At 39.9% G+C, this 64,205-nt stretch overlaps 3 protein-coding genes and 3 non-coding genes across 6 annotated transcripts; 1 reads left to right on the top strand and 5 right to left on the bottom strand.

Moving 5' to 3' along the window:
- Positions 1-5,202: 5,202 nt before the first annotated feature.
- Positions 5,203-5,997, bottom strand: LOC148555281 (uncharacterized). The gene is made up of 4 exons (XM_088490626.1): positions 5,991-5,997; positions 5,696-5,900; positions 5,447-5,613; positions 5,203-5,354 (listed from the first exon to the last, which is right to left on the bottom strand). Exons 1-4 carry the CDS (start codon positions 5,995-5,997, stop codon positions 5,203-5,205), a joined length of 531 nt encoding a protein of 176 aa, XP_088346752.1.
- Positions 5,998-21,624: 15,627 nt separating this feature from the next.
- Positions 21,625-32,039, bottom strand: LOC148555280 (uncharacterized). Its single transcript, XM_088490625.1, has 3 exons — positions 31,786-32,039; positions 23,031-23,311; positions 21,625-22,109 (listed from the first exon to the last, which is right to left on the bottom strand). Exons 1-3 carry the CDS (start codon positions 32,037-32,039, stop codon positions 21,625-21,627), a joined length of 1,020 nt encoding a protein of 339 aa, XP_088346751.1.
- Positions 32,040-36,328: 4,289 nt separating this feature from the next.
- LOC148555279 (small nucleolar RNA R71) lies at positions 36,329-36,436 on the bottom strand. Its single transcript, XR_015887292.1, has one exon. It is a non-coding gene; the product is annotated as a small nucleolar RNA R71 (small nucleolar RNA).
- A 7,573-nt stretch (positions 36,437-44,009) lies between these two features.
- On the top strand, positions 44,010-44,116 carry LOC148555278 (small nucleolar RNA R71). The gene has a single exon (XR_015887484.1). It is a non-coding gene; the product is annotated as a small nucleolar RNA R71 (small nucleolar RNA).
- A 3,010-nt stretch (positions 44,117-47,126) lies between these two features.
- LOC107646783 (uncharacterized) lies at positions 47,127-54,445 on the bottom strand. The gene is made up of 6 exons (XM_088490624.1): positions 54,284-54,445; positions 50,453-50,715; positions 49,501-50,343; positions 48,099-48,288; positions 47,333-47,482; positions 47,127-47,156 (listed from the first exon to the last, which is right to left on the bottom strand). Exons 1-6 carry the CDS (start codon positions 54,443-54,445, stop codon positions 47,127-47,129), a joined length of 1,638 nt encoding a protein of 545 aa, XP_088346750.1.
- A 2,288-nt stretch (positions 54,446-56,733) lies between these two features.
- LOC148555277 (small nucleolar RNA R71) lies at positions 56,734-56,837 on the bottom strand. Its single transcript, XR_015886572.1, has one exon. It is a non-coding gene; the product is annotated as a small nucleolar RNA R71 (small nucleolar RNA).
- Between the last annotated feature and the right edge of the window lie 7,368 nt (positions 56,838-64,205).

Raw genomic sequence — 64,205 nt, 5'->3', positions numbered from 1 at the left:
TGAGTTGTTTGACGTATGGGGAATTGACTTCATGGGACCTTTCCCACCATCAATCTCAAACACTTATATTCTGGTGGCAGTTGATTATGTATCAAAATGGGTTGAGGCCATTGCCACTCCCACCAATGATACTAAAACGGTGCTGAAGTTCCTCCAGAAACATATCTTTAGCAGGTTCGGTGTCCCTAGAGTACTAATCAGTGATGGGGGCACTCACTTCTGCAATAAACAACTTTACTCTGCCATGGTTCGGTATGGGATTCGCCACAAGGTGGCTACTCCATATCATCCACAAACTAATGGGCAGGCTGAAGTCTCTAACAGAGAATTAAAGAGAATCCTGGAACGGACAGTAAATACCCGTAGAAAGGATTGGGCACGGAGCTTGGATGATGCTCTGTGGGCTTATAGAACAGCATTCAAGACCCCTATAGGGACCTCTCCATACCAACTTGTGTATGGTAAGGCATGTCATCTGCCCGTGGAACTGGAACATAAGGCCTACTGGGCAACCAGATTCCTAAACTTTGATGCCAAATTAGCAGGAGAAAAACGATTGCTCCAGCTAAGTGAGCTAGAGGAATTCAGATTCCCAGCTTTCGAAAATGCCAAGCTTTATAAAGAGAAATAAAAAAAGTGGCATGACAGAAAGCTGTCATCTAGAATCTTTGAACCAGGACAGAAGGTTTTGTTGTTCAACTCTAGACTCAGGCTATTACCCGGGAAACTGAAATCCCGGTGGAGGGGACCATACGTGATTACAAGTGTATCATCATATGGTTTTGTGGAGCTTCAAGATATTGATTCTGATAAGAAGTTCATTATCAATGGACAGAGAATCAAGCACTATCTTGAAGGCAACATTGAGCAAGAGTGCTCAAGGCTGAAGCTAGATTAAAAGCTCAGCAAGGTCCAGCTAAAGACAATAAAGAAGCGCTTGCTGGGAGGCAACCCAGCCATGGGGCAACAATCCTCTAAGCATTTTGCCCTATTTTTATTTTTATTTTTATTTGTTTATATAAAGTTCACTGACACTAAGGTGAGGAATCATTTGTATAAGTCCACAGAGTTACAGAAGGACTCGGCACACAAAACAGAGAAAAAAAGCTTACTGGCAAGAAAACGCCAATAATGGTAGCAATCTGGGCGTTCAACGCCAGAAATGGGCACCCACTGGGCGTTGAACGCCAGTAATGGCAGCAGCTAGGCGTTGAACGCCCAGGAGAGCAGCGTTTGGGCGTTGAACGCCCAAAACAGGCAGTGTTTGGGCGTTCAAATGCCAGAATGGCAGGGAGGAGACAAAACTCATTCTTCTTCAAATTTTTTCATTCTAAATCTTTATTTTCATACTTCAATTCATGATTTCTTACATAAACATGTTAAGAACCCTGATTTCTAAATTCCATAATTTCTAAAAACCCTACCTTAAAAATATCAAATGTATTTTAATCCATAAGCACAAACCCTCTTTGCAAATTCAATCCAACTCTTTTCAAAATTTTTTTTTACAAATCTATCTTTTCAACTCATCAATATCTTTTTCAAAACCTCCAATTTATCTTTTTTTTTTTTCAAAATCTAAATCTATCTTTTTCAAAAATCTTTCATATCCTCTCAATTTTAAACTATATCTTCTCTTATCATATCTTCTATCTTATCTTTTCCAAATAAATCTTTTTATCATATCTTTATCTCTTTTTTCGAAAACCCACCCCCCTCCCTATAAATTTGAGTTCGGCCTCCTTCCCCTCCCATCAACAATTGCACCAAGCTCTCCTTCTATCCCTCTCCTTTCTTTTCTTTTGCTTGAGGACAAGCAAACCTCTAAGTTTGGTGTGTTTATCCGCAATCACTAAGATCAGGGCTCCCAAAGGAAAATAACCCACTCCAAGAGGCAAGAAAGAGAGCGTTCCAAAACCACTTTGGAATCAAGGGAAGTTCTTATCTAAAGAACATTCAGACCATTATAACAAAATAATGGGTCTGAGATCAGTGATCCCGGAAGTTCGATTCGATCTGAAAGAAGATGAATATCCGGAGATCCAGGAGCAAATTCGAATCAGGAACTGGGAAGTCCTAGCTAATCCTGAAATGAAAGTGGGAAGGAATATGATCCAAGAGTTCTATGCTAATATGTGGCAGACTGACAAGCAAAAACTATCTGGAACTGCTTTCTATGAATATCGGACCATGGTCAGAGGAAAGATTGTTCATACCATCCCTGATAAGATCAGAGAGATCTTAAAGCTACCTCAGCTGAAAGATGATCCAGACTCCTTCAACAGGAGAATGATGAGAACAGACAAGGGCCTGGATAAGATTCTAGAGGACATATGTATCCCTGGAGCCAGGTGGACCACCAACAAAAAGGGTGTCCCAAATCAACTCAAGAGAGAGGATCTCAAACCAGTCGCCAGAGGATGGCTGGACTTCATTGGGCATTCTTTGTTGCCTACTAGCAACCGTTCTGAAGTCACAGTTAAAAGAGCAGTGATGATCCATTGTATCATGATGGGAAAGGAAGTGGAGGTTCATCAGCTGATCTCAGCTGAATTCTACAAAATTGCTAACAAAAATTCTAAAGAGGCCAGGTTGGCTTATCCAAGCGTGATTTCTCTGCTATGCAAGGACGCCGGAGTAAGAATGGGAATAACTAAGTATATCTCAGTTGAGAAACCAACCACCAAAGCATCAATGGAAAAACAACAAGCGCAGGAGGATCCCACCAAGAAGAAAGCACAGGAATTTCTCCCAGAAATCCCTCAATCTGAATACTGGGAGTATCTTGAGACGTCTGTCACCAAGATACGGGAAGCTATGGAGCAAATAATAAAAGAACAGAAGGAACACAGTCAAATGCTGACCTATATGTTTAAAGAACAAGAGGAGCAAGGGCGTGACTTAAGGGAATTGAAGCGCCAGAAGTTTTCTCTTGAAGAATCAAGCACCCCACGGATCAGAGGAACACCCATTTCCCAGAACAAAGGTTGTTAAATTCCAATTTCTGCTTTAACTCTGTGATAGTGTCATTATAAAAGTTCACCTTAGGAGTCATATAGTAGTAATTAGTATCTATTTTGATTTTATCTCCAATTAAGCTATAGTTTATTTTTCTCATCATCATCAAACATGAATAAAATAGTAGATCTTTTGAATAAGAGGCAATAAAATTTCGAGTTTTTAATAAGAGAAATTCTAATTAGTTACATGTGGTGGCAATGCTTTCTGTCTTCTGAATGAATGCTTGAACAGTGCATATATATTTTGAATTTGTTGTTTAAGACTGCTAAATATGTTGGCTCTTGAAAGAATGATGAACATGAGACATGTTATTGATAATCTGAAAAATCATAAAAATGATTCTTGAAGCAAGAAAAAGCAGCATAGAACAAAGCTTGCAGAAAAAAAAAGAAGAAGAGAGAGAAAGCAAGCAGAAAAAGCCAAAGCTCTTAAAACCAAAAGGCAAGAGCAAAAAGCCAATAGCCCTTAAAACCAAAAGGCAAGGGCAATAAAAAGGATCCCAAGGCTTTGAGTATCAGTGGATAGGTGGGCCTAAGGGAATAAAATCCTGGCCTAAGCGGCTAAACCAAGCTGTCCCTAACCATGTGCTTGTGGCGTGAAGGTGTCAAGTGAAAACTTGAGACTGGGCGGTTAAAGTCAAGGTCCAAAGCAGAAAGAAGAGTGTGCTTAAGAACTCTGGACACCTCTAATTGGGGACTTTAGCAAAGCTGAGTCACAATCCAAAGGGTTCATCCAATTATGTGTCTGTGGCATTTATGTATCCGGTGGTAATATTGGAAAACAAAGTGCTTAGGGCCACGGCCAAGACTCATGAAATAGCTGTGTTCAAGAATCATCATACTGAAATAGGAGAATCAATAACACTATCTGAATTCTAAGTTCTTATAGATGCGAATGACTCTGGGCTTCAATGGATAAAGTGAAATGCTAAAACTGTTCGGAAGCAAAAAGCTGCTAGTCCCGCTCATCTAATTAGAATCTGAGCTTCACTCAAAAAACTCTGAGATATTATTGCTTCTCAACCTATTAGTCTTCTATTTTATTTGTCTAGTTGCTTGAGGACAAGCAACAGTTTAAGTTTGGTGTTGTGATGAGCGGATATTTTATACGCTTTTTGGGGTTAATTTCATATAGTTTTTAATATGTTTTAGTTAGTTTTTAGTTTATTTTCATTAGTTTTTAGGAAAAATTCATATTTCTGGACTTTACTATGAGTTGTGTGTTTTTCTATAATTTCAGGTATTTTTCTGGCTGAAATTGAGGGAGCTGAGCAAAAATCTGATTCAGGCTGAAAAAGGACTGCTGATGCTGTTAGATTCTGACCTCCCTACACTAAAAGTGGATTTTCTGGAGCTACAGAACTCGAAATGGCGTGCTTCCAATTGCGTGGGAAAGTAGACATCCAGGGCTTTCCAGCAATATATAATAGTCCATACTTTGCTCAAGGATAGACGACGTAAACTGGCGTTCAACGCCAGTTCTCTGCCCAATTCTGGCGTCCAGCGCCAGAAAAGGATTATAATTTGGAGTTCAACGCCAGAAATGGATCCAAACCTGGCGTTGAACTCCCAAAATGGCCTTATACACGTGAATTGCCTAAATCTCAGCCCCAGCACACACCAAGTGGGCCCCAGAAGTGGATCTCTATACCATCTGCTATAGTTTACTCATTTTCTGTAAACCTAGGCTACTAGTTTAGTATTTAAACAACTTTTAGAGACTTATTTTGTATCTCATGACATTTTAGATCAAAACTTTGTACTCTTTGACGGCATGAGTCTCTAAACCCCATTGTTGGGGCTGAGGAGCTCTGCTGTGTCTCTATGGATTAATGCAAGTATTTCTGTTTTCCATTCAAACATGCTTGTTCCCATAGTTGTCAGAACCGAACCGGTGATCGAACCGGTCAGGCTACTGGGTCACTGGGTTACTGGTTCAATCGGTGGGTCACTGGTTGAACCGGTTAACCCGGTCCCACATAAGTAAAATGTATAAAATAGCTAAAAGCCTAAAAACTTAAAAATTAACAGTTAAAAAATATATCTCCAATAACATTTTAATAAACATTAAATCTCAAATCCTAAAAATAAGTAGTAATCCGAGAATAAACATAAAATTTAGTACTATTAGTCTATTACATGAACAACTCAATTTAACATAATGAAAATAACAATTCATGGATTATATCCAAGGAGTAACTTCAAAGTCTGGATATCTATCTTCATCTGACAAATCTGGAGCTACATGTTGATTGGTTTCATTCTGATTTGCATTTTTCACAGAAGTATTATTAGCTTCACCATCATCTCGATCTTCTTCCAGATTCAATTCATCTAGCATTTCAATAATGTTTCACAAATCATAATCAATAATAAGGCAAAATATTTGGTTAAAGCATTACAAAATATCCCTAACAACAACATACCCAAATCATCTAAAGCTGATTGAAGAGACATATTTGCAAGATCATTCCGTAAAGCATCAACTTCTTCAGGAGTTAAAAATGGTGGTGAATCTTCCATTATCCATTCCGAATGATCCTCAAATGCATCAAGACAAATTGGATCATAACTTTGCTTTCTCATTCGGTTCCTATGTTATCAAGTAACTTGATTATTCTTATTATGACTAAAAATTTTAAATAATGCCTTCAAGAAAGAATAATAAAAAGTACCTTTGTTGTAGCCTTAAGTTGTAATGAACATAAACAAGATCATTAAGCTTTTGATGCTCTAACCGATTCCTTTTCTTTGAGTGAATGTGTTCAAAAATGCTCCAGTTACGCTCACAACCTGAAGAACTGCAAGTTTGACTCAAAACACGAATTGCTAACTTTTGCAGGTTTGGTGCTCCACATCCATAAGATTCCCACCATTGATCTTAACATAAAAAGAAAACAATCATAATCATAAATATCAAATCTTAAACATATCACAATCATAATAAACTAATTTTAATACAAAATTTACCAGGCATCACTGTGCTTCGCTCACGTATTGCAGACTGTCTCCCAAAGTCTCCTTCAGCATTCTTAAAGATTCTCTTCTCACTTGTCAATTTAGTAATCAAATCAGCATCACCGTAAGCATATCTCTCAATCACATCTAATAGGCCAGAAATTGTTTCTTTGTGCTTGTCAAATTCTGCAGAATTAAATCGAAAAGCTGGATTTAACCAATAACCAGCAGCATGAAGGTTTCTTTTAAGTTGTAAATCCCAACGTGAATCTAAAATCTTCAAATAAGGTTCAACAACCCTCTTTCTTTTTTGAAACCTCTTCACCATGCCTTCCCTAGCCTTATACATAGCTTGATAAAGGAAACCCATTGCAGCTCTATCTTCACTATCCACAATACGCAATACATGAACAAGTGGCTCCGTAAGCTTAACAATATCAGTGCATTGATTCCAAAATTTAGAATCTAAGACTTGATCCACAAACTTTTTTGCTTTGGCTTCTTTAGAGTAAGCTGAACTTGTCCATTCTCTAGATGTCACCATAGCTCTCAATGGATCCTTTTGAGCCAAAATACTTTGCAAAGCAATGAAATTAGTGGCGAATCGAGTTGGAGCTGGACGAAGTATTTCTCGGCCGCCTATGAACTGCCTCATCAAGTACAAAGGATGGCAGTGATTATAGATATACTTCGTAATCATTGAAGCTTGTGACACAGTTTCAGTCACTTCCACAAACTTTCCAATATCCTGCAACATCAGATTAATACAATGTGCCGCACAAGGAGACCAATACAATCTAGGAAACTATGATTCCAACAACCTTCCAGCAGCAACGTAATTTGCAGCATTATCCGTCACTACATGTACAACATTCTCAGGACCAACAAATAACACAACATCCCTAAGCAACTTAAACAAAGCCTCAGCAGTTTTCGAGATATGAGAAGCATCAACTGACTTTAGGAAAACAGTTTCTTTAGGACAATAAACCAAGAAATTAATTAAAGTACGCCTACAACGATCAGTCCATCCATCAGCCATGATAGTACATCCAATTTGTTTCCAAATCACACGATAACCTTCAATCATCTTCTTTACATCTTCAACCAATTTACTCAACAAATATCCACGAACTCTTTGGTAATTTGGCCCTTTATACCCTACACCCATATTTGCGATAGCATCGATCATCGGCTAATAATAAGCTGAATTAACCGCATTGAATGGCACAGAGGCATCCATCATCCATCTTGCAATAGCAATATCACACTTCTCCACAATTTCTTTGCTTTGGAGAACACTTTTAATACTTGGTTGAGCACCAGGTGTTGCTGCCGGTGGAAAAAAGGATTGTAGTCCCTTGAGTTGTTTTCCAACTCCCTTTCTAGAGATAGGTGCTGGAATTCTTGATGCTTGTTGTTGTCGTATCTCATTACGTTCAATCTCATCAAATTCCCTTTCAACGTCATCACAAGCACCATAACTTTCTGCATATTCTTCTTGAGTTTTTCTTTTCTTGGTTCGAAGATCTTCAATGTTTTGGGAGAATTGGTGTCTCACCGCAGCTGGCACCTTTCGACATGCCTCAATATCTCCACCTTTTCCAGCCAAATGATGCTTAACCTGGTTAATTCCTCCACCCCTAATATGCTTCTCGCAATAAATACATACCAGAGCAGTTTTTCCTTTATCCAAAACTTGTTTACAATGGCCCCATGCAGGATCAGTTTTTCCTCTGTTACTATTTTTTTGGGTTCCAATTGTTGGATCAGGAGTTGATCCTTGTTCCTGAGAAGTTGGTGTTGGTGTTTCTGATGGTGTATTTGATGAAGCCATCCTAAATTCCTAATCAACAAGGGTCCAGGACTAAATGACTAACAATACACAACAACAATCCACTAACTACTAACAATAATATCCAACAGCAACCAACAATTCACAATCAACAAACTGAAGTACTGAACTGAAATAAAACAGAAATCAAACATACCAAACATACCAAACAACAATTCTCATCTGCCCACATACCAAACATACCAAACAATAATTCTCATCTGCCCACATACCAAAATCAAACAGAAATCAATCTATCAAACATTCAAACATATGTGAACCACCAATTAAAAAATTAACTTCAAAGTTCAAACATATGTAAACTATCAAACATGTTCTTATCTGCCCGCATACCATAATCATTAAATAATTAACTTCAAAAATTTAAAAAATTAAAAAAACTTACCTGCACGGATGGATCAGCGACGAGTGTCGAGCAGAGAAGAGGGACTGAGGGAGACCTGGAGCGAGGAGCGACGAGGAGGCGACTTCAATGTTCAATCTTTGATGGATGGGGTGAGTCGCGCACTGCTCTGGATGCGGTGGTGAGGTGAGTGCCGCATGGTTGAAGGCTTGAAGCTGACGGGCCGACGGGGCTACGAAGTGGCTGAAAGCTTGAAGCTGAAGCAGAGTAGGCGAGTAGCAGGGGATGGAGTCATGGCGCCATGGTGATGGTGATGGTGGTCTCTCAACTCTCAAGTCTCAACTCAAACAGTTTGGGTATGGGAGCATGCGAAGGGAAAGGGGATGGAGGCTAGGGTTACAAAACGCAGCAGCTCTGCGCTTTTGTTTTTTTTTTTTATAAAGAAACGACGTCGTTTTAAATCGCAAAAAAAAAAATTTTTCGAACCGGTCCGGGTTAAACGAAACCCGCCGGTTCACCGGTTCTGATAAAACCCGGCCGGTTCAATGCGGGTCTCACCGGTTCAGTTCTTTCTTCGGTTGGATGACTCACCCGGACCAGTTATAGCACCGGTTTGCCGGTTTTCCGGTCCGACCGGCCGGGTCGGTCCGGTTCTGACAACACTGCTTGTTCCTATCTAAGATGTTCATTCGCGCTTAACTGTGATGGAGGTGATGATCTGTGACACTCATCACCTCCCTCAAACCATGAACGTGTGCCTGACAACCACCTCCGTTCTATATCCGATTGAATGAGTATCTCTTAGATCTCTTAATCAGAATTTTCGTGGTATAAGCTAGAACTGATGGCGGCATTCATGAGAATCCGAAAAGTCTAAACCTTGTCTGTGGTATTCCGAGTAGGATTCAATGATTGAATGACCGTGACGAGCTTCAAACTCGCGAGTGCTGGGCGTTAGTGATAGACGCAAAAGGATGAAGAATCCTATTCCAGTATGATCGAGAACCGATAGATGATTAGCTGTGCTGTGACAGAGCATGTGAGCATATTCTTCACTGAGAGGATGGGATGTAGCCATTGACGACGGTGAACCCCCACATACAGCTTGCCATAGGAGGACGTGCGTGCGTGAATCAGAAGACAGAGGAAAGCAGAGATTCAGAAGACAAAGCATCTCCAAAACTCCAACATATTCTCCATTACTGCATAACAAGTAACCTTTAATCCATGCTCTCTTGTTTATTCGCAATTCAATTGATAAACATAATTGACTTCCTGACTAAGATTTACAAGATAACCATAGATTGCTTCAAACCAACAATCTCCGTGGGATTCGACCCTTACTCACGTGAGGTATTACTTGGACGACCCAGTGCACTTGCTGGTCAGTGGTACGAGTTGTGAAAAGTGTAATTCACAATTCGTGCACCACATAACTCTCTGGTTTTTGTACCAGGGAGTCCACATAGTGCCGTCGGCACGCGCGCGCACAGTGCGCTTGCGCGTCGATGGGCGATTTGCAAAGGTACGTGCAGGCGGCAAGCACGTGGACGCATGGGTGTCTGGCGCGAGATGGGCATGAAGTGGGCATGACTCTCAGGTTTTTGGCCCAAGAGTTGGAAGTTCACCACCGGCACGCACGCGCATAGTGCGCTGGCGCGTCGGTGCCCAGTTTTGCTTTTCTCTCCTCTTTTTTTATATAACAAGACTTATTCTAACACATTCTTGGTAGGTGCCTAAGCTAGTAGTCAAAGAGAACACTTCACAATTTCATGAATTATCCAAAACATAGCATTCTCCCTACTTCAACAATTCATCCATACCAAAATGATGAAAACTATATGAATATCCTATCTATTCAACAAGAAGAGTAAAGCTAGAATTCCTATGCAATCAATCAATCATCAAGAAATCACAAAATTCACAAGAACTTAAGGCTACAAACAAGATGGTATACACAAGGAAGATCTTACCACGGTGGGGGTGCCTCCCACCAAGCACTTTTCTTTAACGTCCTTAAGTTGGACGGTCCTTTGCTTAAGCTTCATCTCTCCTTGGTGCATCCTCCAATAGGAACACCTCTAGCTCTTTTGGGAGCTTGTAGCCATGATACTTCTTCACTCTATGTCCATTCACTTTGAAAGTTGCTTCACTCTTGGGATCAAATAACTCCACCACTCCATAGGGCTTTATCTCCTTCACCTTGAAAGGTCCTTCCCATCTAGAGCGGAGCTTGCAGGCATGAATCGAAGCCTTGAGTTGTAAAGGAAGACCTCATCAACTTCTTGAAAGTTCTTCTTCCAGATGTGATGGTCATGAAATGCCTTAGTCTTCTCCTTGTAGATCCGGGCATTCTCATATGACTCGTTCCTCAAATACTCAAGTTCCTCTAGCTGTAATTTTCTGGCTTCACCCGCCTTGGTCAAATCCATGTTGCACTGCTTTACCGCCCAATAGGCTCTATGCTCAATTTCCACCAGAAGGTGGCATGCCTTACCATAGACGATCCAGAAGGGACTCATCCCTAATGGAGTCTTGTAGGTCGTTCTATACGCCCATAGTGCATCTCCTAACCGGAGGCTCCAATCCTTTCTTTGTGGATTGACCACTTTCTCTAAAATTCTCTTAATCTCCTGGTTGGACACTTCCGCTTGTCCATTGGTTTGTGGATGATAAGCAGTAGCAACCTTATGCGACACTCCATAGTGCTTGAGCAATGCCTTTACCTTCCTGTTACAAAAGTGGGATCCTTGGTCGCTCACAATTGCTCGTGGCAACCCACAACGGCATACAATGTTATTCCTAATAAAAGAAACAACGGTATTGGCATCGTCAAGGCGGGTAGGTATGGCCTCTACCCACTTTGACACGTAGTCAACCGCTAACAAAATATACAGATACCCACTCGAGTTGGGAAACGGTCCCATAAAGTCAATACCCATACATCAAATATCTCACAGAACAACATAGGTTGCTGAGGCATTTCATCCCTTTGGGATGTGTTTCCCGACTTCTGACACTGATGGCAAGACACACAGAACTGGTTAGCATCCTTGAATAAGGTTGGCCACCAAAATCCACAATCCAACACCTTTTTAGCGGTCCTTTGTAGGCCAAAGTGGCCACCACATTCGGATGAATGGCAAGCTTCAAGAATGGGTTGGATTTCAGACTCTGGGACACATCTTCAAATTACTTGGTCCACTCCCCTCTTCCACAAGTGAGGACAATCGCAAATATAGTATTTGGAATCACTCCTCAACTTATCCCTTTGGTGTTTAGAAAAGTTGGGAAGGAAGAGTTTCGCAACCAAGTAGTTCGCCATTGGGGCAAACCAAGGAAAACTATCCGTCACAGCATGCAAACTATCCAATGGGAATGAGTCATTGATCGGAAATGGATGAAATTTCAAATTTTCAATGTCGAATTCTTGCAAAAGCAAGATCCAACGTATGAGTCTAGGCTTTGACTCATTCTTTGTCAATAAGTACTTTAAAGCTGCATGATCCGTTTATACCACTATATTTGATCCTAGAAAATAAGATTTGAATTTATCTAAAGCATGAACAATAGCTAGGAGTTCCTTTTCAGTAGTGGTATAGTTGGATTGTGCTGCATCCATTGTTTTAGAAGAGTAAGCAATGACATAAGGGAGTTTACCATTGCGCTGTGCAAGCGCGGCACCTACAGCATGGTTTGACGCATCGCACATTATCTCAAATGGCAACGTCCAGTTGGGGCCTCGCACAATCGGTGCCGTGGTGAGAACTCTCCTTAGCTCTTCAAAAGCTTTCACACATTCACGGTCAAACTCAAAATCCACATCTTTTTGGAGTAGGCGCGACAATGGCAAAGCAATATTGCTGAAATCTTTGATAAAGCGCCTATAGAATCCTGCATGTCCTAAAAACGAGCGAACCTCCCTCACTGACAAGGGGTGAGGTAAAGTGGTGATAACATCGACCTTGGCCGGGTCTACAGAAATGCCTTCATGAGATACTACATGTCCTAACACTATACCTTGTCTTACCATAAAGTGACATTTTTCAAAATTTAAGACAAGATTAGTATCAACACATCTAGCTAAGACCTTGGCCAAGTTCTCTAAGCAACAATTAAATGAAGTACCATAAACACTGAATTCATCCATAAAAACTTCCAGACAATTCTCCATTAGATCGGAAAAGACACTCGTCAAATACCGCTGAAAAGTAGCAGGTGCATTGCATAGTCTAAATGGCATCCTTTTATAGGCAAAGGTGCCAAACGGACAAGTAAATGTGGTCTTTTCCTAATCTTCAGGAGCAATGTGAATCTGGAAGTAACCAGTGAATCCATCAAGAAAACAATAATGGAATTTACTCGCCAAACGGTCCAACATCTAATTGATAAAGGGCAAAGGGTAGTGGTCCTTTCTTGTAGCGGCGTTCAATCTTCTATAATCAATGCACACTCGCCACGCATTTTGTACTCTTTTAGTGACCACTTCACCATCATCCTTTTTGACCGCAGTGATGCCTGACTTCTTGGAAACAACCTGGACCGGGCTCACCCATTCACTGTCAGAAATTGGGTATATGATACCCGCATCAAGTAATCTTGTGACCTCTTTCTTCACCACATCGAGGATAGTTGGGTTGAGCCTTCTTAGCAGTTGCCTAATTGCCCTAGCTCCCTCTTGGAGAAATATCTGATGCATGCACTTGCGAGGGTCAATCCCTACAATATCAACTAAGCTCCATCTAATTGCCTTCTTGTACTTTCTTAGAACATCTAGGAGCTTTTCTTCTTCTTCACTTGAAAGCTTACTAGCTATAATGACCGGAAACCCTTGGTTGTCCTCTAAGAAAGCATACATCAAATGAGATGGAAGGGGCTTCAGTTCACTCTTTGCCTCAAGCTGAGGTTCCTTTTCATCAAGCTCATGGAGTTCATTCTTAAAAATTTTCTCATGTTCATCCTCTTGGTCATCCGTCCCCTCAACAATAGGGTAGCACAACTTGTTGTGATCTTCTTCTTGCACTTCTGCTACCACTTCATCAATTACATCACATCGGTGCACAGAATGTTCCTCGGAAGGATGTTTCATGGCTTCTTCTAAATTGAACTTGATAGTCTTGTCTCCAACCTCAAAGGAATATGTGCCGGTGAAGGCATCTAACTTGAATTTAGAGGTCTTGAGGAAGGGTCTACCAAGTAGAACAGAGGATGAGCTTCTATTTTCTGTTGGAGGCATTTCAAGGATGTAAAAGTCAACCGAAAAAACTAAATCCTTGATCGCCACAAGTACATCTTTTGCTATTCCCATCACCGTGATCACACTTTTATCGGCTAAGGCAAACCTCGCCGCCGACTTCTTTAATGGAGCTAAATTCAACCGCACATAGATGGAAAGTGGCATGATGCTTACACAAGCTCCCAGGTCACACATACAATCATGAAAAGTGCGCCCACCAATACAACAAGACACCAAACAAGGTCCAGGGTCACCACATTTCTTTAGAACAGGTTCCATCAAGGAAGAAATTGAGCTACCCAAGGATAATGTCTCCAATTCTCCTATCCTATCTTTGTGTGTACACAAGTCTTTAAAAAATTTTGTATACTTTGGAATTTGTTGAATAGCATCAAGAAGTGGTATGGTTACCTCAACCTTCTTGAACACTTGAAGCATGTTCAAATCAAATTCCGGTGTTTTCTTTACCTTCTTCACCATGGATGGGAATAGAATAGGAATGGACTCATCCACTATAGCTTTCCTCTGGGTTCCTTGAGTCTTACTCCTTCTTCCTCATGCCTTTTGTCTACCACCTTTTCTTCATGTGGAGCTTCAACAACCACTTCTTTCTCATGAATGTCTTCCATGACCCTTGAAGGTATCTCTTCCAATGTAGTCCCCGACCGTAGAGTGATGGCATTGAGACCGCCCTTTGGATTTGGTTGGGGTTGGGATGGAAGGTTAGAAGAGCTTGAGGATTGGTTGCTGTTGTTGTTGGAAGTTGATGGTTGGTTTGACATGGCCATCTTTGAAAGTATGTTGGTGAGGTTAGTCAATTGAGCGCCCAAGGCATCAAATTGAGCCTTGTTGCTCTCGTCCTATTTCTTCATGGTGGCTCTAAGCCCATCAACTTGAGTGTTGGAAGATGGAGGAGTTTAGTTGGATTGTTGTCTATGGTGTGGTTCTTGGTACTCGGTGTAGTTATTTTGGTTTTGCTTGGAGTGGCCTTGGTTGGCTTGGTAGTTAGTGTTGTTATGATGGTATTGGGATGAAGATTGGTTGTTGTTGTGATGATAAGAAGAGTTGTTCCATCTTTGGTTTTGATTGCTCCCTTGTACATTATCCCTCCACCCTTGATGTTGATTACCACCTTGAGGGTAATTATTTTGGCCTTGAGGAGGATAGGGTGGACGGTTGTTGTAATTCACATTGGCCACTACAAGGGCATGTTCTTCTTGAATTTGATGGCATTGATCGGTGTAATGTGTGGTGCTAGAGCACAAACCACAAATCCTAGGAGGGCCTTCAATTTGATCAACTGTAGGTGGGGCTTGGACGGCTTGGATGGAGTAGTATTCCTTTTGATCCTTTTGTATTTGCATAAGGATGGTGGTCATATCCCCAAGTGCTTTGGTTAGGCTTGATTCGGAAGGGATGGTTCTACCACACCCTTGAGAGGATTACTTCTCACGCTTGTATGTTGTGTAGCTTTGGCAATATCCTTTATCAAATTCCAAGCTTCTCCCTCCATTTTATTTTTCGAAAGGGAACCACCACTAGAAGCGGTGAGCAATCTTCTATCTTCCACACAAAGACCTCCGGTGAAGTAGCTAATGAGCAAGTGAGTGTTCATTCCATGGTGCGGGCAAGATTCCAATAGCCTCTTGAACCGAGACCAATACTCATACAAACTATCTTGATCTCTTTGTATTATGCCCGAAATCTATTTCCAGATGTAGTCGGTGTTCTCCGGTGGAAAGAATTTATCTAGAAACTCTCTTCTCAAGAAATCCCAATTAGTTACAATCTCATCCGGTAGCGAATAAAACCATGTCTTCGCTTGCCCTTCAAGAGAGAAAGGGAAGGCAAAAACCATGATAGCCACCTCATCGGCTCCATGCCTTCGAGCCATAGAACAAGCAACTTGAAAATCTCTTAGATGTCGGATGGGGTCTTAACCCAGCAACCCATGATATTTAGGAAGTAGATATATCAAGCTACTCTTCAATTCAAAGTTTAGATCAAGGTTAGGATACCTTGCTTGCAACGGTTGAAGTATGATATCCGAAGCTCCTTGCTCATGCAAAGTGATTCGTCGTGGCTCTGCCATGTGTGGCTCACCTGTAGGATGCAAAGATGTATTATTAGTGCCAACAGAAGAATAGGAAGTAGCCGACTCCAAGTCACCCTCGGTACTGCCTAGTGATTCGGTGTGTTCCACAAGAGAGGCCAAAGTACTAGCCGTATAATTGGTGCACGAAATTGTGTTCCATGTTCTTTGTACTTGTGTGAGAGTAAAAATATATAATTGTATTGAATCCTCATTGTGGCTCTATGTGTGGACACAACTCCGTTCAACTAACCAGCAAGTGCACTGGGTCGTCCAAGTAAGACCTTACGTGAGTAAGGGTCGAATCCCACGGAGATTGTTGGTATGGAGCAAGCTATGGTCACCTTGCAAATCTCAGTCAGGCGGATTTAAACATGATACTTTATTAGATTAAAATAAACAATAAAAGGGATAGAGATACTTATGTAGATTCATTGGCAGGGATTTCAGTTAAGCGAATGGAGATGCTTTTCGTTCCTCTAAACCTCTGCTTTCCTGCTATCTTTATCCAATCAGTCTCACTCCTTTCCATGGCTGGCTTTATGTGATACATCACCACTGTCAATGGCTACTTTGGGTCATCTCTCGGGAAAATGATCCAATGCCCTGTCACGGCACGGCTAATCGTCTGGAGGCATCACCCTTGCCAATGGCTTCATCTTATCCTCTCAGTGAATAATATGCTCACGCACCCTGTCACGGCACGGCTATTCATCTGTCGGTTCTCGATCATGCTGGAATAGGATTTACTATCCTTTTGCGTTTGTCACTAACGCCCTGCAATCGCGAGTTAGGAGCTCGTCACAGTCATTCAATCATTGAATCCTACTCGGAATACCACAGACAAGGTTTAGACTTTCTGGATTCTCTTGAATGCCGCCATCATTCTAGCTTACGCCACGAAGATTCTGGTTAGGAGATCTAAGAGATATTCATTCTAGCTTAATTCATGTAGAACAGAAGTGTTTGTCAGGCACGCGTTCATAAGGGAGAAGGATGATGAGCGTCACACATAATCATCACCTTCATCACGTTCTTGGGTGCGAATGGATATCTTAGAAGCGAAATAAGAAGAATTGAATAGAAAACAGTAGTACTTTGCATTAATCTTTGAGGAACAGCAGAGCTCCACACCTTAATCTATGGAGTGTAGAAACTCTACCGTATGAAAATACATAAGTGAAGGTCCAGGCATGGCCGTGTGGCCAGCCCCCCTAAACGAGATCATAGGATCAAAATACAATCCAGGATGCCTAATACAATAGTAAGAGGTCCTATTTATAATAAACTAGTCACTAGGGTTTACATGAGTAAGTAATTGATGCATAAATCCACTTCCGGGGCCCACTTGGTGTGTGTTTGGGCTGAGCTTGAGTGTAGCACGTGCAGAGGCCATTTGTGGAGTTGAACGCCAGTTTCTGTGCCAATTTGGGCGTTCAACTCTGGTTTTGGATCCTTTTCTGGCGCTGGACGCCAGTTTTGGGCAGAAGGCTGGCGTTGAACGCCAGTTTACGTCGTCAATTCTTGGCCAAAGTATGGACTATTATATATTTCTGGAAAGCCCTGGATGTCTATTTTCCAACGCAATTGGAAGCGCGCCATTTCGAGTTCTGTAGCTCCAGAAAATCCATTTTGAGTGCAGGGAGGTCAGAATCCAACAGCATCAGCAGTCCTTTTTCAACCTCTGAATCTGATTTCTGCTCAAGTCCCTCAATTTCAGCCAGAAAATACCTGAAATCACAGAAAAACACACAAACTCATAGTAAAGTCCAGAAATGTGAATTTAACATAAAAACTAATGAAAACATCCCTAAAAGTAACTAGATCCTACTAAAAACATACTAACAACAATGTCAAAAAGCGTATAAATTATTCGCTCATCAATAATCTAACCGCCGTCTAGCTTGCCGAGTATGTAACAAAGTTCTTTCAATCTCGGGATCAAAATCGGCTAAGCTAGAATTCGGTTGAGACCGAGTCATCAAACTTGAGAGTCATAGCACAAATGTAAAAGAAATCTAAACTATAGCTAAGCATTGAAAGCAATTAAACTATCTACGATATTCACATATTCACATAACCAATATCAAGGCATATCTTGCAACCATTCCCCGGCAACAGCACCAAAAATTTGATGAAGCTCGGGGTGCGTCGGTAAAGATTTTCTCAATAAAGTCGCGTTGCAAGTATAGCTCTACCAACAACAATCCTCGAGTATCAAATTTAGAAAGGGATTTGATTGTCACAGGTTCAACCCCAATAGAAATAACCGAAGTATTTAAACCTTGGGTCGTCTCACAAGGAATGGGCAAACATGTGCTTTAACATTGGTTAGAAATCCGGGGTTGTGAGTCCTGAGCGAGAATTTAAACTAGGAATCTTAACAAGCAAGTAATCTTAAATTGCAAGAAACTAATTCAAATAACTAAGCAAGATATGAGCAATTCCAAACTAACAAAGTAACATCCAATATGATTCTATTTTAAACTAAACAAGTAACTATAACTAAGACAAATAATCAAGAATTTGAGTTTTCAAATATGAATGATAAAAGGAACTCTTGGCTAGGCATGGAAATTGGGGTCACCATCCTTGTCTAATAACCATATCTTGACAATTATGAGGAACCAAACTCATTAAGTCTACTTCTATACTTGAAGTACGTCAAATGGTTTGGTCAACATCAACCCATAAGTTCTAACCTAACTACTAATTGACTTAATAGAAGGTTAGCGTCAATGGCTATCAAATTGACCACTAAGGGCTCCCAAATCATCAAATCCATTAGACCCAATGACTCAAGTTTACCCAATTCCCTTAGCCTAGGCCAAGAGTAAAGAGAACTACTCCATAATCAAGGTAAACAATTCATCAAACACTTAGTAAGCATTAATAAAAGACATGTTCCAAATTGCAATTAAATTGAAATCAACAAGTACCCACTAACAATTATCAACATACAATTACTCAAACAACACAATTAATCATAGAAATCATCAATGTAACATTAAAAAATCAAGATTCACAACATTCATGAAATGGGTATAAAATGACAACTGACAAGAATTCATAAAACTATCACAAAATCTAAGCAATATTATACTAAGGAAGTCAAATTGAACAATTAAAACTAGTAATCAACAAGATCTAATTCACAACTCAACAAGGGAAGATCAAATTAAAGCTAGATCTAGAGAGGAACAAGGGTTTCTTTCTCTAGAAAAACAAAGAACCAAAAAAAAACTAGCTAAACATTGTGTCTAGTGTAAAATGATTGATCCCCCCTTTCCCCCTAGCGTCCTTGGATCTTTTCCATGCAGAAACAACTTGAATTTGGGCTTAATGAGCCTCAGAAATCACCAGGCACAATTTCCTTTAATGAGGTCACGTGCAGCTTTCTGCGCGTGCGCGCCATGCGTGCGTGCGCGCCGATTGCTTTTGTGATCCACACGTGCGCGCCAGGTGCGCGTGCGCGTCGATGGAAATTCTCTGATCCGCGCGGATGCGTCCATCCTTGCGCGCCACTTCTAGCTATCCTCATTCACACGTGCGCGTGGAGTGCGCGTGCGCGCCAATGCTGAATTTTCCAAAAACCAAATCTTCATGTTCCTTCCTCTTGTGGATGCTTTCTTTCTCTCTTTTAGGCCATTCCTACCCTATAATTCCTGAAATCACTCAACAAATACATCACGGCATAGAATGGCAATAGAAGAGGATTAAAATATGGCAATTTTAAGGCAAAATAAGCATGTTTTTCATCGTGGAGCAATATTAGGAAGGAAACACAAAACCATGCATTTCTTGTGAATAAGTGCGGAAAATATTGACAAAACCCCCTAAATTCTACACAATATAAACCACAAAATTGGGGTTTATCACGCACTCAACCCTAGAGATTTTGCTTCATGTGCGTACGCACAGACCTGTGCGTACGCACACTTTTAAAAATGCTTCTGGGCGTGCGCACGCATACCCCTGTGCGTACGCACGCGACCCAATTTCTTTCTAAAGCTATTGTTTTTAAGTCTTTCACATTCCCAACAAGCTTATAACCTTCCGAGATGTTATTTCACACTTATAAAACCCCAATTTCATCCCCTAAATCTTAAATTGATGTAAAATGCATAGTGAATGAGAGTAATCTAAGGAAGAGGGTAACTTGTGGAAGAAGAAAGGGGATGTTATGATGAGTATGATGAATGATGATGATATGAGGTGTTGAGGAAGATGGTGGAGTGCTATATATGATGTGAGCCAAATGGCTGTGTGTAATGATGATTATGGCTAATTACAGATCATGATTTGTAAGCCGGATGACTGAGATGAATGTTAATTTATGGTTGTGATTTATATACATATATGCTGAATTGTTGATTATTATGATGGTTGCACTCCACCTATCTGAGATACGAGTTTCTCTGGGTGAAAGCAGTGGCTAGCCACCACGTGCTCCAGGTGGAGACTCGATACTCTGCTGACCCTATGTCGTAAGTGTGGCTGGACACTGTGAAAGTTCCGGATGAGCTCGCCCCCGTAAATATACACCAGTGAAGGTGTTGGATATATATGAAATTATGATTTATGTTGAGTATAACTCGAGTTGGGGATGCACGACAGAGGGACAGTCCAATGGTTAGCTACCAAGACTTGTGGGGTTGGCTTTATAACCGACAGATGAGACTCATCAGCCACTAGGACAGGCATGCATCATATGCATTATATGTGATTTGTTTGGAATGCCTAATTGCTTGCATCATTACTTGCTAATTGCCTAATTGTCTTACTTGCTTCCTACTTGTGCATTTCTTTGTTTCATATACTTGTGCTTGCATTTCAATTACTGTTGGCGGTTGGGAGGTTTGCAAGATTTGAAAAAGGGATATCTAGTTAGCCTGAAGATCCTTAAGTTAGTTGCCTGTTTTCATTTCTTATGGTTTAGTTGTATTTATATGCTTTGATTATAATCTGGAGGTTCTAGGATTGCATTTCAATTATTGTTACCATGCTGAGAACTTCTGGTTCTCACCCATGCAGATTCTGTGGTTTTCAGATGCAGGACGTGAGGCTCCTCACTGAGGCATGCTGGAGACTTTCTTTTGGAAGAGATCCTTAAGTCTTCAATTTTTTTACTTAGACAATGTTTCATAAATACTTCTTTGAACACCACATTGTTTGTTTCCTTCTTCTCGTTTTCTTCATGACATATTATGATCTTGAGCCCTCTTTTATTTGTAACTTTTGAAACTGCAACATATAGTTGCCCATGTGTGAATACAAGCTTTTTTAATATCAATCCAACATGTGACAATGACTGCCCTTGACTCTTATTAATTGTCATTGCATAACAAACCATGATAGGAAATTGTCACATTTGAAATTTAAATGGTATCCTATGATCAGAAGGGGTTAGGATCATTCTAGGAATAAACATTTTTTGGCCAGGTCCCTTCCCTGTTAAACTTTTTGCTTCTATTATGTGCTTCCATGTTTGGACACCACCAATCGTGTGCCATTACATAGACCTACTGAGTGATCTATGTTTCTTAGTAACATGATTAGTGTCCCTATCTTAACAAATATCTCATGGTTTGGTACTCCTGAGCATCTAATAGTGTTTAGGAACTCTGGTGTGTGAATTGATGCCAAAATATCGTTATTTGTTTCAGATTCAGAAACTGTATCAGAACTATAATAAGTCCGAGCTTCGAATGGGTTCAAACTAATCATATTGTTGTTGATTTCATCCACCAGTTGTAGTGTCGGTGCGAGGATGGCTTTGTCTTTTACATTTGAAACACAACTTGAACCGCAAAATAATTCAGGGTAAGTTGCTTTACATATCGAACTAATAGGATCATCCCAATCATATATCAATATATCATCTGGGATCTTTATCTTATCAATACCATCTATAGATGATCCACACCTGCCATCTCTAATGCTTAAAATCCAATCAGCAAATTCTCTTAAGTCATTGTTTTCACAATTGCTGTTGTCTGCTTGTAAGCGCATGTTTCTTGTCAAATTCAACAACTTACAACTATCCCATATATATGATGAGTTAATTGTAGCATTGACAATCTCTTGCCTACTTCTTTTGGGTATTACTGGTAGTATTTGTCAAAAATCACCACCAAAAACCGCTGTCTTTCTTCCAAACGGTTGTTCCAAGCTTGCAATATTGTTGAACCTCAAAATATCTCTCATGGTCCTATCAAGTGCTTCAATACAAATTTTGTTGACCATAGGAGCTTCATCCCACACAATAAGCTTAGCTCTGATTATTAATTCAGCCAATGGAGTATTTTGCTTTATGTTGCATGTTGAAAATTCATCCAAATCGAGTGGTATTGCAAAGCGAGAATGTGTCGTCCTACCACCGGGTAATAAGAGGGATGCTATGCCACTTGAAGCAACTGTCAACACGATTTGACCTTTGGATCTAATAGCGGCAACAAGTGTCTTCCAAAGAAATGTTTTTCCCATACCACCATAACCATACAGAAAGTAAACACCACCCTGCCTACTATTCACTGTTGTCATCACTTCTTCATAAGCTCTCTTTTGCTCATTTGTAAGTTGTTGTACATACACTTCATGTTCAGCTGTCGAAATTCGTTTATCGTACCGAAGCTCATCAGAAATCAACTTATTATTTTACCCATTCATAATTTGCATCAAACTTGTGTCAATATTAGGGAATGGCATTGATTGAAAATCTCTTAAGCTCTTGTTATAACTCTTGAGTAGTTTTTCAATTTCTATCAACATCAGATCCAATAATTCTTCATCTGTAATTTGTAACTCTATTGAACAAAGTGTATACACTGTTGTAAGTAATAGTATGATTTTGTAGAAGATAAAATTTTGCAATAAAATACATACATCAATTACATTTACATCTGTTCTATTATGACCAAGATCATTATTTAGTTAAATATACATTTGTTTTATCTCATGTAGTTGATTCTTATATTTCTCACATCTATATTGGATATTTTAAACTCTACTATTTGGATGTATATTGTCTATATAGCAATATGTTTTCAGCTTCTTATGATATCTTCAATGCTTAATAAAATTGGATTTTTTGCATGGCATATATACAGCAAGGTGCAGAATAAGGAAAAAGGATACACCCTATTGTACACTTCTATATAAGCATTCATGACCATAGAGACAATTTGTGCATAGTCAACTTCAGATCTAATTTGTGGCTCAACGACCTCGAAGTAAGTATGTCATTTTAAAAGAATTTATTTTGTTCCATGTGTATATTATTTTGTTAGTAAGGCTTATTGTTAATTTTGGGAATTGTGTCCATGTCTTTTTGTTTTGTATGAGATTCATACTTTATTTTGCGAAGTAAAAATATATTAAAATCTGGCACATTCATAAGTCAACTAATATTTATTGATAGAGTTATAATGATAGTTGTCTAGTAACATTAATAGTATTGACAAACTGATACAAAGATAAGAATACTTATTTTTCTACAATTAATAATAATAACTATAACAGCATACCTTGATTGTTGAGTAACCTTCTTTGTCGGTGAAGAATGTCATCGGATAGCATTCTCCGTGTGCCTTCCAATACATGCTCCGGCCTAGCCATCGAGTTAGAAAACAGGAGTGTTGCATAAAGACTTCTTAAATATTCTCTTGAGCCCCAGTGACTTGCTTCCTGCATAGCATCAATGTATTCTTTATCATCAGCCAAAAGTCCATATGCATAGAATGCATCTCGAAATGTCGAGTAGACAACACCATCAATAGTTATAATCTGTTCATAACTGGTAGGTCCTCTAACAAAATTTATAGAGTTAATACTCAAAATGACCCCTGAAATTTGACCTCCGACGCAATTTAGCCCTTAAACTTTCAATTGACTTAAATTGTACCCTGAAATTTTGACCCGTGCCTCAATTTGGCCCTTTTGACGTTTTCCATTACCGAAAAGCTGACATGACAATTTTAAATGACACGTGGTACTATACGATTAGATCATGTGGCCAAAATTTTCAAGGCATCAATTTAACCCCTCACAATTTGAACATAAAACCTAGCACAACCCCAATTCTCCCAAATCATAGTAGTTTCTCCAATCTTGAAGTATGATGTTAGGTTCAAAGTGGCATCTGATGATAATTCTGATTGATGAATTAGTGCAAACTCCCCTTCAAGCTACACGCATGCACACACACACCAAAAAGGAAAAGGTTAAATAAGGTACTTTCGCTTCTCGTTGCTCTAATAAGACAATGAAGTGTGTGTTTGGATTACCGTTTGTAAACTGAAGTTTTTATAAAATTGATTTTGTAAAATTGATTTTGATCAAAAGTGAGTTAGTATTAACGTGGTTTATGTTTGGTAATTTTTATTTAAAATGGATTATAGTAAACTAAATATTGTTTGGATTAGATTATTCAAAATCACTTTTAGATGAAAAATTACAGAAAAGAACATGAATTTAAATAATTAATTTATGTTATTTTATAATTTTATTTTAAATATTTAAATAAATTTTAATATTTTTTTAGTACTCTCAGTATTTTTTAGTACTCTAATAGGATTAATAGAATTATAATACAAAATAAAAAAAATTTCATACAAAAAGAAAATAACAATAACAGTAAAAAAACTCATATAAACAAAAAATAACAGAAATTTTATAAAAAATAATAATATACATAAGAGAATATTAGAAAAAAATATTATAAAAAAAACAAACATATGAATAATGAAGGACATAATTAGTACACAGAACATAAATTTTAATCCAACTTGAAAAGGTGAATGGAAAAGCTAGAATTTGTAACTTTTGGTAAACGTGGGTTGAAGATAGAAATCACTTCTGCATTTAGAAGATAAAAACGTTGCCAAACATAAAAATGAAGTGTTCAAAGAACTCAAACACACTTCTCTCTTCTCCAACGCAAATCCAAACACACCTGAAATAAGATTGTCAAAAATATACAATTATAATAGTAATTTCACATACCTTTGCGGCTTTTCCTGCAGTGCAACTTGCACAGATAAGTCCACTTTACCTTTGTTGGCTTTTTCAGAATACTTTTATTGACATTCTCTGCATTTCTCTCTTGTTGGCTCAGTTTCTTAATCTCCAATGGAACTTTGTTATCACTGGATTGGAAGGTTGCCCCTTTAGCCAGAATAGGTGATGCACGGAAACTTGTCTCTTAACAAATCTCCCTCGGCAAGTATACCGAATTGTCATCAAGTAAAAACTCATAATAGAGTGAGGTCGAATCCCACAGGGATTGATTGGTCAAGCAACTTTAATTGGAGGAATGTTCTAGTTGAGCTAAGCAGAATTTGGTTTGAGAGTTGCAGGAAATTAAATGGCGGAAAAGTAAATAGCGGAAAATGTAAATGCTGGAAATAAAGAGCTGAAAATAAATGACGGAAAGTAAATTACAGAATCATAAATGGGGAAAGGGAGTTCAGCATGAAAGTAAATGGCAAAAACTAAAGAGAATGGGTAAGATCAAAAATGGGGAATTCATTCGGCTTAGGAGATGTTGCATTCTCCGGATCAAGTTCATTTTCATCTCTTCCTCAATCAATGCATTCATTGATCTCCTTGGCAATCTTAAGTGATTGAATTCCAATTCCTTGGTAACTCAATCTCTCAAATCTTGATCAATAGCCAATTCCTTAGTTTAATTGCTCATGAGAAGAGATGAAGTGTGGTCACTGATTATACCACATGTATTTCCAAATCAAAGTATTGGGAGAATTATATGTCACCATATCTGCCCAAACCCCAATTTGGTCCAACATGAGAAAGCATTTCTTGCATGATCTTTTCATTCCTCTTCCAAGGTTCAGAAGAGATCCAAGTATGAATAGTTTCTTTTCCAAGACAACTATCCAACTGGATGAAGATTGAAAGCTTTCAAGTAAAATCAAGAGAAAAGAAAGAAGAAGAATAATGAAAGCTATTATTGATCCATCAAATTACAACAGAGCTCCCTAACCCAATGAAAGGGGTTTAGTTGTTCATGGCTCTGGGAATGGAAAGCAAAGATGGAGAGTACATTCTGAAGTAAAACAAGAAGTTGTAGAGAAAGTAAAATTATACGGAGAGTAGTCCTCTCAATCCAAAAGGCTCTCTCTAGTTCAAAACTACTCCTATATATACTACTCTTATGATCTTCCAGTTGGCTCTTCAAGTCTTGGATATGGGCCTTTGGATCTTGAGTTGAAGCAGTTTTTGAATCTTCAGTGGGCTCAGCTTTACTTACAGAGAAAGTGTGAAGTAGGCATGGACTTTGGCTAGGACGTTAGTGGCGTTAATGTTAAGTGAAAATGTGGGTTCGAGAACGTTAGTGACAATCACCTTTTGCACTAACGTTCCTAGCCCAAGATGAGTTACGTTAACTTCAACGTTGGTGGTACTAACGTGACTACTAACGTTGCCTCTTGATCCATCCCAAGTGTTATTGGTGTTTACCTTTGCCAATAACGTTGCCCTTAGCCCCTTCTTCCCTACGTTAGAGTCCCCGTTAGTGTAGCTAACGTGACTCTTAACGTGGGTATGCCTCAACTTCGAGAGTGTTAGTGACACTTACCTTTGTCACTAACGCTCCAAACACCCCTTCTCACGTTAGTGCCCCACGTTAATTATCTTAACGTGGCCACTAACGTGGTGGTGATTGCCTTCTCCAACATTAGTGACAAAGGTGAGTGTCACTAACGTTGGCTCATCAATTCTTTCCTCCACGTTAGCTTCCACGTTAATGTAATTAACATGGCAACTAACGTGGCTCATAGTGGCTTGTTCCAACGTTAGTGACAAAGGTGAGTATCACTAACGTTGGCGATTCCTTGTTTTTCCCACGTTAGAGTTTACGTTAATGTAGTTAACGTGACTCTTAACGTAGCCAATTGGGCTTAGTCCAACATTAGTGACAAAGGTGAGTGTTACTAACATTGGCATTGTCTTCCCTCTCCACATTAGAGTTCACGTTAACTGAGTTAACGTGACTCTTAACGTAGCAAATTGCCAATTGGGAGCGTTAGTGGTATTCACTTTTACCACTAATGCTGGAGCTTCCTTTTTCTCCACGTTAACTACCACGTTAATATAGTTAACGTGGTAATTAACGTGGGCCATGATGGTTTCGAAGGCGTTATTGGGGATCACTTTTCTCACTAACGTTGCAAGTGTATGACTATTCCTCGTTAGTGGTCACGTTAATTAGATTAACGTGGCTGCTAACGTGGTTCTTCCTTGCTTCTTTTGTCCTGAAATCAAGCAAATACAATGCATCAAAGCTCTAATCCAAGTTATGATATCATGCATCATCTATTTTATCATTCAATTCCTGCATAATTCTCATAAAATGATGTACAAATTCATGATGTTTGCTTGAATCAAAATGTAAGTGATTATCTACCCAAAACTTGCTTAATTCCTAAGAAAATGCATGAAACTACCCTAAAACAATAAAGAAAAGGTCAGTGAAACTGGCCAAAATGCCCTGGCATCACAACACCAAACTTAAAGCTTGCTTGTCCCTAAGCAAGTACTGAAACATGAGAATGATGAATGAATTTTCAAGAGGAATGAATCATTATTGTGGAAGTCATGTCCTTGGTTTTATGGATTTTCATGCATAGCAACTTAGGTTCATTCTTTTACTGGCTTTCAGACCTTTATCATGCCCTGGAATACTCACTTGATTGCACCCTTTGAGACTTTTATTTATTGATCCCTTTGTCTTTCCACGGTTTATTGCATCCTTAGGCTAAGTGTTCTGTGAGGGGGCGACTCTTTAAGATAAGCTTTCAGCCAACACTCCTGAACCAGTTGGTTCAAGGTGCTAGGTGTTGAAACACCCCTAAGGACTTACTCCCTTAAGTCTCTCTCCCCCATACATGCACACCACAGGCACATGGTTTGTTATTTTCTTTCCTTGAGGCCTTGGTGTCCAGCACCTCTTTGGGTTACTAAATGTTCTGTAGCAAGGCTGCTCTTGATAGTGGATTTTCAGTTGATAATCCCGGGTTAGTTAACCCAAGTTACCAAGTGATGAAGCACTCCTAAGAATTTATTCATCCAAGCAGATCCTTGGTACAAGAGCACCACAGACATATCCCTCAAGATTCAAGCCCTTGGTGCCTAGCCTTATTTCTTATTACTTTTCTTTCTTTTTTAACTCTTATTGTTCTTTTCCTTTTTCTTATTAGGATCTTGTTATTTAGCTAGTCTCATGGGGTGTGTTTCAAGCATATGATTCAGGACATATAGTTTCCTTCCTACCTTGTTGGTGAACCAACTTAGCTAAGTGATTACTACACCACAAATTTAAGGACCTACTCCACAACTTGAACATCACTATGGTCTTTCATAACATCTCTTTTTATTTGGCTTAAAAGGACAAACATACAATAAGCAAGATGCAGATGAAAACAGGTAACTTGAACCAGCACACATATGACAAAAGCAAGGAAAATACTAAAGACAGAACTGAAAATCCTAAACTACCATGGAAGCATGTTCTATTTCATACATGATTTTCCTTATTTAAAACTTGAGAAAGATGGGACAATAAGGGAACTCCACCACCTTTTACTCATGGGGTTGCTCATGCTCTCCCTCTTGTTTGTCTTCTTTGTGTTTTTCTTGAGTGCTTGAACTCCCACTTCCCTTACTTTTTCCAATCAACTTTTTCCAGAAGCCAGCATCTTCCATCTTCTTTTTCAATGTTTCCTTCTGCTATTTCACCTTCCCTTCCTCTTGTTCTGTTAGATCTTTTTGGACTTCATCATACCTAGGAATTGCAGAGTGCAGATTATGCATATGACCAGACATATAGTTCAACTTGGCTTGAGTGTTTATGTTGAACTCCTCCCTATGTAGTTGCCGTCCTTCTTCGCCTCCTTGGGTGGTGGTGCACTGTTTTTCCAGAAGGTTGATTGAATTCTTGCAAAGTTATTGGAAGTTTCTTGTTCCCCAAGCACTTGAGGGATGGTTAGCATGCATGTATACTTATGATTTTCTGAACTTCATTTGGTGTGCGAACACCAAACTTAGTTCCTTGCCTAATGCACAGATTGAATACATGCAGAGAACCTCATGTGCTTTTATTAATAAAATGACTATAAGATAGAAACTAAACTATTGTTAAGTGGTTTCCCTGATTGGTTGGGGCTAGCAACTTTCCATTGAAGAGGTGTAATGTGATTCTAACTGAAATCTTTGGTGGAACACCAAACTTAGAATTACACATTCACTCTTGGATTGTTTCGGTGTGCAACACCAAACTTAGCTCCTCACAATACGGGGAACTACTTATACCCTTTATTGAGATGATCATGAAAAGGAAACTACCTTAGGTTGGGTTGCCTCCCAACGAAGCGCTCTTTTAGCGTCGCTAGCTCGACGATTTCTCCATCAGTTGAGATGATATTTCATTTTGGGGTTTTCCCCCATGTTGCCCATGTAGTGCTTGAGCCTTTGTCCGTTCACAGTGAACGTCCTCCTTGAACTTTCCTCCATGATTTCTATATGTCCATATGGCGAGACCTTTGTGACAAGAAAAGGTCCTGACCACCTTGACTTGAGTTTCCCAGGGAAAAGTCTTAATTTGGAGTTGTAGAGGAGCACTTGCTGTCCTTTCTCGAAGCTCCTGGGTGTCAGATGGAGGTCGTGCCTTCTCTTTGCCTTTTCTTTATAAATTTTGGCATTTTCATAGGCTTGAGATTTGAATTCCTCCATTTCCTGCAGCTGCAAGACCCTCTTTTCACCAGTAGCAACACTATCAAAATTTAGTAGCTTGAGAGCCCAGAGGGCTTTGTGTTCCAACTCCAATGGTAAATGACAGGCCTTTCCATACACCAGTTGATATGAGGACATTCCGATTGGTGTTTTGAATGCCGTTCTGTATGCCCAAAGAGCATCATCCAGCTTTTTTGACCAATCCTTTCTTGATGCTCCTACAGTCTTTTCCAGGATCCTTTTTAGCTTTCTATTAGATATCTCGGTTTGCCCACTGGTTTGGGGGTGGTAAGGTGTGGCAACCTTGTGTTTCACTCTGTATCGTAGGAGGAGAGCTTCTAGTGGTCTGTTACAAAAATGGCTCCCTCCGTCACTGATGAGTGCTCGTGGGACTCCAAACCGGCTAAAGATGTTCTTTCTGAGGAAGTTCATGACCACTTTGTTGTCATTCATTGGGGTTGCAATAGCCTCTACCCACTTGGAAACATAATCCACTGCTACCAAGATGTACTTGTTTGAATATGAGGTTGGGAATGGTCTCATGAAATCGATTACCCACACATCAAACAGTTCCAGTTCTAAGATGAAATTCTGTGACATCTCATTTCTTTTGGGTAGGTTTCCAGCTCTTTGACATTCATTGCAGTTCTTTACCATTTCTTTGGCATCCTTGAATAGGGTGGACTAAAAGAATCCGCTTTGTAACACCTTGGCCACAGTTCTATTCCCTCCAAAATGGCCTCTATAGCACGAGCCGTGGCAATTCCACAAGACCTCTCGTCCCTCTTTTTCCGAAACACATCTCCTCAGGATTCCATCTGAACACTTTTTGAAGAGATATGGTTCATCCCAAACAAAATACTTTACGTCGTTGATGAGCTTTCTTTTTTGATGTTTGTTGATTTCTAGAGGTAGAGCCCCAGTTGTCTTAAAATTAGCAATATATGCAAACCAGGGTGCTCTGTGAATCGTCATCAACTGTTCATCTGGGAAGAACTCATTTACATTTGTATCATGTATTCTTCCTTTATCATGAGGGATTCTGGATAGGTGATCTGCTACCTTGTTCTCCACTCCTTTCTTATCTCTGATTTTAATATTGAATTCCTGCAACAATAAGATCCATCTTATTAGTCTTGGTTTTGATTCTTGCTTGGCAAATAAATATTTAAGTGCTGTGTGATCTGTGAAGACAATCACTTTGGCACCAATGAGGTATGATCTAAACTTGTCAAATGCAAAAACTATTGCCAGCAACTCCTTTTCAGTAGTGGTATAGTTTCTTTGAGTATTATTGAGGACTTTACTGGCATAGTATATCACATGGACCAAGTTATCTTCCCTCTGTCCTAACACTGCCCCAATTGCGAAATTAGATGCATCGCACATCAGTTCAAATGGTAAATTCCAATTAGGTGGGGAAATGATAGGGGCAGAAGATAGCCTCTTTTTCAAGTTTTCGAATGCTAGCATGCACTTTTCATCAAAGATAAATGGTGTTTCAGATACAAGGAGATTGCTTAAAGGCTTGGCTATCTTTGAAAAATCTTTAATAAACCTTCTGTAAAAGCCAGCATGTCCTAGAAAACTCCTAATTGCCTTAACATCACTTGGTGGGGGTAATTTTTCAATGAGTTCCACTTTAGCTCTGTCCACCTCAATGCCTTGGTTAGAAACCTTATGGCCAAGAACTATTCCTCCTGTCACCATAAAGTGACATTTCTCCCAGTTCAAAAACAAATTAGTCTCTTGATATCTTTTCAATACCAGGGCCAGGTGATTTAGGCAATTAGAAAAGGAATCTCCGAATACTGAGAAGTCATCCATAAAGACTTCGATGAATTTTTCTATCATATCTGAGAAAATGGAGAGCATACAGCGTTGGAAAGTTGCAGGCGCATTGTATAGCCCAAATGGCATGCGCCTGTAGGCAAACACTCCATATGGGCAAGTGAAGGAGGTTTTCTCTTGGTCTCTTGGATCAACCACTATTTGGTTATATCCTGAATAACCATCGAGAAAATAGTAATATGCGTGTCCTGCAAGTGTTTCCAGCATTTGATCCATGAAAGGAAGGGGAAATGATCTTTTCGTGTAGCTTTATTGAGTTTTCTGTAGTCTATGCACATTCGCCATCCTGTGACGGCCCTTGTAGGGATTAGTTCATTCTTCTCATTGGGGACTACAGTGATTCCTCCCTTTTTTGGGACAACTTGCACAGGGCTGACCCATGGGCTGTCTGAGATCGGATAGATCACCCCTCCTTGCCACAACTTCATGACTTCTTTCTGTACCACTTCCTTCATGATTGGATTCAGCCTCCTTTGGGGTTGAATGGATGGTTTGGCATCATCTTCCAACAGTATCTTATGCATGCATATGGCCGAACTGATTTCCTTCAAGTCAGCAAGGGTCCACCCAATGGCATCCTTGTGCCTTTTTAACACTTGGAGTAGCTCCTCCTTTTGTTCTTGGCTAAGAGATGAGTTTATGATCACTGGATAACTTTCATTTTCCCCTAGATATGCATACTTGAGAGTGGGTAGCAGTGCCTTCAGTTCAAGTTTGGGTGCTTCTTTCTTTTCATTCTTCTCCTCTATTGTGCCCTGAACCTGAACCTCAGCTGTTGCAGCTTCTTCGCTTGATGCTGATTCCTCCTCTTCTGTTAACTCCTCAAGCTCTTCTTCTTCAAAAGTCTCTTGTATTACATCTTCCAGTGAGTCCAACCTCATACATTCTCCCAATGGTTCCTGTGGGTAGTTCATGGCCTTGAACACATTGATCATCATTGTTTCATTGTGTAGTTGATGAGCGGATAATTTATACGCTTTTTGGCATTGTTTTTAGTATGTTTTTAGTAGGATCTAGTTACTTTTAGGGATGTTTTCATTAGTTTTTATGTTAAATTCACATTTCTGGACTTTACTATGAGTTTGTGTGTTTTTCTGTGATTTCAGGTATTTTCTAGCTGAAATTGAGGGACTTGAGCAAAAATTAGATTCAGAGGTTGAAGAAGGACTGCTGATGTTGTTGGATTCTGACCTCCCTGCACTCAAAGTGAATTTTCTGGAGCTACAAAACTCAAAATGGTGCGCTTCCAATTGCGTTGGAAAGTAGACATCTAGGGCTTTCCAGAAATATATAATAGTCCATACTTTGGCCAAGAATAGACGACGTAAACTGGCGTTCAACGCCAGCCTTCTACCCAAATCTGGCGTCCAGCGCCAGAAAAGGAGCCAAAACCAGAGTTGAACGCCCAAACTGGCACAAAAGCTGGCGTTCAACTCCAAGGAGGACCTCTACACGTGCAACACTCAGGATCAGCCCAAACACACACCAAGTGGGCCCAGGAAGTGGATTTATGCATCAATTACTTACTCATGTAAACCCTAGTAGCTAGTTTATTATAAATAGGACCTTTTACTATTGTATTAGGCATCTTTGGATTATCTTTGATCAGTTGTATGCTATCCTAGATCACGTTTAGGGGGCTGGCCATCTCGGCCATGCCTGGACCTTTCACTTATGTATTTTCAACGGTAGAGTTTCTACACTCCATAGATTAAGGTGTGGAGCTCTGCTGTTCCTCAAAGATTAATGCAAAGTACTTCTATTTTCTATTCAACTCATCTTATTTCGCTTCTAAGATATCTATTCGCACCCAAGAACGTGATGAAGGTGATGATTATGTGTGACGCTCATCACCATTCTCCCATATGAACACGTGCCTGACAAACACTTCCGTTCTACATGAAATAAGCTAGAATGAATATCTCTTAGATCTCCTAACCAGAATCTTCGTGGCGTAAGCTAGAATGATGGCGGCATTCAAGAGAATCCGGAAAGTCTAAACCTTGTCTGTGGTATTTCGAGTAGGATTCAATGATTGAATGACTGTGACGAGCTCCGAACTCGCGATTGCAGGGCATTAGTGACAGACGCAAAAGGATAGTAAATCCTATTCCAGCATGATCGAGAACCGACAGATGAATAGCCGTGCCGTGACAGGGTGCGTGAGCATATTATTCACTGAGAGGATAAGATGAAGCCATTGGCAAGGGTGATGCCTCCAGACGATTAGCCGTGCCGTGACAGGGCATTGGATCATTTTCCCGAGAGATGACCGAAAGTAGCCATTGACAGTGGTGATGTATCACATAAAGCCAGCCATGGAAAGGAGTAAGACTGATTGGATGAAGATAGTAGGAAAGCAAAGGTTCAGAGGAATGAAAAGCATCTCCGTTCGCTTATCTGAAATTCCTACCAATGAATTACATAAGTATTTCTATCCCTTCTTTTATTTATTATTCAAAAACACCATTATCACTTTATATCTGCCTGACTGAGATTTACAAGGTGACCATAGCTTGCTTCATACCAACAATCTCCGTGGGATTCGACCCTTACTCACGTAAGGTATTACTTGGACGACCCAGTGCACTTGCTGGTTAGTTGTATCGAAGTTGTGAACCATGGTATTGGCACCATGTTCTTGGCGCCATTACCAGGGAAAGAAAGAGCCATGAATTCTACATAATCAAGGTGTAATCACGATTATGCTTACCAAGTTGCTCACGTGCCAGGAATAGTTTGAGCCTGGACATCACAATTTCGTGCACCAAGTTTTTGGCGCCGTTGCCGGGGATTGTTCGAGTTTGGACAACTGACGGTTCATCTTGTTGCTCAGATTAGGTAATTTTGTTTTCGTTTTGTTTTCAAAAATTTTTCAAAAATATTTTCAAAAATCTCTCATCTGTTTTCGAAAAAAATAAAAATGTTTTCAAAAATTTTATTCAAGATTTTTAAGAATGAATTCTAGTGTTTCATGAAGCATGTGAAGCCTGGCTGGCTGTAAAGCCATGTCTAAATTCTTTTGGACTGAGGCTTCCAAACTATCAGAGGCAAGTTACATATTTGATAAGTAATGAGCAGCAATTTGTTATCAAGAGCAATATACTCTGGTGTTACATGCTGAAGCTTGGCTGGCCATTGGCCATGTCTAGTGTTTTGGACTGGAGCTTTCTTTGAAAGCTTGGCTGGCTAGTGAGCCATGTCTAATTCCTGGACTGAAGCTTTAGACTAAGAATGCAAGATTCCTAGAATTCATATTAAAAATTTTTGAATCCTTATTTTTCCTTTTTACATAATTTTCGAAAAAATAAAAAAAAATCATAAAATCATAAAAAATCAAAAATATTTTTTGTTCATGTTTGAGTCTTGAGTCACATTATAAGTTTGGTGTCACTTGCATATGCATCTTGCATTTTTTCGAAAATTCATGCATTCATAGTGTTCTTCATGATCTTCAAGTTGTTCTTGGTAAGTCTTCTTATTTGATCTTGATGATTTTTTTGTTTTGTGTCTTTTATTGTTTTTCATATGCATTCTTGAATTCTTAATGTCTAAGCATTAAAGAATTCTAAGTTTGGTGTCTTGCATGTTTTCTTTGCAATAAAAATTTTTCAAAAATGTGTTCTTGATGTTCATCATGATCTTCATAGTGTTCTTGGTGTTCATCTTGACATTCATAGCATTCTTGCATGCATCACATGTTTTGATCTAAAAATTTCATGCATTGCATAATTTTCATGTTTTTCATAAAAATTTCAAAAAAATCAAAAAAATATCTTTCCCTTTTTCTCTCATCAAATTCGAAAATTTGGATTGACCTTTTCAAAAATTTTTAAAATCAAGTTGTTTCTTATGAGTCAAATCAAATTTTCAATTTGAAAATCTTATCTTTTTCAAAATCTTTTTCAAAATTCTTAGTTATTTTCGAAAATTCCAAAAATATTTTTCAAAAATCTTTTTCCTATTTTATATCATAATTTTCGAAAATAACATAATCAATTAATGTTTTGATTCAAAAATTTGAAGTTTGTTACTTGTTAAGAAAGATTCAAACTTTGAGTTCTAGAATCATATCTTGTGATTTCTTGTGAATCAAGTCATTAATTGTGATTTTAAAAATCAAATCTTTTTCAAAAACTAATTTCAATCATATCTTTTCAAAATATCTTCTTATCTTATCTTTTTCAAAAAATTTGATTTCAAAAATATCTTTTCTAACTTCCTAACTTCTTATCTTTTCAAAATTTGTTTCAACTAACTAACTAACTTTTTGTTTGTTTCTTAACTTTCTCAAAACAACCTAACTAACTCTCTCTCTCTCAATTTTCGAAAAAATCTTCTCCCTTTTTCAAAAATTTCTTTTTTATTAACTAATTATTCTTATTTTTATTTTTAATTTTAAAAATTTTTCGAAAAAAAATACTAACAATTTTCAAAAACCATTTTCGAAAATCACTAACTCTTTTTCAAAATAATTTTCGAAAATTATCCCTCCCCCATCTTATTCTATTTAATTTATTCATATCCTAACATCTCATCTCACATCTCTGCCATCCTCACAGTTGTGTTTCTTCCATTATATTACATTCCTTGTCTCCCCTTCTTCTTCTACTCACACAGGGATCCCTATACTGTGGTATAAAGGATCTCTATTATTATTATTACTTTTCTGTGCCTTCTTCTTTGTCATATGAGCAGGAGCAAGGATAAGAACATTCTTGTGGAAGCAAATCCAGAACCTGAAAGGACTCTGAAGAGAAAATTAAGAGAAGCTAAAATACAACAATCCAGAGATAACCTTTCAGAAATTTTCGAACAGGAAGAGGAGATGGCAGCCGAAAATAATAATAATGTAAGGAAGATGCTTGGTGACTTTACTGCACCTAATTCCAATTTACATGGAAGAAGCATCTCCATTCCTGCCATTGGAGCAAACAACTTTGAGCTGAAACCTCAATTAGTTTCTCTAATGCAGCAGAACTGCAAGTTTCATGGACTTCCATCTGAAGATCCTTTTCAGTTCTTAACTGAATTCTTGCAGATATGTGATACTGTTAAGACTAATGGAGTAGATCCTGAAGTCTACAGGCTCATGCTTTTCCCTTTTGCTGTAAGAGACAGAGCTAGATTATGGTTGGATTCTCAACCCAAAGACAGCCTGAACTCTTGGGATAAGCTGGTCACGGCTTTCTTAGCCAAGTACTTTCCTCCTCAAAAGCTGAGCAAGCTTAGAGCTGATGTTCAAACCTTCAGACAGAAAGAAGGTGAATCCCTCTATGAAGCTTGGGAAAGATACAAACAGTTGACCAAAAAGTGTCCTTCTGACATGCTTTCAGAATGGACCATCCTGGATATATTCTATGATGGTTTATCTGAGCTATCAAAGATGTCACTGGACACTTCTGCAGGTGGATCCATTCACCTAAAGAAAACACCTGCAGAAGCTCAAGAACTCATTGACATGGTTACTAATAACCAGTTCATGTACACTTCTGAAAGGAATCTTGTGAATAATGGGACGCCTATGAAGAAGGGAGTTCTTGAAGTTGATACTCTGAATGCCATATTGGCTCAGAATAAAATATTGACTCAGCAAGTCAATATGATCTCTCAGAGTCTGAATGGAATGCAAGCTGTATCCAACAGTACTCAAGAAGCTTCTTATGAAGAAGAAGCTTATGATCCTGAGAACCCTGCAATAGCAAAGGTGAATTACTTAGGTGAACCTTATGGAAACACCTATAATTCATCATGGAGAAATCATCCAAATTTCTCATGGAAGGATCAAAAGCCTCAACAAGGCTTTAATAATGGTGGAAGAAACATGTTTAACAATAATAAACCTTTTCCATCATCCACTCAGCAACAGACAGAGAACTCTGAACAAAATGCTTCTAATTTAGCAAATCTAGTCTCTGATCTATCCAAGGCCACTGTGAGCTTCATGAATGAAACAAGGTCTTCCATTAGAAATTTGGAAGCACAAGGGGGCCAGCTAAGTAAAAGGATCACTGAAATCCCTCCCAGTACTCTCCCAAGCACTACAGAAGAGAATCCAAAAGGAGAGTGCAAGGCCATTGACATAAGTGAAATGGCCAAACCCAAGGAGGGAGAGGAGAACGTGAATCCCAAGGAGGAAGACCTCCTGGGACGTCCAGTGACCAATAAGGAGCTTTCCTCTGAGGAACCAAAGGAATCTGAGGCTCATCTAGAGACCATAGAGATTCCATTGAACCTCCTTATGCCCTTCATGAGCTCTGATGAATACTCCTCTTCTGAAGAGAATGAGGATGTTACAGAAGAGCAAACTGCCAAGTTTCTTGGTGCAATCATGAAGCTGAATGCCAAATTATTTGGCATTGATACTTGGGAAGTTGAACCTCCCTTGTTCATCAATGAACTAAGTGATCTGGATCAACTGACATTGCCTCAGAAGAGACAGGATCCTGGAAAGTTCATAATAGCTTGTACTATAGGCACCATGATCTTTAAGGCTTTGTGTGACCTTGGTTCAGGAATAAACCTCATGCCCCTCTCTGTAATAGAGAAACTGGGAATCTATGGGGTGCAAGCTGCTAAAATCTCATTAGAGATGGCAGACAGTTCAAGAAAACAAGCTTATGGACAAGTAGAGGACGTGTTAGTAAAGGTTGAAGGCCTTTACATCCCTGCTGATTTCATAGTTCTGGATACTGGAAAGGAAGAGGATGAATCCATCATCCTAGGAAGACCTTTCCTGGCCACAACAAGAGCTGTGATTGATGTTGACAGAGGTGAACTAGTCCTTCAATGGAATGAGGACTCCCTTGTGTTTAAAATCCAAGGATCTCCCTCTGCAACCATGGAGAGGAAGCAGAAAAAGCTTCTCCCAAAGCAGAGTCAGCCAGAGCCCCCACAGTCAAACTCTAAGTTTGGTGTTGGGAGGCCACAACCAAACTCTAAGTTTGGTGTTGAACTCCCATATCCAAACTCTAAGTTTGGTGTTGGAGAGTCTCAACAAAGCTCTGCACATCTGTGAGGCTCCATGAGAGCCCACTGTTAAGCTATTGACATTAAAGAAGCGCTTGTTGGGAGGCAACCCAATGTTTATCTAATTCTTATTTTTATTGTTTTTCATGTTTTCTTAGGTTCATGATCATGTGGAGTCACAAAATAAATATAAAAACTGAAAACGGAATAAAAAATAGCAGAAGAAAAATCACACCCTGGAGGAGCATCTGCCTGGCGTTCAACGCCAGAACAGAGCATGGTTCTGGCACTGAACGCCCAAAATGGGCATGATCCTGGCGCTGAACGCCCAGAACAAGCATGGTTCTGGCGTTCAACGCCAGAAATGGCAGCAAATGGGCGTTGAACGCCCAAAATGGCTACCAACCTGGCGCTGAATGCCCAGAGTTGTGTGCAAAGGCATTTTTACATGCCTAATGGGTGCAGGGATGTAAATCCTTGAACACCTCAGGATCTGTGGACCCCACAGGATCCCCACCTACCTCTACTCACTTCTTCTCACCACTTTCTTTCACAAAACCCCATAAACACTCTTCCCCAAAAACCCTTCACCAATCACCTCAAACTCTCTTCCCCATCATCTCTTCACCACTCACATCCATCCACTCTTCCCCATAAACCTACCTCATAAACTCCACCTACCTTCAAAATTCAAAACCAATTTCCCACCCAAACCTACCCATATGGCCGAACCTTAACCCCCCTCCCTTCCCTATATAAAGCCCTCCATTCTTCATCAACTTCACACAACACACCCCTCTACACTCCTCTTGGCCGAAACCACATCTTCCTCTCCCTCTCCATATTTCTTCTTCTTCTTCTTCTATTCTTTTGTTTATTGCTCGAGGGCGAGCAATATTCTAAGTTTGGTGTGGTAAAAGCATAGCTTTTTTTGTTTTTCCATTACCATTGATGGCATCTAAGACCGGAAAATCCTCTAGAAGAGGGAAAGGGAAGACAAAAGCTTCCACATCCGAGTCATGGGAGATGGAAAGGTTCATCTCCAAAGCCCATCAAGACCACTTCTATGATGTTGTGGCCAAGAAGAAGGTGATCCCTGAGGTCCCTTTCAACCTCATCACCATGAGATTCCGGAGATGCCTCAAATGCACTTTCCTCCACAAAACTATTGGGAGCAAATCAACACCTCCCTAGAAGAATTGAGTTCCAACATGGGACAACTAAGGGTGGAACATCAAGAGCACTCCATCATGCTTCATGAAATAAGAGAAGATAAAAAAGCAATGAGGGAGGAGCAACAAAGACAAGGAAGAGACATAGAAGAGCTCAAGGACATCATTGGTTCCTCAAGAAGGAAACGCCACCATCACTAAGGTGGATTCATTCCTTGTTCTTGCTTTCTCTGTTTTTCATTTTCTATGTTATGTGCTTATCTATGTTTGTGTCTTCATTACATGATCATTAGTAGTAGTAACTATGTCTTAAAGTTATGAATGTCCTATGAATCCATCACCTCTCTTAAATGAAAAATATTTTTAAAATCAAAAGAACAAGAAGTACATGAGTTTCGAATTTATCCTTGAACTTAGTTTAATTATATTGAGGTGGTGACAATGCTTCTTGTTTTCTGAATGTATGCTTGAACAGTGCATATGTCTTTTGAAGTTGTTGTTTAAGAATGTTAAATATGTTGGCTCTTGAAAGAATGATGACTAGGAAACATGTTATTTGATAATCTGAAAAATCATAAAAATGATTCTTGAAGCAAGAAAAAGCAGCAAAGAACAAAGCTTGCAGAAAAAAAAAATAGGCGAAAGAAAAACAAAAAAAATTAGAAAGGAAAAAGAAAAAGCAAGCAATAAAAGCCAAAAGCTCTTAAAACTAAGAGGCAAGAGCAAAAAGCCAATAACCCTTAAAACCAAAAGGCAAGGGCAAATAAAAAGGATCCCAAGGCTTTGAGCATCAGTGGATAGGAGGGCCTAAAGGAATAAAATCCTGGTCTAAGCGGCTAAACCAAGCTGTCCCTAACCATGTGCTTGTGGCGTGTAGGTGTCAAGTGAAAACTTGAGAATGAGCGGTTAAAGTCAAGGTCCAAAGCAAAAAAAAAAGAGTGTGCTTAAGAACCCTGGACACCTCTAATTGGGGACTTTAGCAAAGCTGAGTCACAATCTGAAAAGGTTCACCAAATTATGTGTCTGTGGCATTTATGTATCCGGTGGTAATAATGGAAAACAAAGTGCTTAGGGCCACGGCCAAGACTCATAAAGAAGCTGTGTTCAAGAATCATCATACTGAACTAGGAGAGTCAATAACACTATTCGAAATCTGAAGTTCCTATAGATGCCAATCATTCTAAACTTCAATGGATAAAGTGAGATGCCAAAACTATTTAAGAGGCAAAAAGCTATAAGTCCCGCTCATATGATTGGAGCTATGTTTCATTGATAGTTTGGAATTTATAGTATATTCTCTTCTTTTTATCCTATTTGATTTTTAGTTGCTTAGGGACAAGCAACAATTTAAGTTTGGTGTTGTGATGAGCGGATAATTTATACGCTTTTTGGCATTGTTTTTAGTATGTTTTTAGTAGGATCTAGTTACTTTTAGGGATGTTTTCATTAGTTTTTATGTTAAATTCACATTTCTGGAATTTACTATGAGTTTGTGTGTTTTTCTGTGATTTCAGGTATTTTCTGGCTAAAATTGAGGGACTTGAGCAAAAATCAGATTCAGAGGTTGAAGAAGGACTGCTGATGCTGTTGGATTCTGACCTCTCTGCACTCAAAGTGGATTTTCTGGAGCTACAAAACTCGAAATGGCGCGCTTCCAATTGCGTTGGAAAGTAGACATCCAGGAATTTCCAGAAATATATAATAGTCCATACTTTGGCCAAGAATAAATGACGTAAACTGGCGTTCAACACCAGCCTTCTACCCAAATCTAGCGTCCAGCGCCAGAAAAGGAGCCAAAACCAGAGTTGAACGCCCAAACTGGCACAAAAGCTGGCGTTCAACTCCAAGGAGGACCTCTACACGTGTAACACTTAGGCTCAGCCCAAACACACACCAAGTGGGCCCAGGAAGTGGATTTATGCATCAATTACTTACTCATGTAAACCCTAGTAGCTAGTTTATTATAAATAGGACCTTTTACTATTGTATTAGGCATCTTTGGATTATCTTTGATCAGTTGTATGCTATCCTAGATCACGTTTAGGGGGCTGGCCATCTCGGCCATGCCTGGACCTTTCACTTATGTATTTTCAACGGTAGAGTTTCTACACTCCATAGATTAAGGTGTGGAGCTCTGCTGTTCCTCAAAGATTAATGCAAAGTACTTCTGTTTTCTATTCAACTCTTCTTATTTCGCTTCTAAGATATCCATTCGCACCCAAGAACGTGATGAAGGTGATGATTATGTGTGACGCTCATCACCATTCTCCCCTATGAACACGTGCCTGACAAACACTTCCGTTCTACATGAAATAAGCTAGAATGAATATCTCTTAGATCTCCTAACCAGAATCTTCGTGGCGTAAGCTAGAATGATGGCGGCATTCAAGAGAATCCGGATAGTCTAAACCTTGTCTGTGGTATTCCGAGTAGGATTCAATGATTGAATGACTGTGACGAGCTCCGAACTCGCGATTGCAGGGCGTTAGTGACAGACGCAAAAGGATAGTAAATCCTATTCCAGCATGATCGAGAACTGACAGATGAATAGCCGTGCCGTGACAGGGTGCGTGAGCATATTATTCACTGAGAGGATAAGATGAAGCCATTGGCAAGGGTGATGCCTCCAGATGATTAGCCGTGCCGTGACAGGGCATTGGATCATTTTCCCGAGAGATGACCGAAAGTAGCCATTGACAGTGGTGATATATCACATAAAGCCAGCCATGGAAAGGAGTAAGACTGATTGGATGAAGATAGCAGGAAAGCAGAGGTTCAGAGGAATGAAAAGCATCTCCGTTCGCTTATCTGAAATTCCTACCAATGAATTACATAAGTATTTCTATCCCTTCTTTTATTTATTATTCGAAAACACCATTATCACTTTATATCTGCCTGACTGAGATTTACAAGGTGACCATAGCTTGCTTCATACCAACAATCTCCGTGGGATTCGACCCTTACTCACGTAAGGTATTACTTGGACGACCCAGTGCACTTGCTGGTTAGTTGTATCGAAGTTGTGAACCATGGTATTGGCACCATGTTCTTGGTGCCATTACCAGGGAAAGAAGAGCCATGAATTCTACATAATCAAGGTGTAATCACGATTACGCTTACCAAGTTGCTCACGTGCCAGGAATAGTTTGAGCCTGGACATCACAATTTCGTGCACCAGTAGTCTAAGGGTAAGTTCGCCCTTTTGGACATCGATGACAGCTCCGGCAGTAGCTAAGAATGGTCTACCCAAGATGATAGAAGCCTTAGCTCCTTCCTTCATGTCTAACACTACAAAGTCTGCTGGAAAGATAAAGTCTCTTACCTTCACTAGCAAGTCTTCCACTATGCCGTGAGAAAACTTGAATGATCGGTCTGTCAGTTGCAAGGCCATTTTTGTTGGTTTGGCCTCCTCAATCTTCATTTTTCTCATCATAGCTACAGACATCAGATTTATGCTGGCTCCTAAATCACATAGAGCCTTTTCCACTGTTATTTCTCCTATAATACAAGGAATCTGGAAGCTCCCTGAATCCTTCAATTTCTGGGGAACTTTATGCTGAATGATAGCACTACATTCTTCGGTTAGTATCACAGTATCGTTGTTCTTCCAGCATCTCTTCTTGGTCATCAACTCCTTCAAGAACTTGGCATAGAGCGGCATTTGCTCCATTGCTTCAGCAAAGGGTATGTTAATCTGTAGTTTCTTGAAGATTTCTAAAAATCTGGAGAACTGGCTGTCATCCCCCTTCTTCCTTAATTGTTGAGGATATGGGGCTTTCGGAATATATGGCTTCAGCTCTTCTCCCTTTGGATGTGCATTGGAGGTGGGGACTTGAACTTCATTTTGTTCTTCCTTTCTTCCAGTTGTATCTTTCTCTTGTGGTTGCTTGGAAGTCTCCTTCAATTCCTTTCCACTTCTGAGGGTGATAGCATGACACTCCTCCCTCCGATTTGGTTCAATGTTACTGTGAAGGTCATGGCTGGGAGCTTGCTGAAATAGGTAGCCAATTTGTGTCTCAAGTTTCTTGATGGCAGCGTCTTGATTCTGCATGTTGGATCGCACTTCCTCTCGGAACACCTTACTATCTTGGATTTCCTTACATATGCCTTCAAGTAGAGTCTCAATCCTTGATAGTCTTTCTTCCGATGATGGAGAGTTGAGATTAGAGGGATGAGAAAAGGCTATTTTGGCTTTGGTATGGATGTTGAGATGTGTTGTTAGGTGAATGCTGATATGATCTCTGTGTGGGATGTTGGTGAGCTGCATTGTTGTTGGGGTTGTGGCGTCTCTGATCTTGGCCTTGGTCTTGTTCATTTTCCCACCCAATGTTTGGGTGGTTCCTCCAGCCAGGATTATACGATTTGGAGTATGGGTCATGGTTCTGCCTAGGTGAATTTCCAATGTAGTTGGCTTGCTCCTGACTACCCTCTGCTTCTTCATTCACTCCTTCTTGAGTTGCTGCTGAAGAGGTGATTGCAGCTACTTGATTCCTCTCCATCTTCTTGGTGAGGTCAGCCAATTGCTTGGTAATCATCTTGTTTTGAGCTAGCAGTGCATCAACATTGTTTAGCTCCATCACTCCTCTAGTGTTGCCTCTTTCAGAAGCATAGAAGTAGTCAATCTCAGCTACAGTCTCAATGACATCTATGGCTTCTTCAATGGTCTTCTTCTTGTTCAGAGATCCCCCGGATGAGTGGTCTACTGCCTTCTTTGATTCATAAGAAAGACCTTCATAGAAAATGTGTAACTGCACCCATTCATTGAACATATTTGGCGGGCACCTTCTTGTCAAGTCTTTAAACCTCTCCCATGCTTCATATAGAGTGTCAACATCTTGCTGCCTGAAAGTTTGAACCTCAGCTCTCAACCTGTTGATTCTTTGAGGATGATAGAATCTCGCTAAGAATTTGTTTACCACATCTTCCCAGGTTGTTAAGCTCTCCTTCGGGAAGGATTCCAGCCATTTAGATGCCTTGTCCTTGAGTGAGAAGGGGAATAGAAGTAGTCTGTAGGTGTCAGGATGAACACCATTAGACTTCACAGTGTCACATATCCTCAGGAAGGTGGTTAGATGTTGATTGGGATCTTCTTGAACACTTCCTCTGAATGAACAGTTGTTCTGAACAAGGGTGATGAGCTGTCGCTTTAGTTCAAAGTTGTTGGCATGTATGGTTGGCTTTTGGATGCTACTTCCACAGTTTCCTGGGTTTAGATTGATGTAGGATCCTAGAACTCTTCTCTCTTGCCCAGCATGATGCACTGGGCCTTCTCTGCCATGGTTGTGAGCCTCTTCTTCATGATGGTTCTCCATATTCTCATCCATGTCTAGTTCAAAATACTCCTCTTCTTCCTCCGTACCAACTACTCTCTTTCTTCTTGCTTCCCTCCTTAATCTAAGGAAAGTCCTCTCAGGTTCAGAATCAAAGGAAGTTGAAGCCCCGCTTCTTCTACCTGTCATACAACCAACAAGGCAAAAGCAAGAAGGGGGTAGATGCAGAGAGTATTCTTGTTAGAAATATTGTTAGTGTGAGTGGTGCAATATATCAAACAGTTAGTGGGTTAGTGAACTGAATTGTAAACAACTAAAAAAAGGTAGGGGAAAAGGAAGAAAACAGCTAAACTGAAAGTGAATTACTCAAATGAAATCAAACAAAATAAAAAAAATGCTCAATCTAGTTATCCACCAATTTAATCATTGTTGATGCAAAATCAATCCCCGGCAACGGCGCCATAAACTTGATGCACAGAAACTTGTCTCTTAACAAATCTCCCTCGGCAAGTATACCGAATTGTCGTCAAGTAAAAACTCACAATAGAGTGAGGTCGAATCCCACAGGGATTGATTGGTCAAGCAACTTTAATTGGAGGAATGTTCTAGTTGAGCTAAGCAGAATTTGGTTTGAGAGTTACAGGAAATTAAATGGCGGAAAAGTAAATAGCGGAAAATGTAAATGCTGGAAATAAAGAGCTGAAAATAAATGACGGAAAGTAAATTACAGAATCTTAAATGGGGATAGGGAGTTCAGCATGAAAGTAAATGGCACAAAATAAAGAGAATGGGTAAGATCAGAAATGGGGAATTCATTGGGCTTAGGAGATGTTGCATTCTCCGGATCAAGTTCATTTTCATCTCTTCCTCAATCAATGCATTCATTGATCTCCTTGGCAATCTTAAGTGATTGAATTCCAATTCCTTGGTAACTCAATCTCTCAAATCTTGATCAATAGCCAATTTCCTGGTCTAATTGCTCATGAGAAGAGATGAAGTATGGTCACTGATTATACCACATGTATTTCCAAATCAAAGTATTGGGAGAATTATATGTCACCATATCTGCCCAAACCCCAATTTGGTCCAACATGAGAAAGCATTTCTAGCATGATCTCTTTATTCCTCTTCCAAAGGTTCAGAAGAGATCCAAGTATGAATAGTTTCTTTTCCAAGACAACTATTCAGTTGGATGAAGATTGAAAGCTATCAAGTAAAATCAAGAGAAAAGAAAGAAGAAGAATAATGAAAGCTATTATTGATCCATCAAATTACAACAGAGCTTCCTAACCCAATGAAAGGGGTTTAGTTGTTCATGGCTCTAGGAATGGAAAGTAAAGATGGAGAGTACATTCTGAAGTAAAACTAGAAGTTGCAGAGAAAGTAAAATTATACAGAGAGTAGTCCTCTCAATCCAAAAGGCTCTCTCTAGTTCAAAACTACTCCTATATATACTACTCTTCTGATCTTCCAGTTGGCTCTTCAAGTCTTGGATATGGGCCTTTGAATCTTGAGTTGAAGCAGTTTTTGAATCTTCAGTGGGCTCATCTTTACTTGTAGAGAAAGTGTGAAGTAGGCATGGACTTTGGCTAGGACCTTAATGGCATTAACGTTAAGTGAAAATGTGGGTTCGAGAACGTTAGTGACAATCACTTTTTGCACTAACGTTCCTAGCCCAAGATGAGTTACGTTAACTTCAACGTTGGTGGCACTAACGTGACCACTAACGTTGCCTCTTGATCCATCGCGAGCGCTATTGATGTTTACCTTTGCCAATAACGTTGCCCTTAGCCCCTTCTTCCCTACGTTAGAGTCCATGTTAGTGTAGCTAACGTGACTCTTAACGTGGGTATGCCTCAACTTTGAGAGCGTTAATGACACTTACCTTTGTCACTAACGCTGCAAACACCCCTTCTCACGTTAGTGCCCCACGTTAATTATCTTAACGTGGCCACTAACGTGGTGGTGATTACCTTCTCCAACGTTAGTGACAAAGGTGAGTGTCACTAACGTTGGCTCATCAATTCTTTCCTCCACGTTAGCTTCCACGTTAATGTAATTTACGTGGCAACTAACGTGGCTCATAGTGGCTTGTTCCAACGTTAGTGACAAAGGTGAGTGTCACTAACGTTGGCGATTCCTTGCTCTTCCCACGTTAGAGTTTACGTTAATGTAGTTAACGTGACTCTTAATGTAGCCAATTGGGCTTAGTCCAACGTTAGTGACAAAGGTGAGTGCTACTAACGTTGGCATTGTCTTCCCTCTCCACGTTAGAGTTCACGTTAACTGAGTTAACGTGACTCTTAACGTAGCAAATTGCCAATTGGGAGCGTTAGTGGTATTCACTTTTACCACTAACGCTGGAGCTTCCTTTTTCTCCACGTTAACTACCACTTTAATATAGTTAACGTGGTAATTAACGTGGGCCATGATGGTTTCGAAGGCATTATTGGGGATCACTTTTCTCACTAACGTTACAAGTGTATGCCCATTCCTCGTTAGTGGTCACGTTAATTAGATTAACGTGGCTGCTAACGTGGTTCTTCCTTGCTTCCTTTGTCCTGAAATCAAGCAAATACAATGCATCAAAGCTCTAATCTAAGTTATGATATCATGCATCATCTATTTTATCATTCAATTCCTGCATAATTCTCATAAAATGATGTACAAATTCACGATGTTTGCTTGAATCAAGATGTAAGTGATTATCTACTCAAAACTTGCTTAATTCCTAAGAAAATGCATGAAACTACCCTAAAACAATAAAGAAAAGGTCAGTGAAACTGGCCAAAATGCTCTGGCATCAATAGGCCTTACCAAACCCAAACCATCCAATTCATTCGATGCCTTCCTTTCCTTAGAACCTTCAAATGGAACTTCCTCCACCTCAATGTATTTTTCCTTCTTATAATGCGATATCTCAATATCAAGAAAAGTAGCATCAGAATTAGCTTTTCTTCCCATTATCTGAAACAGCAAGTACCACAATGAATATAATTCATCAATAAACATATACAGAGAGCAAAATCAATGAATATAATTCTTGTTTTCTTCACCCAAACTACCATGCGAACGAGCTCTACTAGAACTACCTAAGCCTTGGCTGCTGCTCCCCAACTCTTGGAGAGACTACTACGATTTGGGGGAATTGGGGTTGCGTTATGTTTTATATTCAAATTGTGAGGGGTTAAATTGATGCCTTGAAAATTTTGGCCACATCATCTAACCGTACAGTGCCACGTGTCATTTAAAATTGTCATGTCAGCTTTCTGGTAACGGAAAACGTCGAAAGGGCCAAATTAAGGTACGGGTCAAAATTTTAGGGTACAATTTGAGTCAATTGAAAGTTTAAGGGCTAAATTGCGTCGGGGTCAAATTTCAGAGGCCATTTTGAGTATTAACTCAAATTTAGAAGTAGTCTTAAGTAGTAAATCTCTCCTGATCCTGGAGGTACAAAGAAAATTCGGCCAATAACTACATGAGATTTTCTTGGAAACCATTTTCTAGTATTAGTCTTCCATACAAACGTAGAAGGAAACTCCACATACATCAAACATTAAGCTTCAGCGTATTTTTTGTTTGCCTCGAACCATTCCAAGAAGATGAATTCTTTCACAAACTCTTTCCTAGCAATGTCATCCAAGTTTTCATCGTCCTTGAATATCACTGGTTGTTTACCAGGAAGGTGAAAGCCTAGCCTTACCACAGAAGGGTTCCTATAATGAATGCTATACCCGAAAATTCTCCATGCAGCTTCGCACGAGGATATGTACCTACAATCATAATACATACTAACTTCATCACACTCATCATTATCCGCATCACTTGTGGCACTTCTGTAAAACGAAGCTGTTACACAGTCGTGGCCTTTATTGACATATTAAAATAGATACTTAATTGATCTTGACTGGTTACACCACCCAACATTTATGTGAGCACCATATTTCAATAATAACTTCCTATTGTGAGGCATGACATATCGATTGTCAAGTTCCACACTTGATTTTTGGTTATTGTTTTGCCATCATCCCTGCGCCTATAAACCGGATAACCGTTTTTATCAATTGTAGTACTTGCAACAAATCACTTAGGAAAGTGCCTCATGCATTGACCATTTGCTATGCGTGGTGAATCTTTCCTAATACTACCACATGGACCATGCATCATATGCTTTTCCATTGCTTCGTAATATAGTGGATCGTTGACCTTGTCGGGTATCTCAACACTTATGATCCAGTCTATGTCTTCTCCCGTTGGAAACTTGTCATCATGATGTAGAAACAACAGAATATGTGCGTGAGGAAGACTGCACTTCTGAAACTCAATTGTATACACAACTGAAAAGGAGAATATGTACAAACACATTTATACATGTTCTTAGACATTTAATACTTCCCATTAGTTAATACAGGAGATGCTTTTACACAGTTATATGATGAAAAATGACAACGCTGGTTAATTTCATAAATTATTGTCTTTTTATTCATACAAATCCAGCAAACTTTGTATAATTGAATGGAATTTGCAATTTATAGTTTCAAAAACTTCACTGGAACTGAAATATATAAAAAATGTAGCTATTTTGGGCTGCAGGTTAATTCTACAGTAATTTAGTTCCCTATTTTTACAGTTCCATATTTTCTTTTCATCCAATAATTTTCACATGACGCATTTTAATTTATAAAGGGTTTTGTGTATATGTGTTAAACTATTTTTTGGAAATAGAAATTTCTAGTGCGGATTTGTTTAAAAACGTGTGATAGAAGAAGTTAGAGATTTATTGTATAAAATGATTGGTTTCATTAAAAATCAAAATATCTCCACAACGAACATACACATGTACTGGAAAAGCTAAAAAATATGCATATTAATATTACGGAGTAGGTTACGGAACATTGTTTACCTGCACTAACGCGCCCAACTATTTGGTTCTTTCTGATGTCTTGGATAAGTTTGTCCAACTTAACTTTGAAAGCTTTACATACCATGTCTGGTCAGTTTTCTGCATGTAGTTCTCTATTCTTAAGAAAATCTTATAATTCAGGTCATTTTGGATTACATGTGAATGTAAAAAAAAAAGGTCTGGATAGCCAACCACCCTGTAAATTGCCATTGCATCTTGGTAGTTCTGTATCATGTACCTAGACCCTCCCGTGAATGAAGAAGGCAAGATGATACGTTTTCCTCTTGACGCAAGTCTAGTTTTCCCACTTAACATTGCTTCGGATAAGCCCTTATACATTTCACACTTAAACTTTTCTTGATCAAGCCGAACATAATTTAATCTGGCTGACTCAATCATGGAGAATCCATCTACCAAGAATCGCTGAAAAAACCTTCTTGAATAAAGCAATGGAGATACATCGGCTAGCCTTTCTTGGATCCTGAACGCAAAAAACTCCTTCATTGAGACTTCTTGCCTACCCTTATCTTCTTTACCACATTTTTTATTTAGAGGAATGTCTTCCTTGTAACCATCCTTTCCATATGGAAACAATAAAGGGTACTGTAATGCCAAATAGGTTGGATTTAGCTGATTTATTCGTTGTAGCCTTCCACTATGTGTTTCAACCACAATGTCTCTATCAGTTTTCGCGAAATCAAAGTCGCCTACTATCAGCGCAGCAACCTCATTAGTAGATGGTAGGTTATTCCGCCTACCATCTTTGCCCCATTTTCCAAACAACCTCAACTTCACCATGGATGTGTAGTCAGATCCTATAGACTCCCGAACCATTCGAAATGCCTTTACCAACACGTTGTTATTGTCCAACATCTTCTTCAAATCTTTGACAATATCTTCATTTATCTTGTTATTATCTTTTCCTCTATATCATATCAAATCATTTTCAAAATCTATGTTAGTTAAATGAATAGTTCCTTACTGATTTACTCAACCTATAATAACCATGGCCATATGATAATTCCGTTATGCACCTTATCACTGCTATACAATTTTGAATTTCATTTTGTGTATCGTACACATATAATTGTGCAAATCTTGCCATACACACCTCTTCGAGTATAAGGCTACCCATTAGATGATAATTCTCTCCATATAGAATAAACGTGCGTGGCCCTTTGCTGTTTGTTATAGTTTGATCAATCTTGGCACCCATCGAGGTGAATTGGAACATAGAGTTATAAGTCCTAATGTTATCACGGAAATGCTTGCTTTTGATGTCATCGCCATATAACAACTTGATAAAGCCATATTTTATGATATATTTTGTGCTTAATCTGAGTGATTTATTCAATCTTTCACCCACTTATTCATATTAATTGCATGGTTTTACTTTCCCTTCCTTATTATGTGATGTATGTGAAAAACATGTTTCCTATGCTTTAAAAATAATTATTTTAATCACCTTTATTTCCATTCAATGCCGTGATTAGTGTGTTGAGTAGTTTCAGATCTTCTAAGGCAGGAATGACTTAAAGGATGAAAAGGAAACATACAAAATTGGAAGGAAAGCATAAAACGGAGTTTGTGAAGAAACTGGCAGCCACGCGATCGCATGGGCGACGCGGCCGCATGCCAGCGCGAAAACACATATGACGCGGTCGCATGACTGATAATTGGTTAAGAAATCAGTAACTCAGGAGTTATCAAACTCAAACATGATTGATAATTGTTATCTTCGTTAATTAATTTGAACTTCAATAATCCCAATCTTTTCTTAGGAAATAAATAGAATCCGAAGATCAAATCAATTAATCCCTTGACCTTCCTTTGCCTTAGTAAAGGTTAACAAAGTGGAATTAAGATTCAATTCTCATCATCATTGATAAGGATAACTAGGATAGGACCTCTAATTTCTCATACCTTGCCAAAAGTTTATTTACAGTTATTTATTTATTTTACTTGCCATTTAAATTACTTGTTCTTCATTTACTTTAATTGCTGATTAAACCATTCTCTCCTCATTCTCAAAACCCCAATTTACAATCTCCGTAACCAATAATAAGAACATACTTCCCTGTAGTTCCTGAGAAGACGACCCGAGGTTTGAATACTTTGGTTATTAATTTATTTAGGGGTTTGTTACTTGTGACAACCAAAATGTTTATACGAAGGGATTTCTGTCGGTTTAGAGACTATATCTACAACGCGAATGTTTTTATGAAATTCTTTACTGGCAAAAATCCTAACGTCAAAATGGCGCCGTTGCCGGGAAAGTGCAATCGTGTGCCTTATTATTGGTTATTGTAAATATTCTTCTTTTACTTGTTTATTTGTCTTTATTTTCCTTTTTTTTATTATTCCCATTGGCTACTATGAATTCTCACCCCTCTCGCTTTGAGTTTGGTTCTAATGTTATTGAAAGGAATGGAAGTTATAACAGGAACATGCATCAAGGTCAGAACAATCAAAGATGGATGGAGCCAAGAGGATCTGATCAACCCTTTAGGCAACAACACCCTCCAAGATATCATGGACAAAGACCATTCTACAATGCATACCAAGGCAATAGACATGGTAGACAACCCCGTAATTACCCACAAGCCCACCGTGTGCTTATAGACCATCCTCACAACATAACTCCGAACCACCACACTCACAAGCTCCTTTTCACATTCACCACCGTATGATCCTCATTTACCCGGATTCCAATCCAATTACTCCCAAACACCACCACCTCGCAATGTACCACGTCTAAATCTAGCACCCTGAGAATCAGAGGTTTGCCTCAAGGAAACAGTAAATCGACTTCAAACAACCCTTCATCAACTGGAGCAAGTAGTAAGTCAATTATCTTCTAGACGTTCGAACATTCAAGGACCTCCCACAACTCCGTGTAGACAATCTAATGATGAGCGTAGCATGAAGGAGATACTAGAAACTCCAGTGGACAGAACAGAGCATGACTTCATACTAGAACAAGTAGAGGAAGCTGTCATTATACAAGAAGAAGAGTTGGTTGAAGACTTAGGAGACGCTGAACCTCCGTGGGAATCCAGAGTTGTGGGGAATTCTGTCAAGGACGCTACAATTAATGCTAAGGAGGATAGTACACAACCCCCAAGGCAAGTCTCTTTTGAAGAACTAGACGAAATAATCCAAGAAGCAAGTTTCCTTGATAATGATAATCTCAAGTCAAGTTCTTCCAGTAATGAACTTGCATCCGCGAGCGAATTCTCTGAGATCGAATAATCTTCCCCAAGTGAATACGAAGATGATACAGAGGTAGATTTCTCTCAACCTCCAGTCTATGACTTAAGTAATGAGGAAGACATAGATGGCTTTGATCAGGACATGGATACATTTGAAGAATCTTGCAAAGAAGTGGAGAAATTCACAGAAGAGCACAAGGGAGTAGAACTCACAGAACCACTGGAACCACCTATCCCAAGGCCATTACCACCCAATACAAACTTCAAGTGGGTACAATCCTTAACCTTTAATTGTGTTTTTCCACTTGAATATGGTTTGCTTAAAACAGATGGCCAGCTTAAAGCTCTCTGCGGCTTTAAGAGTAAGCGAAAAATGGCTCGTACTCAGAGCTGGTGCACGAGGTTCAATAAGGTTCCACGCTTCAACTTGAAGTGTACGGATTGGCATCATGATCTATCAGATGGATCTCGGAAAATGTTTGCTTATCCTGGTGAGAATCTAATTTCTAAACTGCTCGGATGGAAAAATATAGATCAAGACGAAGGCGGATTTAAAAGCCAAGTTTGGGATCCTGGAATCTATGCTGACAATCATCACCACGGGAGCCTGACAATTTGTTTAAAGCTGCTCAGAAGCTTCATATTCCTAGTTTGGGACCCCGGAGGCTATTGTCATTCCAAGCATTGGTGGAGATTTCTGGATGAATTTAAGCACAAGCCACCATAACAGGAAGCTCATCCAATGTCCAACTTAAGGACTTTAACTAAAAGTGCTAGGTGGGAGACAACCCACCATGGTATGACCGTTCCTTTTTCAATTTTTTATTTCATTTTATTTGTTTTCAAGTTTTATTTTATTTTATTATATTGAACCTGAAAGTTTTGCATCGCATTCATATTAATCATTGCATTCTGCATACTGCACAAAAAAAAGGTGTGCGATGCGACCGCATCATTCATGCGATCGCGTCAAGTTATGAAAAACACTTCCCACGTGACCGCGTCATTCATGCGGCCGCGTGCCCTGGAGATCGGCATAAAGATCCAACGTCCAGAAAGTTAGGCTGGAATCGTGCGGCCATTGTGCGTTTCGCACAAATCACCCACGCGATCGCGTCACTCACGCGATCGCGTCCCTTGCACAACCTCAATCCCACGCGACAGCGTGAGTGACGCGATCGCGTCGCATGGATTGCACAACACCCCAAAAAGAGACAGAGAGTTGCGCTGAAACGACGCTGGAACCATGCGTTTCGCACAAATTCCAGCAACGCGATCGCATGTCCCAGGCGATCGCGTCATTCACTCTTTTCCCATTCCATGCGATCGCGTGCCTCACGCGATTGCGTCAAACCCCATTTCACCCCTGCCACGCGACCGCGTGCCCCACGCGATCGCGTGGATTCAAATTTATAACACCCAGTCACACGAACCCTACTAGTTGCGCCCCCCCTCCCCCCAACCCCTCTCTTCCCTCTCTTCTTCTCCAATCACACCACCACCACCCAGCCACCACCATCGAACTACCATCACGCCGCCGACCACCCAGACGCCGCCGCCACCTACCCTTCTTCCTCCTTCCCCCTTCTTTCTTCTTCTTCCCTCTTCTTTCCCCTCCAACGCCACTGCCCCCCCTCCGTGAGCACCACCCACCGCCACCGCCCTGTCACCACTGCCCAGCGCCAACCACCCATCCCCCTTCCTTCCCCTATTACCCCCTACCCCATTACCCCTACCATTCACTCCCTTCCTACGAACAGCAACCACCGCCGCCGCGCCACCCTCTTTTGCCGTGCCGGACGCCACCCTCAACATTGTCACTAACGTTGGGATGGCTAAGAATGGCCACGTTAGAAGCCACGTTAACCTAATTAACGTGGACTCTAACGTGAGATCCAGGGGCACATTGGAACGTTAGTGACAATGTTGAGTGTCACTAACGTTCTCGAAGGTTGGCAAGGCCACGTTAGAAGCCACATTAACCTAGTTAACGTGGGCTCTAACGTGAGGCAAAGGGGTACATTGGAACGTTAGTAAAAATGTTAAGTGTCACTAACGTTCTCGAACTTATACTTTCACTAAATGTTGACACCCCTAATGCTCTGAGCTAAAGTCTCTGCCCACTTAGCACTTTCTCTCTGCAAGTAAAGCCAAGCCCAAATGAAGAAAAGAACTGCTTCAAACTCAAGATCCAAAGGCCCAAGACTTGAAGAGCCAACTAGAAGCTGAGAGAAGTAGTATATATAGGAGTAGCTTTGAATTGAGAAAGGAGTTCTGAGGGCTGGAAAAAGAGAACTACTCTCTGTATTTACTTTCTCTGCATTTTCTAGTTTTATGATGTATTCTCCATCTTTGTTTTCATTTTTTCAAGAGCTATGAACAACTAAACCCCTTTCATTGGGTTAGGGAGCTCTGTTGTAATTTGATGGATCAATACTAATTTTCGTTATTCTTCTTCTATCTTTTCTCTTGATTTTACTTGAAAGCTTTCGATCTTCATCCAATTGAGTAGTTATCTTGGAAAAGAAGCTATTCAAACTTGGATCTCTTTTGAACCTTGAAAGAGGAATGAAGAGATCAAGCTAGAAATGCTTTCTCATGCTGGACCAAATTGGGTTTGGATGGGTATGTGACTATAACCCTCTCAATACTTGATTTGGGAAATGCATGTGGTATAATCAGTGACCATACTTCATCTCTTCTCATGAGCAATTGACCAAGGAATTGGCTATTGATCAAGATTTGAGAGATTAAATTACAAGAAATTGTAATTCAATCAATTAAGATTGCCAAGGAGATCAATGAGTGCATTGATTGAGGAAGAGATGAAAATGAACTTGATCCGGAGAATTGCAACATCTCCTAAGCCCAATGAACTCCCCATCTCTGATCTTACCCATTCTCTTTAATTTCTGCCATTTACTTTTATGAGCAAATCCCCCATTCCCATTTACAATTCTGCAATTTAATTTCAGTCATTTACTTCCAGTCCTTTAATTCTAGCATTTACTTTTCTGTTATTTACATTCCCGCCATTTTATTTTCTGCAACTCTCAACCCAAATTTTGGATTCGCTCAACTAGAACATTCTTCTAATTAAAGTTGCTTGATCAATCAATCCCTGTGGGATTCGACCTTACTCTATTGTGAGTTTTTACTTGACGAAAAATTCGGTACACTTGCCGAAGGGAGATTTGTTGTGAGACAAGTTTTCCGTGCATCAAGTTTATGGCGCCGTTGCCAAGGATTGATTGTGCATCAACAATGATTAAATTGGAAGATCACTAGATTGAGCATTTTTATTTTGTGAATTTCATTTTCTGTTTGAGTGATTTACTTTTTATTTTAGTTAAACTTCTTCCCTTCCCCCTCTACTCTTTTGTTTTTCTTTGTTATTTTCAATTCTGTTTGCTAACCCACTAACTGTTTGATATATTGCATCACCCACAACTAACAGTAATTCTGACACAAATACTTTCTGCACCTAGCTTTTCTTGCTTGCACTTGATGGTTGTATGACAGGGAGAAGAAGCGGGACTTCAACTTCCTTCGATTCTGAACCTGAGAGGACCTTCCTTAGATTAAGGAGGGAGGCAAGAGGAAAGAAAGTGGTTGGTGCTGAGGAAGAAGAGGAATTCTTTGAACCAAACATGGAAGACAACATGGAAAACCATCATGAAGAAGAAGATCACAACCATGGGGGAGGAGGTAGAGCAAATCATGCTAGGGAGGATAGAAGAGTTTTGGGCTCTTACATCAATCCAAACCCAGGCAATTGTGGAAGTAGCATCCAAAAGCCAACAATCCATGCCAACAACTTTGAACTTAAACCACAGCTCATCACCCTTGTTCAGAACAACTGCTCGTTTGGAGGAGGTGTTCAAGAAGACCCCAATCAATATTTAACCACCTTCCTGAGGATATGTGACACAGTAAAATCTAATGGTGTTCATCCTGACACCTATAGACTGCTCTTGTTTCCATTCTCACTTAGGGACAAAACAGCCAAGTGGCTGAAATCTTTCCCAAGGGAAAGCTTGACAACTTGGGAAGACGTGGTGAACAAATTCTTAGCAAGATTTTACCCTCCTCAATGAATCAATAGGCTGAGAGCTGAGGTCCAAACTTTCAGGCAACAAGATGGTGAGACTCTATATGAAGCATGGGAGAGGTTCAAGGACTTAACAAGGAGGTGTCCACCTGACATGTTCAACGAATGGGTGCAGCTTCACATTTTCTATGAAGGGCTCTCTTATGAATCAAAGAAGGCCGTAGACCATTCATCCGGAGGATCTTTGAACAAGAAGAAGACTATTGAGGAAGCCATAGATGTTATTGAAACAGTAGCAGAGAACGACTACTTCTATGCTTCCGAAAGAGGGAACACAAGAGGAGTAATGGAGCTAAACAATGTAGGTGCTCTGTTGGCCCAAAACAAGCTCATTACCCAGCAGCTGGCTGACCTCACCAAGAAAATGGAGAGGAACCAAGTAGCAGCAATCTCAACTTCATCAACAACCCAAGAAGGAGTGAATGAAGAAGCAGAGGGTAGTCAGGAGCAAGCCAACTACATTGGGAATTCACCAAGGAAAAACTATGATCCATACTCCAAGACCTACAACCCTGGATGGAGAAACCACCCAAACTTTGGGTGGGGAAGCGAGCAAGATCAAAACCAAGACCAGAGACGTTATAACTCCAACAACAATGCAGCTCATCTGCAGTTCACACAGAGGACATCTCAACACCCCCACAACAACACCTCTCCACATGCTTATCAAAACCAAAATAGCACATTTGCTCCAAATCACTCATCAATTGATGACAAGCTCTCTAAGATTGAAGCCCTACTTGAAGGAATATGCCAAGAGATTCAAGAAAATAAGGTGTTCAAAGAGGAGGTGTAAGCCAATATTAAGAACCAGGAAGAGACCATTAGGAAGCTGGAATTCCAGGTGGGATATTTAGCTAAGAAGATTCCCAAACCTACTGATAGCTTCCCAAGTGACACGGAGAAAAATCCCAAAGCTGAAGCAAAGAAAGTAAGATGGGAAGATTACAAAATGGTCACTACAAGTGATCAAGAGACTGAAGACAAGCAAGGCAAACTTCTCGAACAACCTGAAGACAACTCAATAAAGGAGGAGGATAAAGACCACCAAGAACCAGAAATCTCACAACAAGAGCTGCTGAAACTCTATGCACCCTTCCCTCAACTGCTCAATGGTGCTGTGGGAAAAAGAATATACTCAAGGTTCCTAGACTTGTTTGCATCTCTGCATGTGAACATACCATTCATCAAGGCAATTCAACAAATGCCTGCATTCATCAAGTATATGAAGGAACTTCTTTCCAGGAAAAGCTCACTCAAAGGAGGCCAGACTATAGTGATGAACAAGGAATGTAGTGTCCTCATTCAACCTGAGTTGCCTACAAAAAGAAGAGACCCAGGGAGTTTTCACATCCCTTGTGCCATAGGTGAAACTATATTCGATAGAGCACTATGTGATTTGGGGGCCAGCATCAACTTACTGCCCTTATCCCTGGCAAAGAGGCTGCAGATCAATGAGATAATGCCCACAGATGTAATCATTAGACTGGCTGACAAAACTCAAAAGCAAGCAATAGGAGTGGTGGAAAATGTGTTGCTAAAGGTTGGGAAATACTTTCTCCCAACAGACTTTGTCATCCTGGACATGGAAGAGAGTCACTCTCATCCAATCATATTGGGAAGACCATTCATAGCTACGGCCAGAGCACTTATCGATGTAGAGAAAGGGGAGCTAATATTGAGAATCCATGATGAACGACTCAGCTTCAATGTTTTCAAACTCTCACAAGAAACAGATCAAGAGGACAAGGAACGAAGCACAAATGATAATGAGACACTGAAGGAGGTGACAAGCACTGAAGCACAGCCAGATCATTCTGAGATTCCCTTAATTGATAAACAAGGAACACAGCAATTGCCACAGCTCAAGGAAAAATTGGAGGAACCTAAATTTCTAGAGGCAGGTAAAGACAGCATCACAACCCCTGCAGAAAAAGAGGTCACCAAGGGGAAGGCAACCTCAAAAGAAACAAAGAAGAAGGTACCAAGGAGGTGGAGGAACAAGAAGATCCCTACGGAAGACTTCTCTCCAGGGGATAGAGTTGTCTCAGCTTACTTCCCAGATATTCCCCCTAATCTCTCTACTGTACCATCTCAGTTACCCAAGGTCTTCACTATCAACAGAGTTCTTTCCCTGGAACATGTGGAGATCATTGATCCAACCAATGGATATAAGTCCACAGCAAGAGGAGAGGACTTTAAGCACTACCAACCACCCTGATGAGGGAAAAACATCAAGCTAGTGACGCTAAAGAAGCGCTTCATGGGAGGCAACCCATGTTTTATATGTTTTCAAAATAGTGAATAAATCAATGTTTATGAATTTCAACCCAAGCTTGACAAACACTTGGTGAAATCTTTATCATGCAGTATATAGTGAAGAACAAGTTTGGTGTTCAAAGCAAACCAAGATGCATGCTAGTCTTGGGAGCTTTGAACAAAACTTTTCAGCACATTGCTTCAAACTAAGTTTGGTGTCACCCCATGGTGCCACCAAACTGCATAAGGATACACAAGTAGTTAATCAGTTGAAATTCATAAATAAACAAAATCTTTTTTGTCTCTTTATTATTCTAGCCGTAGAATTTAATTTTTATGATATTAATTCCCTTATTTTAAATCTTTATAGGAAAAGAAAAGAAGCATAAAAAGGGATTGCTTGGACAATTAAATGGGGAAGATTTTGCCACTTAATGAAGAGCACTACACACATGTCTCAAGAGGGAACGTATGGGGAAACGTTGCCATGCAACATTGGAGAAGAAAGACCCTTGAAGACCGAACCAATCACTCTCATTAAGTGATGATCCTTGTCCTTCCTTCATACACAACCCCAACCGTCCATCAAGCAAAAATCCCTGCAATCTACACCTTCCATCCACTCATGATCTCCCTATATAAATGAGCTCTAGTGCATGCTCATTCCTCACATTCAAATTCCCACTCCCACATTTCATACTTTCAGCTTGCTCAACCCCCTTCATCACACTCTATCATAAGCAACCTATTCCTCATCTATCCGTATCATCCAACCCCCTTTTTCAAAACAGCAACTCAATTCATGGCATCATCAAGCTCAAAGAGGCAAAAGAGGAAGGAACCCATGGAGAGTGTCCCTTTTGATGAGAAGAGATTCAAAACGGCCTTTCATAAACATGAATTCGAGCGGATAAGGGCCAAAAAGATATTGCCAGAGTTAATCTTCCAAATCAATGCAAATGAGTCACCACAAATTCTGGAGAAAATCGAACAGAGGGGGCGGCAATTGCTCACAAGTCCAGAGGGGAAGATCAATGGAAACCTCATCAAGGAATTTTATGCAAATGTAGTAAGAGAAGATAAAACCAAGACCCCAACCTTCAAAAGTTACGTAAGAGGAAAGGAGGTGGACATCAGCCCAAACGCCATAACAAGAGTTCTTCACCTGAAATCACCTCATTTTGATGAGGATAGTTATCAGGCAAGGATAAGTAGAAGCCCTGATAATGATGAGCTCTTAGAGATACTGGCAGACATCTGTGTTATAGCAGCTGACTGGGAGAGGTACACAGATGGGAGACCCAAGTTCATCAAGAGGGGAGACTTGAGCCCTGAAGCCAAGGGGTGGTTTGAACTCGTAAGGAGGTCCATTCTACCAGCTGCAAATAATTTAGAGGTAAACATCAATCGAGCCACTATGGTGCATTGCTTAATACAAGGTGGGGAAATTAATGTGAATGAGCTTATCGCCGAGGGAATTCAAGATTCAGCTGAGAAGGTTGATTCAGGTGCCAGGCTTTGGTACCCCAGCACCATTCTACGCTTATGCAACAAGGCCAAAGTAGTATTTGAGGACAGCAACCCAGACTGGGTGAACCCAGGGAGGCCAGTTACACTCGAGCGATTGGTTTATACTACACCTGCTCAGCAACAAAGAAGGCCACAAATAGGGAAACCAAAAGCAAAAGAAAGAGTTCATCAAGAGGAATATCATTAGGAAGAATACCAGCAGGAAGAGCATTATGACCCAGCCAACTTGAATATGACTCACCTTCTAAGAGCCATTGAAGATTTGGGACAGAGACATATGGAAGGACAAGAGCAAATACTCAACCGGCTGAGCCAACAGGAAGCATGGCAAAAACAACAAATGGAGCAGCAGCAGGAACACTACTCCCGGCTCACTCAAGCCATCAACCAAGTGAATGAGAGGCAAGAGCTTCAAGAGAAGCACTTGAAAGAACTCAACCAGCGGCAGATAGCCCAAATGAAAACTTTTAATGAGTTCAGTGTACTCAATGAAGGAAGGCAACTACATTGGGAGGAGTTCTATGTAAACACTCAAGCCAAGTTGAACTACATAACCAGTAATATGCATCAGCTACACTATGTCATCCCTACATATGATGAGGTCCAAAAAGATTTTGTAGAACAAGAAGAGAGGAAAGTGAAACAGCAAAAGGAGACACTCAAGAAGAAGATGGAAGATGGTGGTTTCTGGAGGAAGCTGCTTGGAAAAGGCAAGGGAAGTGGAAGTACAAGCACACAAGAGAGACACAATAAGGACAAGCAAGGATGGAAGCATGGACATCCACATGAATGAAAGGTGGTGGAGTTCTTTTTAGTCCATCATTTTCTATGCTTTAAATAAGGAAGATCTTGTATGAAATAGAACCTGCTTCCATGTTATGTTTAAACTTTTTAAATTCTGTCTTTTAAGTTTTCTTTCTGAATAGGTCCATGATTTCTGGTTTAAATGTCACTGCATCTTTCCCTTATTTACTTGTAAGCTTGTCCATTTTAAATCAAATGAAGAAGAGAATGTTTATGTTTTTAAAAGACCAGAGTAGAGTTCATAATGTTGAAGTTCATTCATGAATCTTTGGGGTAGTCATAAGTTAGCTAAGTTGGTTCAACCACAAGGCTAGGAGGACAACTATCTATTCTGAATACTTGACTTTGGATATACCCATGAGACTAAGTTAATAACAAGATCCTAATAAGAGAAAAGGGAAAGAACAATGGAAGTGAAAAACAAAAGAAAAAGAGTAAGCAATAAGGCTAGGCACCAATGGTTTGGACCTTGAGACAAGTGTCTGTGGTGCTCCTGTGTGAGGGATCTACTTGGATGAATAAGCTCTCAGGGGTGCTTTATCACTTGGTAACTTGGGTTAACTAACCCGGGATTATCAGCTGAAAATCCACTATCAAGAGTAACCCTCACTACAGAGCATTTAGTAACCCAAAGAGGTGCTAGACACCAAGGTCTCAAGAAAAGAAAATAAATAAACTATATGCCTGTAGTGTGTATGTATGGGGGAGAGACTTGAGGGAGTAAGTCCTTAGGGGTGCTTCAACACCTAGCACCTTGAACCAACTAGTTCGGGAGTGTTGGCTGAAAGCTTATCTTAAAGAGTTGCCCCCTTACAGAGCACTTAGCCTAAATAACACAAATAACCCTTGAAATAATAATAAAAGGATCAATGAATAAAAGTCTCATGGGATATAAACAAAGTAAGTGTTTAGGGACATGATAAAAGTCTGAAAGCCAGTAATGGAATGAACCTAAGTTGCTATGCATGAAACCACCATAAAATCAGTAACATGACTTCCACAAGAATGACTCATTCCTCTGGATATTCCATTCATCATTCTCTTGTTCCAGTACTTGCTTAGGGACAAGCAAGCTTTAAGTTTGGTGTTGTGATGCCAGGGCATCTTGGCCAGTTTCACTGACCTTTTCTTTACTGTTTTTAGGGTAGTTTCATGCATTTCTTTAGGAAATAAGCTAGTTTTGGGTAGATATTCACCTACACCTTGATTCAAGCATACATTGTGCATTTTACATTATTTCATGTGGATTTTGCATGAATTTAGTGACAAATTGTATGCTGCATTACCCATGACTTGGACTAGAACTTTGATGCACTCTGTTGCTTGATTTCAGGACCAAACGAAGCAAGGAAAGGGAGGTAACTTGCAAGGTTAATGAGAAAAGTGATTGCCAATAACACTCTCAATGCCATCATTGCCCACGTTAAGAGTCACGTTAACTAAGTTAACGTGCACTCTAACATGGAGAAGGGAAGTTGAGCCAACGTTAGTGACACTTAACATTGTCACTAACGTTGGTAAACACTCATGAGTGGCCACGTTAGAGCCCATGTTAACCTAGTTAACGTGGCCTCTAACGTTAAAGGGGGGAAGAGAAACCAACGTTAGTGACATTCAACATTGTCACTAACGTTGGCCTAAGGATGCAACACACCACGTTAACTCCCACGTTAACTTGGTTTACGTGGGAGCTAACGTAAGAGGTGAGAGTTGTCGACAACGTTAGTGACACTCAACATAGTCACTAACGTTGGAAGCAACCACACAACCCCCCAAGGAGCCACGTTAACTTCCACGTTAACCTAGTTAACGTGGAAGCTAACGATGAGGAATGAATGATGAGCCAACGTTAGTGACACTCAACATTGTCACTAACGTTGGGATGGCTAAGAATGGCCACGTTAGAAGCCATGTTAACCTAATTAACGTGGACTCTAACGTGAGATCCAGGGGCACATTGGAACGTTAGTGACAATGTTGAGTGTCACTAACATTCTCGAAGGTTGGCAAGGCCACGTTAGAAGCCACGTTAACCTAGTTAACGTGGGCTCTAACGTGAGGCAAAGGGGTACATTGGAACGTTAGTGAAAATATTAAGTGTCACTAACGTTCTCGAACTTATACTTTCACTAAATGTTGACACCCCTAACGCCCTGAGCTAAAGTCTCTGCCCACTTAGCACTTTCTCTCTGCAAGTAAAGGCAAGCCCAAATGAAGAAAAGAACTGCTTCAAACTCAAGATCCAAAGGCCCAAGACTTGAAGAGCCAACTAGAAGCTGAGAAAAGTAGTATATATAGGAGTAGCTTTGAATTGAGAAAGGAGTTCTGAGGGCTGGAAAAAGAGAACTACTCTCTGTATTTACTTTCTCTGCATTTTCTAGTTTTATGATGTATTCTCCATCTTTGTTTTCATTTTTTCAAGAGCTATGAACAACTAAACCCCTTTCATTGGGTTAGGGAGCTCTGTTGTAATTTGATGGATCAATACTAATTTTCGTTATTCTTCTTCTATCTTTTCTCTTGATTTTACTTGAAAGCTTTCGATCTTCATCCAATTGAGTAGTTATCTTGGAAAAGAAGCTATTCAAACTTGGATCTCTTTTGAACCTTGAAAGAGGAATGAAGAGATCAAGCTAGAAATGCTTTCTCATGCTGGACCAAATTGGGTTTGGATGGGTATGTGACTATAACCCTCTCAATACTTGATTTGGGAAATGCATGTGGTATAATCAGTGACCATACTTCATCTTTTCTCATGAGCAATTGACCAAGGAATTGGCTATTGATCAAGATTTGAGAGATTGAATTGCAAGAAATTGTAATTCAATCAATTAAGATTGCCAAGGAGATCAATGAGTGCATTGATTGAGG

Source organism: Arachis ipaensis, chromosome B6, assembly GCF_059453495.1.
Source record: "Arachis ipaensis isolate K30076 ecotype BB chromosome B6, ASM5945349v1, whole genome shotgun sequence".
Lineage (NCBI taxonomy): Eukaryota > Viridiplantae > Streptophyta > Magnoliopsida > Fabales > Fabaceae > Arachis > Arachis ipaensis.
This window is presented reverse-complemented; position numbering and strand designations above follow the sequence as displayed.

Coding starts and splice junctions, on each gene's coding strand:
- LOC148555281 (XM_088490626.1), bottom strand. Junction 5,614..5,695: donor AACTTAAGGCTACAACAAAG/GTACTTTTTATT, acceptor TTGATAACATAG/GAACCGAATGAGAAAGCAAA. Junction 5,355..5,446: donor ATCAGCTTTAGATGATTTGG/GTATGTTGTTGT, acceptor TTGAAATGCTAG/ATGAATTGAATCTGGAAGAA.
- LOC148555280 (XM_088490625.1), bottom strand. CDS start 32,039: ATGATCAATGTGTTCAAGGCCATGAACTACCCACAGGAACCATTGGGA. Junction 23,312..31,785: donor GCACTGCTACCCACTCTCAA/GTATGCATATCT, acceptor AAATTTTGTTAG/AGGACCTACCAGTTATGAAC. Junction 22,110..23,030: donor AAGGTTACTCAACAATCAAG/GTATGCTGTTAT, acceptor GAATTTCGACAG/CTGAACATGAAGTGTATGTA.
- LOC107646783 (XM_088490624.1), bottom strand. CDS start 54,445: ATGTTGAGGGTGGCGTCCGGCACGGCAAAAGAGGGTGGCGCGGCGGCG. Junction 50,716..54,283: donor GTGGTGACAGGGCGGTGGCG/GTGGGTGGTGCT, acceptor GGCTTTATCAAG/TTGTTATATGGCGATGACAT. Junction 47,157..47,332: donor AATTGGATGGTTTGGGTTTG/GTAAGGCCTATT, acceptor AGAATTATGCAG/GAATTGAATGATAAAATAGA.